The sequence below is a fragment of the Hyla sarda genome, chromosome 8, assembly GCF_029499605.1.
Source record: "Hyla sarda isolate aHylSar1 chromosome 8, aHylSar1.hap1, whole genome shotgun sequence".
Lineage (NCBI taxonomy): Eukaryota > Metazoa > Chordata > Amphibia > Anura > Hylidae > Hyla > Hyla sarda.
The window spans coordinates 189949542-190021630 of NC_079196.1; the positions used below are offsets into that span (position 1 = coordinate 189949542).

The 72089-nt window shown below is 43.1% G+C and overlaps 1 protein-coding gene across 2 annotated transcripts; it reads left to right on the top strand.

Moving 5' to 3' along the window:
* Positions 1-18725: 18725 nt before the first annotated feature.
* On the top strand, positions 18726-34145 carry FOXL3 (forkhead box L3). 2 transcript variants are annotated; one of them, XM_056534782.1, is made up of 4 exons: positions 18726-18838; positions 20769-20937; positions 22609-23091; positions 34030-34145. In XM_056534782.1, exons 1-3 carry the CDS (start codon positions 18732-18734, stop codon positions 23068-23070), a joined length of 738 nt encoding a protein of 245 aa, XP_056390757.1. In that variant the 5' UTR covers positions 18726-18731; the 3' UTR covers positions 23071-23091; positions 34030-34145. The 2 variants fall into 2 exon arrangements, with proteins under 2 accessions (XP_056390757.1, XP_056390756.1); XM_056534781.1 differs by lacking the exon at positions 34030-34145 and having other exon boundaries at positions 22609-25028.
* The last annotated feature ends 37944 nt before the right edge of the window (positions 34146-72089 follow it).

Below are 72089 nucleotides of genomic sequence, written 5' to 3' on the forward strand. Positions count from 1 at the left end.
ATTAATTCCTAAACCTGAATTATTGAATATGGTGTTCTAAAAACCTTACAACCCCTTTAATAGAAATGATAAATGTATCTATTGAAGAAAAATTACAGCCCAGGATTAAGACAACAAATGTTTATGCATAGTGATAAATCAGGTATTTAATGTTGTTATGTAAGTCTCTGTTCACATTTGTTTTATGAATTCTATTATAAACAAACACCACAAAGCAGGACTGTAGCTTCCACAAAGGATCCCATTGACTTATAATGGGGTCTGTCCTAGTGCGAGTTTCACAGTAAGAAAATCACTGCAGACTGTGCTATTCTCTTTGTTAAATATAATGGGATCCACAGTAAATTCTCTGACACAGATATCATCATAGCCTTATCTGCATCAACTGAACCCAGAATATTTATTACTGTATCTCCCATTGCTCATCAAGCGCAAACAAAACAGTACTGTTCAGGGACTATCAGAATTTATGTCAGTCCCTATCCCGCCAGCCTCACAATCTAATTTTCCCATATCAAACATATACCAAACTTTTCACTTCTGTTTTTATACATGAAACTGAGCTACAATAACGGGCAAAACTTTTAGACGAAAAAGCAAAAAAAAATTTTTTAAAAAGGAAAGAAAAGAAAAGAAACCAGCAACCCCTGGTTAGCAGAGCCCCCCTACCACTACCATATCTCCCAACCACCCTGGAGCATGTAGCGCTTTTGAATTGAACTTCCCGGCTCTGCACAGTTCGCTTGCGGAGCCGGGATTAGCAGTGCTGCTGCAAGGAGAAACTACTCACCAGCACCTGGGGGGTTAATTAACAGTATTCCTGACCTGTGCTCTGTATGGGAGAAGGGCTGAGGCTACGTACACTGCTGCGTGGTGCTGTCCATCTGGGAGTGTGGGAGGAGTAGCACTGACGCTGAGCATTAACGTAGTTATTTATTTACATGTGGGAGAGAGTGAGTTAGGGTGCATTCACACCACATCTGGCTACTTGATCTGGCTGGGTAATTTCTGGCTGGATGTAATGCACAATTACTCTGTACAGCATATAGATGACAGGACCCGGACGCAACCTGCAAGGAAGCACATAAAGACAATGGTCCTCAGTAAACATATCGTTACCATAAAGAATAGGGTACCTGTAAAGCAAAAAAAGATAGTTACTCACGGTTATGGCGTCTATCTGGGATAAATCCTAACGATGTGTGTGTAACCCGCAGTGGCGGGGAGCCTAGCATCCAAGCCGGCTGCTAACACACATGTCAGAGAAGAGCGGCGTCTGACGACTTATCTGCTTCCGGTCTGGGTGGGCGTGGCCCGGCTAACAACGCCGTCTCCATGCCAGCGCCAAACACTGGAGAGCGCGTCATCCGTCCCGCTGATCTCGTGGGGCGGTAGCACAGGTATAATTAACCCCATCCAACCCGAAGGTAAGCCAGTTACAATGTCCAATGGTTAGACAAGTGAAGAAATTAGCTTCTATGGCAGCCCAAAAATACACACTGGATATATAGATTAGAGTAGGCGAGGACCTAGCCAGACACTTATATATACTGAGTCAGATATTAGACATTAATTAATGTATAATAGGGGAACAGTACATAGAATAGCACATCCAGATAGTACCAATAGAATTAAATTATTAAATTTTAATTTTTATAATTAGGAGTAAACAGGCTAGGAATCAGAGACCAAGAATTTCACAGAGAGAGATCGCGGATAGAAATAACCAATAGCAACTCTGGCATGGAGACGGCGTTGTTAGCCGGGCCACGCCCACCCAGACCGGAAGCAGATAAGTCGTCAGACGCCGCTCTTCTCTGACATGTGTATTAGCAGCCGGCTTGGATGCTAGGCTCCCCGCCACTGCGGGTTACACACACATCGTTAGGATTTATCCCAGATAGACGCCATAACCGTGAGTAACTATCTTTTTTTGCTTTACAGGTACCCTATTCTTTATGGTAACGATATGTTTACTGAGGACCATTGTCTTTATGTGCTTCCTTGCAGGTTGCGTCCGGGTCCTGTCATCTATATGCTGTACAGAGTAATTGTGCATTACATCCAGCACGCTCTTTGTAGGGGTTGCTAATGTATCTAGTTACCCCGATATTAATTATCATATGCAATGACTGTATTGTTTTATGCCAGTTAGCCCCTGATGAGGTCACATGTAACAATGTGCTGAAACGCGTTGGGCATAGCTAGTAGCTCTATCTAATCATCTAATAGCAGCATACAATTAAATTTGGCTTTTGCATCTGTGGGGCAATCCCTTTACATGCAATTTTAACAGCCTTGTTAGTGTCTATCTTTAAGTCACAGGGCTGACAATTGCCTTGTCACTTATCTATACATCACTTTGTTTAATCAGTGTGTTTTATACGATTTATTAAAAGCTATGTTTTATTAGCACTTATATAGTTTTCTCCCCCCTGTAATAATTTCAAAACCGGGCACTCCGGTATCCCAGCTGGATCAGCGCCAAATCTCATTCTTATAAATGCGCCGACCAGAGTCAGATAGTTACTCCAGTCTGATCATTTTTGCCCCAAATCCAGTTTTGTGGCCAGACTACAAACGGTAGCATACCACGGTTTTCAGTCCGACCACAAAACTGGATACGGGCCAAATATGAGCCAACTGTAGTCACTATCTGAATCCAGTCGGTGCATTTAAATGAATGAGATTCAGCTCCGATCCAGCTGGGATCCGGAATACACAAGGGACAAGGAGCTGTCATATCTTTTCTACATACTTTTCTACTTGGCTTAGTACTGGAAGTGGTTCTTCTCTAAGTAACTGGCAGGGTTAAGGCCAATCCGCTTTGCAACAGCCTTCTATTGCTGTCAATGGGATTCTGCTGCTGAATTGCTACTGCAGAATTTCTGCCAAAATAATGAACATGTTCATTCTTTCAGCAGAATTCAATGTGGACTGCATTGCCATCAGTGTTGATGGTACAGGTCTGTGTGATCATAACGCTGATGGTACCTGCTGCACTGAGAATCTCTGCCCGGAAATGGTACAGTGGAAATTCTCAGTGTTAACATACCCTTAAATGTTTTTTTTTTTGCTTTTACAGTGAATACACCTTAGTCACTAGAGCATTAGTAACACTGCACAATAACATTTTATATGGAGAGAGATCCTATCCATTGTATATGATGATCTCTCACAGATCCAGTACTATGTCAATATCATGCAGGGGTAAATGAGCAGAAACAGTGTGAGAATCACACAATAAACAGGGACAGTAAGTAACAAAAAAAAAAATACAACATAAGAATAAAAGGTAGATTCATAACAGGGATAAAATACAAGGTAGATTCATGGAATGGATAAAATACAAGGTAGATTCTTGGAATGGATAAAATATATAAGGTAGATTCATGGCATGGATAAAATATAAGGTAGATTCATGGGATGGATAAAATAGAAGGTAGATTCATGGCATGGATAAAATATAAGGTAGATTCATGGGATGGATAAAATATAAGGTACATTCATGGCATGGATAAAATATAAGGCAGATTCATGGCATGGATAAAATATAAGGTAGATTCATGGCATGGATAAAATAGAAGGTAGATTCAAAATGAAAATTACCTCAGCCTATGGCAATTTTGTTGGCGCATGCAAATAAACTGTTTATGTAATGTCCGTTTATTTGTTTTTGCATTTTTCCGCTTTAGGCCCTGTTCAGACCTTGTTTTTCATGCACTATGCATCTGTTTTCTGTGCTTTCTTTTCCAGGCGTGGAAGAGTTAATCCTTTCACCCATGTGCAAGGCGGGTGTGGCTATATAACTCCAGCTCAGTCTGCATTCTAGTTGCTGGTTATTTAGTGCAATACACTTTATTTGTTTGTGCAATACTCTGACTATGCTTGAGCATTTACCTTGTATTTATCTTGTGATATGATTTGAGTTTTTAGCCATGGCTAAATAGTCTTTTATTGTAGATAGTAGTCTGTGTTTTATTAGTCGGTTTTAGAATTGGTATGTCCATTCTGCTATGTCGCTGTTTACACTGAGTCTTCTTGTATCCGTTTTCTGAGTTTTTGTAACAAGACATCCTGTGACCTTTTTTTGGGACTCCAGGGAATTGAGTTTAAATACAAGATATCTCCGTGTTCCATGGTGGACTCCGGGAGATTGAGTTCTAGTATCAAGACATTCCCATGTTTTCTGGAGGTTTTTCTGGGGGATTAAGTTTTTATTCCTGTTTGTTCTTGGAGTCAATGCTGACTCATCTGTTTCCCAGTCTTGTGTTCTGGACCTAATCTGTTTGTTAGTTATCTGTCTCCAGTGTGAACAGTGTTCTATATTTATATCCTGTTTGGTTGATCCAATTTTTGTACTTTGTACTTGTATCTGTCTGTGAACAGTGTCCTATGTTCCTGATCAGTTTGTCTGGTTGTTTTCCGTTTCTGTTTCTGGCCTGTGAATGACTATGTATATTATTTGTTTTTAACCCCTTAAGGACCGGGGGTTTTTCCGTTTTTGCATTTTCGTTTTTTGCTCCTTGCCTTTAAGAAATCATAACTCTTTCAATTTTGCACCAAAAATCCATATGATGGCTTATTTTTTGCGCCACCAATTCTACTTTGTAATGACGTCAGTCATTTTGCCCAAAAATCTACGGTGAAACGGAAAAAAAAATCATTGTGCGACAAAATTGAAAAAAAAACGCCGTTTTGTAACTTTTGGGGGCTTCCGTTTCTAGGTAGTAAATTTTTCGGTAAAAATGACACCTTATCTTTATTCTGTAGGTCCATACGATTAAAATGATACCCTAATTATATAGGTTTGATTTTGTCGGACTTCTGGAAAAAATCATAACTACATGCAGGAAAATTTATACGTTTAAAATTGTCATCTTCTGACCCCTATAACTTTTTTATTTTTCCGTGTATGGGGCGGTATGAGGGCTCATGTTTTGCGCCGTGATCTGCAGTTTTTAACGGTACCATTTTTGCATTGATAGGACTTATTGATTGAATTTTTTTGCACGCACGCCATTGACCGAGCGGTTTAATTGATGACATATTTTTATAATTCGGACATTTCCGCATGCGGTGATACCATATATGTTTATTTTTATTTACACTGTGTTTTTTTATTTATTGGAAAAGGGGGGTGATTCAAACTTTTAATAGGGGAGGAGTTAAATCATCTTTATTCACTTTTTTTTTCACTTTTTTTTGCAGTGTTATAGATCCCATAGGGACCTATAACACTGCACACACTGATCTTCATCATTGATCACTGGTTTCTCATAAGAAACCAGTGATCAACGATTCTGCTCATGCCTGGATCTCAGGCACTGAGCAGTCATTCGGCGATCGGACAGCGAGGAGGCAGGTAGGGGCCCTCCCGCTGTCCTGTCAGCTGTTCGGGATGCCGTGATTAGCCGCGGCTATCCCGAACAGCCCGTCTGAGCTAGCCGGCCACTTTCGGTTTCGCTTTTAGCCGGGCGGCTCAGCTCTGAGCGCGCGGCTAAAGGGTTAATAGCGCACGGCACCGCGATCGGCGCAGCACGCTATTAGAGGCGGGTCCCGGCTTCACTATGACGCCGGGCCCGCCGTGATATGACGCGGGGTTACTGTGTAACCCCGCGTTATATCAGGAAAGCAGGACCAAGGACGTACCGGTACGTCCTTGGTCCGGGGTTAAGCCACTGTTGCTCCAAGTTGTTGATCCATTGCTTAGGATGGATGGGCAAGTAGGCAGGGAGGGTGTTCATAGGGTCAGTTTAGGGCTCACTCTCCCTGTCCCCCCAGTTGGTCATGACAGTTCATTTGTGTGCACCAACGCAATTGACATAGGTTGAGGTGATCATCTTATTTATTTATGATGGTCATGAAGTTTATTATTGTATTTAGCTATGGATCTACCTTATATTTTATCCATGCAACAAAACTACCTAATGTTTATATTTTTGACGTTGTATTTATTTTTTGGTGTTATTACTTATTGTTTGTTTTTTTTCAGTTCAGTCACACTCACTAGTGACCTGGAACCACTCTTTTGTAATGGCATTTATAATCATTTCATGCCTGATGAAGAGCCCAGTTCAGAAAAGCTAGAGTGCACAGTACCTTATGAAATAAAGTTGATTTTAATATCAATATGAATTGGTCCACCATCTGTTTCTTGGAGAAGCACCTTCATAGATGTCCCCGTTTTAAGTGTAATTCTCACACTGTTCCTGATCATACTTCTAACAGTGGATGTCTGACCAAACCAGAGGGACTGTGAGGCTGCTGACCTTCCTGATCATATATGCGCTACAAGGTGTTTTGCTCTGAGAGTAACCTTATCTGGTGAGGAGCCAACCTACCATTTTTACTATAAATTATGGTGGTCTTCTGTTATATGAGAAAATGTAAAAAAAAGCAAAAAGGGAGAAGCACTCCATAGCATAGTCAATGTGAGAGAGTATATGAAATAGAGGTGAGGGATACGCTTAATACAAATGGCTGTGTACCCCCCACACACAAATGGCAAGGCACATATAAGTGATGGTGGTTCTGCAGTCCTTTCACCTGACAGAAAAGGAATATGGTATAGATTTGCTTCGGAGAAAGGTGGATACTCACGGCAATGAACAGACTGGACTAAGGATAAAAGCTAACACAAGTTTATTTTCCCAAGATACAACCCGTTTTGCAGCACGACAGGCTGTTTCATCAAGCAGGTGATGCCTGATGATGGATTCTGTTATATGGAGGAAGTATAGATGCCTACTACTTTGTGAGGACAGTATGGGGGCCTACTGCAATATGAGGGCAGTATGGGGGGCCTGATGGTACATCGTGCATATTCAGAGGGTACAGTGTGCGGCAGTATTATTTTCAGATGGTACAGCATGTAACAGGGTTGTATTGTTGTCTTCACATATAGGATGGGGTCTTCTTATAAAGTGAGGAGCCAATGATGTCTGGGAATTAGACTCTGCAGAGGGATGTCATGGCAGAATGGACCAGATAAAGAAAAAAAAGACTACAGAGGAGACATCACCTGTGAGTCACTTATATCATTGTGTAATCTCCAGACTGTGTCCCAACAGTGCTGTAGTCTGATATCTTTGTGGAGCTGAGGTTGAGAAAAGGGGGAAGGGGGACATCCAGGGTTGGAGAGTGGGTCGTCTGGGGCACTAGGGCCCTGTGGTTTTCAGGTACGCCAGGGGTCCCAGCCACTGAAAAACGCCTCACAGCATGGAGGTGCCACCACCATGCTTCACTCTGTAGATGATTCTGGGCAAGTGATGAGCAGTGCCTGGTTTCCTCCAGACCTGATGCTTAGAACTGAGGCCAAAAAATTTACTTTTGGTTTCATCAGACCAGAGAATCTTTCGATTTCAGCCAGAGGTTTTTTTTTTTTTTTTTATCATCTCTCTTACCAAAGCCCTTCTCTCCCTGTGTCTTGGTTGTTCCAAATCTCTTCCATTTTTTTTATTATAAAGGCCACTGTTCTCTTGTGGTGCAGCAATTTTTTTTATCCCCTTCTCTAGATCTGTGGGCACACAATTATGTTTCTGAACTCTACAGGCATTTTGTTCTGCCTCATGGCTTGGTTTGCTCTGATATGCATTGTCAGCTGTGAGACCTCATATATATATATATATATATATATATATATATATATATATATATATATATATATAGGGCTGTGTCTTTCCAAATCCTGTCCAATCAGCTGAATATAAAGGTGACTCTGATTAAGGTGTATAAACATATCAAAGATGATCAAGAGAAATGGAAGGATCCAGAGCTAAACTTCAAGTGTCATAGCAAACGGTCTAAATATTTATGTCAATACAAAAGTTCCGTTTTTTCTTATTTTAATAAATGTTCAAAAATGTCTATAAAATTCTGTTTTCACATTATAAGCTATAGAGTGAGCTATAGAGTGCAGATTGATAGAGAAAACTTGAACTAGAACAACCTTGCAACATAACAAAAAAGTAAATAAAGTGAAAGAGTCTGAATACTTTTCGAATGCATTGTTGAGTCAATGTAATATAAGAACCAGCTGCACATCTTTTCCACCCACTGCACACGTCTGATGAAATGTTCTTGCGAATCTGCATGAAAACACCACGGCTCTTTACAATCATTCTGAGTCACTTTAATCAATTACACCTGCTTATTGTACAGAGATGTAACAGAAGGAAGGGGGGAATTCAGCTAAACAATGAAAAAAAACAATTAACACCGAGATTTGTACCCACTATTTAGTGGGTGGGAGTTTGTAAAGCAAAGATGAACCATATATAGAGAATGCAGAATAGCTGAGTTTAATCAGTTAAAGCAGAGCTAAGTGATATTACAAAGCTTTTCTGTGGTTTTACAGAGGTCTCTATTTAAGGCTATGAAAATATGAATACATGCCGACTTTTGTCATATGACTTGCATCATGATAGTGATAATAAAGTGGTTGCATTGTTACATGCATCCTGGATTAATTTCTTGCAACCTTCAGGTCACAGTCATGCAATGCAATCATGCAGCGGGATGCAGGCAGCACAACAAAGACATAAAGTGACCTTGCAGAACTTGCATAAAGTGAATCTGTCAGCTCTATATCATACTCAGAGTTGCAAGCATGGGCAAATGGCTAATAATGAAACAGATTGTCCCTTTGTCTTAGTTTATGGTTGTGTGCAAGTAATAAAATTATGTTTTTCTGCTAAGCTCATAAGTTGTAGAGGCCATATTGATCTGAACCATGCTTGCCTCCTCCCTCCCCCACCCTTCCTGCTTTGCATGACTAATGTGCAGGGTTTGGCCTCCAGCACTGAGTCCTGTACATCAGGAGTTGTCCCTAAGCTGCTCCTGTGTTGTCTTGGCTGTGTGCTTAGGTTCATTTTCTTCTTGGAAGGTGAACCTTCTGCCCAGTCTGAGGTCCAGCGCACTCTAGATCAGGTTTTCATATCTCTGCTCTTTGCTCTGTTCAGCTTTCCCTCAAGTTTAGCCAGTCTTCCAAGCCACTAAAGAACACCCTAGCAGTATGATGCTACCACCACCATGCTCCACTGTATGAATGGCATTGGGCAGATGATGAGTGCCTGGTTTCCTCCAGACATGAAGCTTAGAATCTAGGCTAAAAGTTCAATCTTAACCCCTTAAGGACTCAGGGTTTTTCCGTTTTTGCACTTTCGTTTTTTTCCTCCTTACCTTTTAAAAATCATAACCCTTTCAATTTTCCACCTAAAAATCCATATTATGGCTTATTTTTTGTGTCGCCAATTCTACTTTGCAGTGAAATTAGTCATTTTACCCAAAAATGCACGGCGAAACGGAGAAAAAAATCATTGTGCGACAAAATCGAAAAAAAAAACGCCATTTTGTAACTTTTGGGGGCTTCCGTTTCTACGCAGTGCATATTTCAGTAAAAATTACACCTTATCATTATTCTGTAGGTCCATACGGTTAAAATGATACCCTACTTATATAGGTTTGATTTTGTCGCACTTCTGGAAAAAATCATAACTACATGCAGGAAAATTTATACGTTTAAAAATGTCATCTTCTGACCCCTATAACTTTTTTATTTTTCCACGTACGGTATGAGGACTCATTTTTTGCGCCGTGATCTGAAGTTTTTATCGGTATGATTTTTGTTTTGATAGGACTTTTTGATCACTTTTTATTCATTTTTTGATGTTATAAAAAGTGACCAAAATTCGCTTTTTTGGACTTTGGAATTTTTTTGCGCGTACGCCATTGACCGTGCGGCTTAATTAATGATATATTTTTATAGTTCGGACATTTACGCACGCGGCGATACCACATATGTTTATTTAATTTTTTTTTTACACTTTTATTTTTTTTTATGGGAAAAGGGGGGTGATTCAAACTTTTATTAGGGAAGGGGTTAAATGACCTTTATTAACACTTTTTTTTTTACTTTTTTTTGCAGTGTTATAGGTCCCATAGGGACCTATAACACTGCACACACTGATCTCCTATGCTGATCACTGGCGTGTATTAACACGCCTGTGATCAGCATTATCGGCCCTTGACTGCTTCTGCCTGGATCTCAGGCACGGAGCAGTCATTCGTCGATCGGACACCGGGGAGGCAGGTAAGGGCCCTCCCGGTGTCCGGTCAGCTGTTCGGGACGCCGCGATTTCACCGCGGCGGTCCCGAACAGCCCGACTGAGCAGCCGGGTCACTTTCAGTTTCACTTTAGAAGTGGCGGTCAGCTTTTACCGCCGCTTCTAAAGGGTTAATACCGCACATCGCCGCGATCGGCGATGTGTGGTATTAGCCGCGGGTCCTGGCCGTTGATTAGCGCCGGGACCGACGCGATATGATGCGGGAGCCGGCGCAGGACGTAAATATGCGTCGTTAAGGGGTTAAAGGGGTACTCCGGTGAAAACCTTTTTTCTTTTAAATCAACTGGTGGCAGAAAGTTAAACATATTTGTAAATTACTTCTATTAAAAAATCTTAATCCTTCCTGTACTTATTAGCTGCTGAATACTACAGAGGGAATTATTTTCTTTTTGGAATGCTCTCTGATAACATCACAAGCACAGTTCTCTCTGCTGATGTTATTATAATAATAACAACACTTTATTTATTGTTGTCCTTAGTGGGATTTGAACCCAAGTCCCCAGCACTGCAAGGCAGCAGTGCTAACCACTGAGCCACCATGCTGCCCTTAGCATACATCTGCTATGCATCTGCTATGCATGGTTGCTAAAATGGACAGAGATGTCAGCAGAGAGCACTGTGTTCGTGATGTCATCAGTATTCCAAAAAGAAAGAAATTTCCTCTGTAGCATTCAGCAGCTAATATGTACTGGAAGGATTAATATTTTTTAATAGAAGTAATTTACAAATATGTTTAACTTCTTGCCACCAGTTGATTTAAAAGAAAAAAGGTTTTCACCGGAGTACCCCTTTAAGAGAATCTTTGTAGTTTAGCCAGAGTGACCATTGGCATCGTCCTTCTTTGCATGACTGATTTGCAGGGTTTAGCTTCCAGCACTGAGTCCTGTACATCAACTGTACACTGCTTGGATGGGTGGGGTAGGAAGGAGGTGTGCATGCTGCAACTCAACAAGACCTCTATGGCACTTGAGCTTGGAAAAAAAACATTATTTTATAACTTTGCAAACAGCTACCAGCTAAGAGACAGGTAAAATCTGTTTTATATCCCTGCGAGCTACCTGACCATGTCTGCAGCTCTGAACATGATATAGAGCTGAAATATCCCATTTAAATCTGACTTAATTATGTAAACCAAGCGATTTATCTATTATTACAAGAAAAAGTAAGTGAACCCTGTGAAATTTCCTAGATTTCTGTAGTGATTATTAATAGAATGTGGTGTAATTGTTATTTAAGTCGCAATAATAGACACAATCTTAAACAACTAGTTTAAGATTGTTAGTGGCTTCTCCAAGAGCCAATTGGTAAAAACAATATATCCCTTACAGGAGATGAGGTTGGTAGATGTATTATCAATACAATAGCACAAGATAGGTAGGGGCCCTGATGAAGATTTGGCATTGACGTTCTGCTATCTGTCTCTCTGTACAGTATATACTTCTGCTACATTGTAAGTGTTTTACATTTTTCAGAGCAAATCTCGCTGTTGGTTATAGACTCAAGAAAATGCATTCAATGCTCTAAGCTATAATTAGATTTCGTCTTGACTTAGATTACACTGTATTTATACCCTTGTATAATTATAAAACAGCTTCCTATAAAATGAGATAAAATGGGTAAATCCCGCTGACTTCTGTAAGAGCTGTTTTGCAGTATCAGAGCCGTGACTTCTATAAAGCCAAATTGACCTTGATTACTGTGATGACTGTGACAAACATAATAGACTGTATGACCTCTGTAGTTCAGGGGCCGCCCAATACTTATGGTCTCTTTGGAGACTGGGAGAAATGAGTGTGAGGGATGAGAATACAGGACTGTGGGAGGATGAGTGTGAGTGATGAGGAAACAGGACTGTGGGGAGATGAGTGTGAGGGATGAGGATATAGGACTGTGGGGAGATAAGTGTGAGGGATGAGGATATAGGACTGTGGGGAGATGAGCGGGAATGATGGGGCTACAGGACTATGAGGTGATGAGTGTGAGTGATGAAGATACAGGACTGTGGGGAGATGAGTGTGAGTGATGAGGATACAGGACTGTGGGGAGATGAGTGTGAGTGATGAGGATACAGGACTGTGGGGAGATGAGTGTGAGGGATGAGGATACAGGACTGTGGGGAGATGAGTGTGAGGGATGAGGATATAGGACTGGGGTGATGAGTGTGAGTGATGAGGATACAGGACTGTGGGGAGATGAGTGTGAGGGATGAGGATATAGGACTGGGGTGATGAGTGTGAGTGATGAGGATACAGGACTGTGGGGAGATGAGTGTGAGGGATGAGGATATAGGACTGGGGTGATGAGTGTGAGTGATGAGGATACAGGACTGTGGGGAGATGTGTGAGGGATGAGGATATAGGACTGGGGTGATGAGTGTGAGTGATGAGGATACAGGACTGTGAGGTGATGACTGATGAGTGTGAGTGATGAGGATACAGGGCTGTGGGGAGATGAGTGTGAGGATGAGGATACAGGACTGTGAGGTGATGAAGGAAGAAGATACAGGACTGTGGGAAGATAAGTGTGAGGGATGAGGATACAGGACTGTGGAGAGATGAGTATGAGGGATGAGGATACAGGACTATGGGGAGATGAGTGTGAATGATGAGGCTACAGGACTGTGAGTTGATGAGTGTCAGGGATGAGGATACAGGACTGTGAGGAGATGAGTGTGAGGGACTAGGATATAGGACTGTGAGGTGATGACTGATGAGTGTGAGTGATGAGGATACAGGGCTGTGAGATAATGAGTGTGAGTGATGAGGAAACAGGACTGTGGGGAGATGAGTGTGAGGGATGAGGATATTGGACTGTGAGGTGATGACTAATGAGTGTGAGTGATGAGGATACAGGGCTGTGAGCTGATGAAGGAAGAAGATACAGGACTGTGGGAAGATAAGTGTGAGGGATGAGGATACAGGACTGTGAGGTGATGGGTGTCAGGGATGAGGATACAGGACTGTGAGGTGATGAGTGTGAGGGATGAGGATACAGGACTGTGGGGGATGTGTGTGAGTGATGAGGATACAGGACTATGGGGAGATGAGTGTGAGGGATGAGGAAACAAGACTGTGGGGAAATTAGTGTAATGAATGCGGAGACAGGACAGTGGAGAGATGAGTGTGAGGGATGAGGATAAAGGACTGTGAAGTGATTAGTGTGAGGGATGAGGATACAAGACTGTGGAGAGATGAGTGTGAGTGATGAGGATATAGGACTGTGGGGAGATGGGTGTGAGGGATGAGGATACAGGACTGTGAGGTGATGAGGGATGAGGATACAGGACTGTGGTGAGATGAGTGTAAGGGATGTGAGGTGATGAGGGATCAGGATACAGGACTGTGGGGAGATGAGTGTGAGGGATGAGTGTGAGGGATGGGGATACAGGACTGTGGAGAGATGAGTGTGAGTGATGAGGATACAGGACTGTGGGGAGATGGGTGTGAGGGATGAGGATACAGGACTGTGAGGTGATGAGGGATGAGGATACAGGACTGTGGTGAGATGAGTGTAAGGGATGTGAGGTGATGAGGGATCAGGATACAGGACTGTGGGGAGATGAGTGTGAGGGATGAGGATACAGGACTGTGGGGAGATGAGTGTGAGGGATGAGGATATAGGACTGGGGTGATGAGTGTGAGTGATGAGGATACAGGACTGTGGGGAGATGAGTGTGAGGGATGAGGATATAGGACTGGGGTGATGAGTGTGAGTGATGAGGATACAGGACTGTGGGGAGATGAGTGTGAGGGATGAGGATATAGGACTGGGGTGATGAGTGTGAGTGATGAGGATACAGGACTGTGGGGAGATGTGTGAGGGATGAGGATATAGGACTGGGGTGATGAGTGTGAGTGATGAGGATACAGGACTGTGAGGTGATGACTGATGAGTGTGAGTGATGAGGATACAGGGCTGTGGGGAGATGAGTGTGAGGATGAGGATACAGGACTGTGAGGTGATGAAGGAAGAAGATACAGGACTGTGGGAAGATAAGTGTGAGGGATGAGGATACAGGACTGTGGAGAGATGAGTATGAGGGATGAGGATACAGGACTATGGGGAGATGAGTGTGAATGATGAGGCTACAGGACTGTGAGTTGATGAGTGTCAGGGATGAGGATACAGGACTGTGAGGAGATGAGTGTGAGGGACTAGGATATAGGACTGTGAGGTGATGACTGATGAGTGTGAGTGATGAGGATACAGGGCTGTGAGATAATGAGTGTGAGTGATGAGGAAACAGGACTGTGGGGAGATGAGTGTGAGGGATGAGGATATTGGACTGTGAGGTGATGACTAATGAGTGTGAGTGATGAGGATACAGGGCTGTGAGCTGATGAAGGAAGAAGATACAGGACTGTGGGAAGATAAGTGTGAGGGATGAGGATACAGGACTGTGAGGTGATGGGTGTCAGGGATGAGGATACAGGACTGTGAGGTGATGAGTGTGAGGGATGAGGATACAGGACTGTGGGGGATGTGTGTGAGTGATGAGGATACAGGACTATGGGGAGATGAGTGTGAGGGATGAGGAAACAAGACTGTGGGGAAATTAGTGTAATGAATGCGGAGACAGGACAGTGGAGAGATGAGTGTGAGGGATGAGGATAAAGGACTGTGAAGTGATTAGTGTGAGGGATGAGGATACAAGACTGTGGAGAGATGAGTGTGAGTGATGAGGATATAGGACTGTGGGGAGATGGGTGTGAGGGATGAGGATACAGGACTGTGAGGTGATGAGGGATGAGGATACAGGACTGTGGTGAGATGAGTGTAAGGGATGTGAGGTGATGAGGGATCAGGATACAGGACTGTGGGGAGATGAGTGTGAGGGATGAGTGTGAGGGATGGGGATACAGGACTGTGGAGAGATGAGTGTGAGTGATGAGGATACAGGACTGTGGGGAGATGGGTGTGAGGGATGAGGATACAGGACTGTGAGGTGATGAGGGATGAGGATACAGGACTGTGGTGAGATGAGTGTAAGGGATGTGAGGTGATGAGGGATCAGGATACAGGACTGTGGGGAGATGAGTGTGAGGGATGGGGATACAGGACTGTGAGGTGGTGAGGAAAAAGGATACAGGACTGTGAGGTGGTGAGGAAAAAGGATACAGGACTGTGCAGAGATAAGTGTGAGGGAAGAGGATAAAGGACTGTGTGGAAATGAGCGTGAGGGAGGAGGATACAGGAGTGTGAGGTGATGGGAGATGAGAGTACTGGACTGTGGGGTGATGAGTGTGAGGGATGAGGATACAGGACTTTGGAGAGATGAGTGTGAGGGATGAGGATACAGGACTGTGGGGAGATGAGTGTGAGGGATGAGGATACAGGACTGTGGAGAGATGAGTGTGAGTGATGAGGATACAGGACTGTGAGGAGATGAGTGTAAGGGCTGTCATGGGGATGAGTGTGAGGGATGAGATACAAGACTGTGAGGAGATGAGTGTAAGGGATGTCAGGGGATGAGTGTGAGTGATGAGGATACAGGACTGTGGGGAGGTGAGTGTAAGGGCTGTCATGGGGATGAGTTTGAGGGATGAGATACAAGACTGTGGGGAGGTGAGTGTAAGGGCTGTCAGGTGATGAGTGTCAGAGTTGAAGATACAGGACTGTGAGGTGATGGATGTAAGGAAAGAGGATACAGGGGGTCATGAGTGTGAGAGACGAGACACAATATAAATGGTTACAAACTACATACATAGAGGGTTTTTACATACACTAGGTGCCCAAAGTAACCAAAATATGATATATTAGATTCTACAGATTAAACACTGCACTATATATTATTATTTATACCCATGTAAAGTATTTTATTTCATAGCACTCTTCTATACTGCTCTGCCCTCTGCTATACTCTATTATCCCCATGTACACAATGTTATATACTGCATTGAACTCAACTACAACAATGTAGAGCGCAATGCACTTTGAGTATGATTATGTATAGCAAAGTGCATTGTAGTTAACAGTCTACATGGTTGTAGTAGAATATAGCAGAGTTCAGTGCAGGATAACCTCTGTATATGCACCTGTAACCCATACAGCACCCCGCCATGTGTCTATGTAGCCCTTACAGCACCCTTCTAACTGCCAAGTGCCTCTGTCTACTCTACAGCACCCATCTAACTTCCATATACCTCTGTAACCCCTACAGTACCCCATCTAGCCCCAATGTGCCTCTGTAGCCCCTACAGCACCCCTCTAACCCCCATGTGTCATTTTCACGTGAGCACAGTGTATAGTTAATTTATGAGGCACAGTGTGTTTTAAATTTCAGAGATAAGGTGTATATTGTAAAATAATGCTGGGGTGGAATGGTTCTATAAGCTACACTATGTGGCATTTATGTATTCAGAGGGCACAGTGTGTAGCAGAGTAATATTCAGAGTGTACAGTATGTGGCAGTATTATATTCAGAGTGTACAGTGTGTGGCAGTATTATATTCAGAGTCCAGTGTCTGACAGGGTTATATGCACAGGGTGCAGTATCTGGCAGGGTTATACAAATTATTGTCTTCATATAGAGCACTGTTTCCCAACCAGGGTGCCTCCAGGTGTTGCAAAACTACAACTCCCAGAATGCCTGGACAGCCTTTGGCTGTCCAGGCATTCTGGGAGTTGTAGTTTTGCAACATCTGGAGGCACCCTGCTTGGGAAACACTGATATAGAGAATGAGAGTCTGCTGACAATGTGAGGAACCAATTATGTCAGCATCATATTCTGAGAGAGGTTTTAGCTTGAAACATTAATGGCAGTCTAGACCAGATGGAGAAAAAACAGGAAGACGTCACCTGTGAGTCACTCATATCCCTGTGTATTATATCTGACTGTGTCCCATCAGTGCTGCAGTCATGTCTAAGTTCTGCTGTGATGATGGGTGAAACAACAACTCCCAGCATACCCTTACCACTGCTTAGATGATACCGGGAGCTATTGTATTACATGGTATAAATTTCATTTGCATGTTCCTTTACTTAGAAATAGTTATATTGTATTGTCATAGTCAAAATCATTTTTACTGATGTACTACACAACGTGTGTCTGTCACACTGGGTAGGCAACCTGTTGTGAACAATTTGCACCCTTCTGTATATCTACTATTTATGCTGATCCATAGAGATAGCAGCAGCAGTATACAGATAGAGCTGGGAGATAAGATATTTGAGAGCTAGCAGGAAGGGATCTAATGATGTCATGAAATAGTTCACAGGAAATTAGCTTAGACTCATGACTGACCACTTGCTATGACACATTAAACACTGTGATTTTCTGTGTCAGACTGGTGATCACCTGACCCAGATACAGTTATTAAAGACATAGATAAATAGTGCTGTAGGACTTGTGATGGTGAGGGTGCATGATATGGAAAAAAAACTGTGTGCTTCTTTAAAAATTTCCAAATTTTCCACAATAACATCCCTTACAAACAAAAAAAATAAAAAATCCCTCAACCTATTTTTAAGCCCGCCACACTTAATTGTCAGCACGCCATAATTAAATGAATGTCCGCTTTGTAATGTAAATCAGAAAGCTGTCTAGACAAAGTGATCCCTACCCAAGCGTCTACATGCCTTCCACTGTGTGCTGCATGCCGGTTGCAAAACACGTCTTGCCAAACACGAATCTACAGAACTTATTTGACCTTCCGAAAAGCTCCAAAACTATACAAAAGCATCACAGTGTAAAACAAGTCCCTAGGTCTCGCTCTCTCTCTCTTTGCGCTGATGGATGGCACAGATCCCGGAAAGTTAACACATTGCCTTATCATCTCCCACTCGCCTATCTTAGGTCCTTACAGGTCCGGTAAAGCTGTTTACATGATATATCCAATAAATACGGAAAAGAAGAACGAGTCCCCTCGCATTGTTACAATTTTGGCTACAGAGTCGGAAGGCTATTAAGCTTAATTCATCCTTGAGATCAAAGCCCACACACAGGCAGCTCTGCGGCCCGCAGCTATTTTCCTTTTACTCCGCTTCTTGACAGTAGTCCTTCATATCTACAGCTCTGTGCCCCTTTGAAAAATATTGCTTCCTTCTTATTAAAAGAAATGGAATTGCTATCTATTACAGGCCAGGAAACATCTGAGCTTTTGACTGTTTGCAGCTGACGTGGTACCTGCGAAGGATGCTCTGATATCAGAGAGTGGCTCAGCACCTTCATCTCTTTAATAAAGTCTATAAAAATGTCTTTCATATACGTATGGCAGAGATCACATTTGTTTGCTTATATAGAGGGGAAAGTATTTATGCTCAGCACCAACATCTTTTGTGACTACATCAGGAGGACCACCCAGAGAGCGGCATTCAAAGTCATAGAGTTCAAAGGTTCACAATAGACCCGACCAATTTAATCAAGATTTTCCCTGCCTCTCCTATAACCAGATTGGATGCAAAACAAAATATCCCAACAGACTAGCTGTCTGGGAGTTTAGGAATTTCCAGTGAACAACCTCGTACTCAAGTCAGAGGGAGGGGAGTACATTGGGAGACCAGCTCAGTAGAGCATCTCATCCCCCCCCCTTACAGGAGCCGAAACAAACAGGACCCTGCACAAATACAGAAGCCACTTTACATCCATATTCAGGAACCTGCACCATGTTCGACCATACTCAGTACCCATATAATTGCTTTAACTATGATGGAGATGAGTATCCAACCTGCAGCTCGGATGAGGAAAAGAAGTGTACCAGGCCGGCCTATAGGTAAGATATATCTATACAATTTTTTTTTCATTATTAATTTTTTTTCTAATATTTTTGAAAGTAGTTGCCCTTTTTCAAGTTGCTCCACGTCATCAAACAATAAATGTTGTTTGATTGTGGCCTCTCAAAAAGTTCTCTTGTACTATTAATATTATTATTATTTCAAAATGTATGTATTTTAACATGTTTTCTTTTTAAAAAAGCAGCAGTAATAATGACAATATTGTAATAAAATATGCAGGGATACACAACACCTAAAATAATATCTGTCTAACTTTATGATATGTTTACAATGAAAATGAGAATGCTAATAATAAGGGCAATGCTGTTAATAATAATAATAATAATAATAATAATAATAATGTTTTAGTGTTATATAGAGCATCTTAAATAATTATATATATATATATATATATATATATGTATATATATATATATATATATATATATATATAATATTATGTTATAATAATGATGATAATAAGTATTATTACTATTATATTTAAATTAATAATACTTATTGTTATCATTATTGATAATATGTTATTTCTATTTGCAATCATTTACTTTTTTAATCATAATTCAAAGTGATCCATAAAGCATCAAAAATAATTTTTATTCGTATAATTTTGACAATCCTTATGCAATTATTGTTGTTGTTATTATTATTATTATTATTACTAGTAATAACAATACAATAAGGGAAAAAATATGTGACATTTATTCATTTATAGTGGCCTATAGCATGTCTAAAAAAAGTTTTAATTTCGGAGTAAATAAAAAAAATTATCATAAAATAATAGTTTACAGAAATCAAAGGAACTTCTCAAATTATTTATATTCTTTGTGAGTGTTCACATGGCAGATTTGCTGCATCTGAATCTGAATGTGGATATTTCAGATGAATAGAAAGGTGGCAGAAATTTCTGACATGTTTAATGCACATAATAATCTAGAAATAATAATAATCATTGTTGTCATAGTTAAAGCAGAATCTGCACATATTTAATATATTAAAATACTTTTATATATATATATATATATATATATATAGTCCAAACAAGAAGCGGCACTCCGGAATACAAAAAAATAAGTGACTTTATTCACGCTTGAAGCACATGCTTAATGGGTGAATAAAGTCAATTATTTTTTTGTATTCCGGAGTGCCGCTTCTTGTTTGGACTTTGTTGAAGGAGGGTTTTGGAGTTTGAACCCGTTGAAGCGTAGCACCCAACCAGGACTTAAAGTCCCTGCTTTGCAGTACTGTCCCGCTTCCCCTTTTTCATATATATATATATATATATATATATATATTTTTTTTTTTTTTTTTTTTTACTTCACCATCAATTGCCTAATCTTACTACATCTTTAGCGATGATCAGTATTGTCCCTCCTTACATATAAAATGCTGTTGTCTCACTTACACAAGAGTAGCAGTTTTTCTTAACTTTTTGACTGGTAAATATTCTTCCATTTTGTTAGGTGACTGGACAGATGTTCTTTTATACGACATGTATACGACATGTTCTTTTATTCGACATGTATATGACATCTTCTTTTCTATGTCAAATTAGATGCTGCAGAACTGAACATGCCAATAAACTTTTTCTTTATAATACATTTGACATGCTCAACCCTATGCCAAAGGACACACTCAACATTGCTCCATTTTATCACTTTGTATTCTATTGTTATACCATACTACATGCCAATGTGGTCTTCACCTGGGATATTAATACAAAATATAAAAATGCAGTGAGAGATTCTCAATTCTGAACCCGTGGGCTGGGAGTTGTAGTTCCACAGCAGAGCTGGGGAGTTCCAGATTCCAGTCCACAGATAACTTTAGGTAGATCCATAACTATGGTCAGTCACCACCAAACTTTATATCATCTTTATATCATTCACTTGATGTCTGTTTGTGTTTTAGTTACATTGCGCTGATCGCCATGGCCATCCAACAGAGTCCTGACAGCAAAGTTACCCTGTCCGGTATATATGACTTTATCATGAAGAAATTCCCTTACTACAGATCAAACCAAAGAGCCTGGCAAAACTCCATAAGACACAACTTGTCGCTCAACAGCTGCTTTGTGAAGGTAAGAAGGAGCCAAATCTGTCAGATGTAGCAGAGCTCAGTTTCACAATGTGTCATATATATATATATATGTACGTAAACTAACTACATAATGGAACTCAGTTTAACGCCAGTGTTTCCTAACCAGGGTGCCTCCAGCTGTTGCAAAACAACAATTCCCAGCATGCCTGGACAGCCAAAGGCTGTCCAGGAATGTTGGGAGTTGTAGTTTTGCAACAGCTGGTGGTGAACTGGTTGGGAAACACTGGTTTACACAACACCCAGTTCAGCTCTATAATGCAGTGTACTATATCTCTACAATGTATTGTATGGTACCAAAAGGGGAATAAACAATAAACATGTTTTGTGGATCCTGTACTGCTCCCCATTCATCAGCACTGCCGCAGTGCTCATTTTCTAGCACCATGCCCCAGCTGCTGCAGAACATGATATATCACATAGAAGCATCCTTTAAGAAAAGGATGAGGAGAATTCATGTCGGTCAACTAATAGTGGGCAATACATTCCCTCCTACTCTTCAAAAAGGTAAGGTATTAAAGTTTTATAAAAAATGACAATATAAGCAATAATATAAATCTCCTACTATTATAGAGAATATAAGAGACACATGTGACCCGTATACATGTACTCAACCTGTGGTCACCATTCTCTTCACCATGGAGGAGATTTATCAAAACCTGTGCAGAGGAAAAGTTGACCAGTTGCCCATAGCAACCAATTGGATTGCTTCTTAATGTTTATAAAGGCCTTTAAATTAATAAAAGACGTAATCTGTTTGGTTGCTAGGGGCAACTGGGGAACTTTTCTCTGGTTTTGATAAATCTTCCCCCCCCCCCCATGACATTATATCACCAGGTTGAGGAGAAGCTTTGTGGCTTTCAAAAAAATGTGTGTGTGTATATATATATATATATATATATATATATATATAAATATATTCAAGAATTGGCGTGAGACAGCATCGGGGACCAACCTCCGTGCATGTGAAACCCCCAGGCAGCCAGCCTAGTGTTAGTATATGCAAAGTCCAGAAATCACAGCACCGACGGGTTAAGGATCTTCATAAGCTGGTTTCTTTCTTGACCCCATTGTAACTTTTCTTGGGGTGAATAAAGAAACCAGCGTATCAAATTTTGCTGCAGAATTTGACTTCCAAATTAAATTCAATAGGAACATTCTGCACTAAATCCGCAGCCCAATCATCCAGTGTGAACATACTCTATGGCTGGAAAGACACATGCATTTTTTGATGCACTTTTTGAGCCAAAAATGGATCTCACAAGGAGAAGTAAAAGTCTACATTATATTCATGCTTTCCCAATTCCATTTTGGCAAAGTCAAAGAAATAATAAATGTTAAGATCCTGAGAGTAATATATACTGAGAATGGTTAAAATTAGTTATTTTTTTATTGAAATGTTAAAACATACCTTTGTTTTTTTTTGTTTTTTTTGTTAGTAGTTTGTATAAATCAGAAAGAAAAATAAAAAACAATTTTTATATATTAGCATTGTATCTCGTAATTCTATTATTTAAAATGAGTGATCAATTTGTTGAGGAAAGATCCAAACCCACGTTTTCCAAAGTTTATTTTAGATTCGGATTCCTTGATAAACAGGGTAGTACTTGTGTCATCTTTTTGACTCCTTACAGCTTCTTCTATCTACCTACAGGTTCCAAGAACAGAAGGAAATGACAAGGGGAAAGGAAACTATTGGTCTTTTGCTTTGGGCTGCGAGTCGATGCTTGACCTTTTTGAAAACGGGAACTATAAAAGAAGACGGAGGAGACGAAATATAAAAAAATCCCAGAAAGATAGAAAACAAAGCCTGGCTAGACACCATCACTCTGGAGAATTTTCCTTGATGGGGTCTTCAGAACAAATGGCGACTGGCCAAGAAAACAGAACTGAACCAAGAACCAGACCGGTGAACACCGACATCAGGTTCTCTGGCAACAAACAGAGTCAGACAAGCTCAGGCCTTGGCAAAACAGAAGAGATCAAATTTAGTATTGATTATATTTTATCATCTCCAGACCCTTTACCGATCTTGAGACCACAACATAATATCCTTGAGAACAAATTCCATCTTTTGGACTCACAGTCGGGGAATTTCCACCTCTGGAGTCTATGACATTTGACGAAACCTTATCAAGTAAATATTTGGGACTGAACACTTCAATAACTCCATTTGGTTTATTGATTCATTCACATTTAAATGAAGTTGCATTGGGGTATAAAAAAAAATCACAAACAAGCATAAAAAGGGCTAAGAATGATAAAGTAGTACATAGAAAGAAGTCGAATGCCAAACTTTGTGACAACATAGGTTGATGGATGCATACTTTCTTGAAAACTAAAAACACCAACTATCCTGTAAGTTCTACATTTTTACAAGGGTCAAGTTATTGACCCTCTAGATGTGGTACACATTCATAGTGGGAGGACCAGGCTCTGTTCCTAAGTTTTGCTCTTAGCAGCTATTGGCTGTTGAAGGTACTTTAGCCATGTTGACCATGAGGGCCAAGTTTACACAGGGTGGTTTAGAGGTACCTCTAATCATGCTCCTGGTGGAACATTGTGTAAGAAAATATTAACCCATGACTTGCTTGCAGACTATTTTGTCAGGAGACAGAGTTGCTAGTGAAAGACTTGTTTGGGACTTCTGGCAACTCCCTCTCCAAATTGCCATCGTCGGCATGCAAGTCATGGGCTCAGAAGTGGCCCCCATATTTTTGGACATATTCTGCCGCCAGGATCATAATTAGTTTGAGTTTGTAGATCCTAAAAGGAAGAAAAGTATGAAGGAAGGATAAGACCTCATGCATTTGGCCATATGACTCTTTATATAGCGTGGTAAAAGGGTCCCTACTGTTTATTGTACACCCACTCGTCTCCTACTGAAAGTTAATTTCGGCCAACATTTTTGTGAATATAACCAAACCATAGGAAAAACCTGCACTCTTTATCGCATGTGGTGCAATTGCTTCCATAGGAGAACATCATTGTAATATACTGTTGTACAGATATATAATGTTGCACCAGATGGCTGAATACAGAGTGACTCCTCCTACAGTCAGGTTCATTTGAATGAGGCCTTTATACTTCTTTTCCTAAATCCACTCCCAGAAAAAAAATCAAAAACAGCACTGTGTGATTCTAGCCAAAAGATGATTAAGTTTGTAATCCATTTGCTCTGTTTGGTTCAATACTATGCAGTATAATTGGTAAAGTATCTTACAAACTAATGTCTCTGCAATGCCATCAAGGCGAAAATGTTTTCTGCTCAATCTACTATGGACCACTTGGCTTCCTCCATGTCATAAAAGGCACAAGAAAGCTTAAGCACCTATACAGAGATAAGACCCAAACAACTCATCAGTAAAAATAGTCTCTCCACCAGGAGTAAAAAAGGATAAAGGCGTTCCCCAATTCCTCACGCAGTCATTCAATAGAGAAACCTTTTCTTATCTGACATATGGTAAACAGATACAACAGATATCTTTTTAGTTTGACGTCATTGGGAATATAAGGAACTACTGGGCTCTAGGCTTCATCAGAAATCCTGTTTTTAGGCAGATTTTATACTACAGTGTGCATGCTTGGCAAAACATTGAATCTCTGCCCAAGGACCACCTAGGAATGCCCCTCAAAACATCCTTTTTATGCAGTCCTTTCCCTTTTACATTGCATGTGGCTCTTTAAAGGGAAACTGACAGCTGGCCCAATACACAGGGTTATAGTGCGGGTAAAGTTATGCATCACTTGTCAGAGATTTAGCCCCAATTGCTAATATGTTAATGCCATCCTTTGCGCAATGGAGGAGGGAGCAAACTTTCTGAGCCCCTCTGCCTTTGTCCTTCTTGTTCAGATATGACCTCCCATCTCTTAAATTGGCATATATCTTCCCTTTCACGTCCTAATAACATGAGAGTCTATGATCACGTGACCGCTCTCCAATTGTAGCAGTGCCCAGGTGCCGCTCCCTCGCTACACCTGACTTTTAGCGGGGGAGCGGCACATGCTCTTTGCTAGAATAGGAGAGAGGTTACATGGTCATAGCCTCTAAATTTATGCCAATTTAAGAGAAGTGAGGGCATATCTGACCAAGGAGGTTGGAGGCAGGGAAACTAGGAAAGCTGTATCCCACCTCCATTTCTCAAACAATGACATTAACATATTAGCAATGGGGGCTATAACTCTGGCACATGACCACCACAATAAATAGTCAATAAATAGTCAGACTGATTCCCATAGAGCTGTATAATATAAATTAAGTTATTGAATATGTTATTATAGAGACAGACATCTATTTTTCTAGGTTATTTTAGAAAGAGACATGTGTTAATATGATATAGGCAGCATGCGAGGCCGGACATCAGTGTTTGATGTGTGCAATTCAAGATATATGTGTCTTTATATGTCTTACTATGTATATACATTACTGTATTGCTGTACTACCTTTATTGTAAAGATCCCCTCCCAAAAAAAAAAAAAAATCACCAGTAAATATAATTCTTCATAGACACCAAACTGGTGGACTCCGGGGTCATATCTTAAACAGCTGTGTGGTCGGTCATCCAGCTTTCTCAAGTGCTTTATATAGTGTGACTGCACAACTAATCAGATTTTCTGTTCAGGGTTCTAGAAAAGCTGAGCGCCCCTTGTGGGGCAGAAGGTGCTACCCATCTATTCTATAAATAACTCTTAGTATGAAAAAAAAAAGTAAAAAAAATTAAAAAAATTAAAGCGGTATTCTGGTTTCAGCAAAAAAATAAAAATAAAAAAAGTTTATAATGTTATAATAAACTTTTTGAAGCTATTTCTTTTCTTTTTTCAAGATCTTTGCTTGTGGTCTTTTAATGTTCATTGTTTACCTCCCGGTGAATGATGTTGCATAATTTTACCTACAAGATCACATGACCCAGATAGGTTTTTATCCTCTAAAAATAAACAATCAGGGTTCCTATTGAATGACAGCAAGCAGACTTGATAGAGAAAATTTATTGGAAGTTTCTATAACTTTTCAAGATACAGTAACCTTCATTTTTTCTGAAACCACACTACCCCTTTAAGAATTTGACAGTAGGGGTTGACTGAGGGGCTAAGTTTTACAGATGAGCTGTAATGTACATTAGTTTATTACTATGTTAATGTGTCTGTCACGATGCCGGCTGGCAGGTAGTGGATCCTCTGTGCCAGAGAGGGATTGGCGAGGACCGCGCTAGTGGACCGGTTCTAAGTCACTACTGGTTTTCACCAGAGCCCGCCGCAAAGCGGGATGGTCTTGCTGCGGCGGTAGTGACCAGGTCGTATCCACTAGCAACGGCTCACCTCTCTGACTGCTGATGATAGGCGAGGTACAAGGGAGTAGACAGAAGCAAGGTCGGACGTAGCAGAAGGTCGGGGGCAGGCGGCAAGGTTCGTAGTCAGGGTGGATAGCAGAAGTTCTGGTACACAGGCTTTAGACACACAAAACGCTTTCACTAGGCACAAGGGCAACAAGATCCGGCAAGGGAGTGCATGGGAGGAGGTTAGATATAGTCAGGGACCAGGTGGAAGCCAATAAGCTAATTGGGCCAGGCACCAATCATTGGTGCACTGGCCCTTTAAGTCTCAGGGAGCTGGCGCGCGCGCGCCCTAGAGAGCGGAGCCGCGCGCGCCAGCACATGACAGCAGGGGACGGGAACGGGTAAGTGACCTGGGATGCGATTCGCGAGCGGGCGCGTCCCGCTGTGCGAATCGCATCCCCAACGGCCATGACAGTGCAGCGCTCCCGGTCAGCGGGACTGACCGGGGAGCTGCAGGGAGAAAGACGCCGTGAGCGCTCCGGGGAGGAGCGGGGACCCGGAGCGTTAGGCGTAACAGTACCCCCCCCCTTAGGTCTCCCCTTTTTTTTGTCCGGTGACTGCCTCCCCTGGGATGAGGACACCGGGAAGGAATGGATGGTTTCCTCAATGGCAGGCAGTACAGCAGGAGTAGGAATGGGGAGGGAGGGCAGAGGGTGAAGCTTGGCACGGGGCAGGGAGACACAAGGACGGGAGCCATGAGGGGACACAGAGGCTTGCCTGAAGGGACTGGGAGGGGGGGAGAGGCATTTTCTGTGGCAGGCAGAGTCCCTAACGACCTTAGGGGGACCGGATACAGGAGGAACCATAGGGTCACGGCAGGGAGTACTGGGAACTGGTTTAAGGCAGTCCTTGGAACAAGAGGGACCCCAACTCTTGATCTCCCCAGTGGACCAGTCCAGGGTTGGGGAATGGTGTAGAAGCCAGGGTAGTCCAAGGAGAATTTCGGAAGTGCAATTGGGAAGGACCAAAAATTCAATTTTCTCGTGATGAGGTCCGATGCACATTAGGAGGGGCTCCGTGCGGTAACGCACGGTGCAATCCAACCTGGCTCCGTTGACCGCGGAAATGTGGAGTGGCTTGACAAGACGGGTCACCGGAATGCGGAATTTATTCACCAAGGACTCCCGAATAAAATTCCCAGAAGCACCAGAGTCCAGGCAGGCCACGGCTGAGAGGGAAGAGCTGGCTGAAGTAGAAATCCGTACAGGCACCATGAGACGTGGAGAAGCCGACTTAGCATCAAGAGACGCCACACCCACGAGAGCTGGGTGCGAGCGTGCGTTTCCCAGACGTGGAGGACGGATAGGGCAATCCACCAAAAAATGTTCGGTACTGGCACAGTACAGACAAAGATTCTCTTCCTTACGGCGATTCCTCTCTTCCAGGGTCAGGCGAGACCGATCCACTTGCATGGCTTCCTCGGTGGGAGGCCTAGGCGCAGATTGCAGTGGAGACTGTGGGAGAGGTGTCCAGAGATCTAAGTCTTTTTCCTGGCGGAGCTCTTGATGTCTCTCAGAAAAACGCATGTCAATGCGAGTGGCTAGATGAATGAGTTCATGCAGGTTAGCAGGAGTTTCTCGTGCGGCCAGAACATCTTTAATGTTGCTGGATAGGCCTTTTTTAAAGGTCGCGCAGAGGGCCTCATTATTCCAGGATAGTTCAGAAGCAAGAGTACGGAATTGTATGGCGTACTCGCCAACAGAAGAATTACCCTGGACCAGGTTCAGCAGGGCAGTTTCAGCAGAAGAGGCTCGGGCAGGTTCCTCAAAGACACTTCGAATTTCCGAGAAGAAGGAGTGTACAGAGGCAGTGACGGGGTCATTGCGGTCCCAGAGCGGTGTGGCCCATGACAGGGCTTTTCCAGACAGAAGGCTGACTACGAAAACCACCTTAGACCTTTCAGTAGGAAACTGGTCCGACATCATCTCCATGTGCAGGGAACATTGCGAAAGGAAGCCACGGCAAAACTTAGAGTCCCCATTAAATTTGTCCGGCAAGGACAGGCGGAGGCTAGGAGTGGCCACTCGCTGCGGAAGGGGTGCAGGAGCTGGCGGAGGAGATGATTGCTACTGAAGTTGCGACTGAAGTTGGTGCACAATGGTGGACATTTCCGACAGCTGGTGGGTTAGATGGGCGATCTGTCGGGATTGCTGGGCGACCACCGTGGTGATATCAGAGATATAGGGCAGAGGGACCTCAGCGGGATCCATGGCCGGATCTACTGTCACGATGCCGGCTGGCAGGTAGTGGATCCTCTGTGCCAGAGAGGGATTGGCGAGGACCGCGCTAGTGGACCGGTTCTAAGTCACTACTGGTTTTCACCAGAGCCCGCCGCAAAGCGGGATGGTCTTGCTGCGGCGGTAGTGACCAGGTCGTATCCACTAGCAACGGCTCACCTCTCTGACTGCTGATGATAGGCGAGGTACAAGGGAGTAGACAGAAGCAAGGTCGGACGTAGCAGAAGGTCGGGGGCAGGCGGCAAGGTTCGTAGTCAGGGTGGATAGCAGAAGTTCTGGTACACAGGCTTTAGACACACAAAACGCTTTCACTAGGCACAAGGGCAACAAGATCCGGCAAGGGAGTGCATGGGAGGAGGTTAGATATAGTCAGGGACCAGGTGGAAGCCAATAAGCTAATTGGGCCAGGCACCAATCATTGGTGCACTGGCCCTTTAAGTCTCAGGGAGCTGGCGCGCGCGCCCTAGAGAGCGGAGCCGCGCGCGCCAGCACATGACAGCAGGGGACGGGAACGGGTAAGTGACCTGGGATGCGATTCGCGAGCGGGCGCGTCCCGCTGTGCGAATCGCATCCCAAACGGCCATGACAGTGCAGCGCTCCCGGTCAGCGGGACTGACCGGGGAGCTGCAGGGAGAAAGACGCCGTGAGCGCTCCGGGGAGGAGCGGGGACCCGGAGCGCTAGGCGTAACAGTGTCTTAGATCTCTCTGTTGCTGTCGTGGAGGCATTATTTGTTAAATTGATAAAAATTCTAATTTAGCTTTTTAATTTGTTCTCTTAAACATATTCCCGAAATTGCATGTGCAAATACAAGTCCTTGAGTTTTACTCTTCTGCCAAAACATCTGTTCGGCCCATTCTTCATTTAATACATACCGTAGTTCCTAGGAGGCTGTCACTTAGCTTTCCTATTCTCCTGATGAGCAATCTGCCTAATTATGCAGCAAAGTTTTGGAAGATTCACACGAAACTCACAGTATATGTTAGTGGTATGTGTCATGAATATTTCCTGACATACAGTATACTTTCAATGGATTCCACTGTATAGCTATACAATGTTATCTGTCCCCATAGGCTCCCATGTTTAAAAAGTTTATTCAGCGTGGTACACTGTTTTTGAAGTTTCCCCTGGATAGAATAGCAGAGTAAATTACACAATTTTATTTAGTAAAACTAAAAAAAAGAAGTATACCAATATATATTAGTCAGAAAAAGCCAAAAAAAAAAAGTCACATATTAGATTAATGAGGGTCCATGGATATTCTGCTTTCCAGGTGAATACATTGTACAGGGCATAAACAGTATGGATGCACCCATATGGACCACTGTTGAGCTAGACATTGTGGGGGTGTGCTTATTTAAAATGTTAAGGAGTACCTGTCATGATCTTGTTAAATTTTATAATCCTCCCAGATCACCACCCCATCATAATAAACCACCCCCTGCCTTTATTTTTATATTTTTTTTAGTTTTCTACCTAGATATTGCTCTGTATTTTCTGCTCAGTCTCAGTCAAATTCACAGACTGGGAATGGGCGTTCCCCAGCAGGCGTGACATCATCTGTAGCCATACAGGGGAGAACTTCCTCCCTCACTCTGCTGCACACAGCCCATAGCAGTTCAGTGTGAGATGAGCAATGATTGGCTAAGATTGCACCCCCCCCCCCGCCCTCAGCACTCCAGACTGCATTTCCTGATTTTGGACTTCTGCCAGGCCAGCAAGAGTCCAAAGTCTGTGCAAGAGATGGGGTGAAATTTGCTCTTGACAAGTAGGGAGACGCCTAGTGACAGCTTTATTAAACACAAATAAAACATAGAAAACTTATTTTTTTAAAACAAAGTACATTAGAAAGATGTTTTTATTTACCATAAGGAGTGCAATAGCAAAAAAGTTTTTATGAGAGTGTCCATTTAATACAAGGATATACCATAGTACTCTGATGTGGTGGACCTCTGGTACCTGTTCTCCTTCACAACAGGCATTTTTTCTTTATTTTTTGGAAATTTTTGTGAAGGCGTAAATATGTTTTATGCCTCAAAATAAGGTCCAAAAAACTACATGTGAACATAGCCTTTCTTCTAAGGATCATTGAAGCAGTTGGACCCCCATGAAACAAAAAGTGACAGTATATGCTAGTGATGATGGAAATACAGAATTTCTTAAAAGTGTCTGGTAAGCTACAGTAAGTAGTATGTTTTTAAGGAAAGTGGCCTATGTAGCCCTACTTATAGATGTTAAAGGGAAGCTGCCATCACTTTTATGTTACCTGGACCACAAGTCATTGGGTTGGTCCCCGCCCCTCCAGCCTTGATTGATAGATTTTCCCCTCTTTGGTAAAGAGAGAGATCTATCAATCAAGGTCAGTGGGTCATGAAGAAGCCTCTGTACAGAATTATGTTTTTTTTAAGTTGTTGTCATGTTGAGTTCTGTCATCCTAAATTCTAGTTGTTGAACCCCCTTCCCCCCATGTATATTATGAATGTTATGTCAATGTCAAGTAACAGATATACAGGTTGCTTTGATTTATTAACTGTGCATATCAGCCCATTAACGACCAAGGACGTGAATGTACGTCCTGGTACGGTGAACTTAGTGCACCAGGACGTACATTTACGTCATGTACTTGACCCCGAGCATCAGAGCGATGCTCAGGTCATGCACGGCTGGTCCCGGGTGTTGATCGCAGCCAGGGACCCACCAGTAATGGCCGACATCTGCGATCGCATGAATGTCTGGCATTAACCTCTCTGTTGCCGTGATCAATACAGCTCACGGCTTCTGCGGGAGTGCGGTCAGAAATAGGGATGATCGGATTGCACGCAGTGCTTCCGTGGGGATCCGACCATCCAGAACGGTGCACGGAGGTCCCCTCACCTGCTTCCGCTGCCATTCACGGGTCTTCTGCTCTGGTCTGAGATCGAGCGGAAGATGACCGAGAACACTGATCAGTGCTATGCCCTATGCATAGAATTGAACAGTATAGATTGCTATAAGGATTTCTATAAATAGTCCCCTATGGGAACTATAAAAGTGTAAAAATAAAAGTAAAAAAAGTAAAGGAAAAAGTTTAAAAAATTTGAAAAATCCCCTCCCCCAATAAAAATGTAAAATGCCCTTTTTTCCCATTTTAACCCATAAAGAGTAAACAAAAATAATGAATAAACATATTTGGTATTGCTGCTTGCGTAAATGTCTGACCCATTAAAATATAGTGTTATTGATCCCGTACGGTGAACGGCGTGAACGTAAAAAAGGGCAAAATTGCTGCTTTTTTGTCACATTTTATTTAAAAAAATTATAAATATTAATAAAAGTTTTATATACACAAATGTATCAATAAAAAGTACAGATCATGGCGCAAAAAATGAGCCCTCATACTACCGATTATACGGAAAATGAAAAAGTTATAGGTCGTCAGAATAGAGGGATTTGTTTAAAAAGTTTGTGATTTTTTTTTAAGTGCAACAATAATAGAAAAGTATGTAATCATGAGTATCATTTTAATCATATTGACCCATCATATTTACATATCATACCGTAAATTGTACGGCGTGAAAACGAAACCTTCCAAAATTTGTTAAATTGCGGTTTTCTTTTAAATTTCCCCACACAAATAGTATTTTTTTGGTTGCGCCATACCAACTTAAAAACAAGCCCTTATACTAGTCTGTGGTTGAAAATATGAAGAGATAGGATTTTTAGAAGACGAGGAGGAAAAAACTAAAATGCAAAAATAAAATTGGCCTGGTCCTTAAAGGGGTACTCCGCCCCTAGCATCTTATGCCCTATCCAAAGGATAGGGGATAAGATGTCAGATTGCCGGGGTCCCGCTGCGGCACCCCGCTATCACTACTGCACAGAGCACACTCCATCTGTGCGTAATGACAGGGGCCGGAGCATTGTTACATCACGGCTCCGCCTCTTGTGACATCACGGCCCGCCCCTCAATACAAGTCTATAGGAGGAGGCGTGGTGGCCATCACGCCCCCTCCCATAGACTTGCATTAAGGGGGTGGGCTGTGACGTCACGATGATCCGGCCCCTGTATCGCCCATCATTACGCACAGAGCGAGTGTACTCTGTGCAGTAATGATAGCGGGGTGCCGCAGCAGAGATCCCAGGGGTCCCCAGCAGCGGGACCCTGGCGATCTGACATCTTATCCCCTATCCTTTTGGATAGGGGATAAGATGTCTAGGGGCGGAGTACCCCTTTAAGGTCAAAATGGGCTTGGTCCTTAAGGGGTTGAAGACTAGAGTTAACAAAATTAAAGGGGTTTTCCAACTAAATATCATTAATATTATTTGCCTTTTAAATACTCTTGAAAAGAAATGATCCAGTGAAGTGTTATGGCATTTACTTATATACTGTTGCACCACCTGATGTACAAAGTGAGTAGCAATGTACTACATGTCCCCTTCTGAGCTGACTGCTAGAGAACACACATGCTCAGTCATCTTTCCCACAGCCAGGTGTTGGCATAATTATCTTTTATTTCCTGTCTGCCAGAGGGGGAAGAAGACTGATTTTATCTAGACTCTTCCCTCAGTTTTAACAAGTGGCTGGATTTTCCTTTTAAAAGCACTTTATTAATATGAACTATTATTAGGTTATTAGATATGGAATATCTCATCTAAAATATGATTATAATATATGAAAATATACAATATTTGCTCCCACACCGTCCCTTCCTTGTTGTTAGCTACCCCCCCCCCAAAAGAAAAATATTACATACAGCAACTGCCCACTTTCTCTACCCACAGTTTCTTCCATACAGTCAACAAGGTGAATGACTTTCAAGTGTTTCCATTAAAACCTGCATGTAAGAGGTCAAGAATAACCAGTAGCAACGAGTGTAATATGTATAATATGTACTTTACATCTTTACAATATGCATGCATAAGCATAATGATACTATGGAACTGGGTCAAAATCTAACAATTCTGAGAAAATGGCCTCATCTATATTGGAGCTGAAGAGCTTTTCACAGCCACTTTATAAGTGTTATCCTATTTGGAAAAAAATCACTTTATGGTCAGAGGGTTCCCCATCAGAAGCTTATCAAAGGGTGTCCTGCTGCTGTGATCTCAAGTGATCAGCTGTAATCCATGGGAAACTTGACAGGAAGAGTTTAGTTTTCCTACAGTGCCACCTCAGGTGAAATGAAGCACTGCATGTTGCCTAGTGAAATCAATAGGCTGACTTTATAATGTATGGATGGCTTAGGTCCTAAAGAGTAAGAGTTGACTTTTAGTAGCATTTCTCCATTCTGACAAATATACAAGGACCACCTCAACTAACTCTATTTAAAAAAGTTTTTAAGCATGTGTGGATCTGGACCCCCTGTAGGTTGAGTGAGGACAACCTATATAACTATAGGCTAATGGAAAAAGGTTAGGGAGTATCTAGGTGTAATGTGTGTATTGTAGCATATGTATTATGGCTTTCTGAAGGCGGTTTATGGATTTTAATCAAAGTCCCTGTAAAGTCTTTTAATACTTTATTACAGGAACTCTTCATGTTAGCCACTCACCCAAATGGAGTTGTCAAGCTTCGGGTTGTCAAGATGTGAAAGAGTAGGAAGAAACCTTTCCTACTGATGCCTGTAAGCCACAAACATGCTCTATATATTACATTATTGTAATGTAGTAATAAAAAATGTGCACACATAACTGCTGGCATTTCATTTATGATGGGCTATCAATCATACAAAGTGATGGCACACATTGCGCTTTTTTCATCCTGCCAACCACACACACTGGTTTTGTACAGGACTCAAGTGAATGGCATTTAATATCGAGCGACATAGCCCAGGTGCAGGCGTCGTGACCTTATTTAAATGTCGGAGTCAGGAAACACCGTTCCCTGTGCAATTAGAATTTAATTTCTTATGCCTTTCTTGCAAATCTCCTGATCGATCACTGATATTAACATTAATATGGTATCACCCCTGAGCAGGCATCAGCTCCTAGATGGATACGGATCACCGGCTTTCTATTAGAAAAGTTACAGGCTGAGCCATATGCCGCACAAAGGCAAATTAACATAAATTAATGTGTCACACGAGGATCTGTGCTGTAGAGGTTATTGCTGTTAAAGAGATTTTACATACAAATCAAGCTGACCTGTATTTTTTCTTGGGAGAAAAGTTCTCAAAGAGATCTAGCAAAAATAAAGTACAATATATATATATATATATATATATATATATATATATATATATAATTTTTATTTTTTTTACTAGCAAAAATGTGTCAAATTTGTATAATAATTTTTATTAAGTGCAGCAAAAATGTAAAAAGCAGGGACATAGTTCATGTACAGTGAACAATTGTTATACACTGGATGGAAGTTCACAGGTTGTGGTTTCATTGTGCATTTTTTCACCAATAACAGTTCTACCGTGATCATGGTAAACCCCTGGCAGCTTTTGTGGCAAAAGCTCAACAAAACAGCAACGTGTGAATACAGCCTTAGGGGAAAGTCATTATTGGTGATTGGTGGATACCTCTGACTGGTCAGAATAAGGATTTTCCAGACTAAGAACAGGGAAAGCAGAAAATAAGAGGTGCGTAAATGGGGGAAAACTGGAGGAAATTAGGGTACTAACTGTAGGGGGTGCAGAAGTAATAGTGGTGCCTGGGCCCTGGTACCTGAGTGGATCAAAGGTCCCACTCTTCAGGATGCTTATCTCTCTGTAAAAGTAGAGAGTCGTCACAAAGAGTGTACCTCACTCCGGAGGACCTGTCCTGTCCTTCATTACACAAATAATCTATTGAAAGTACCATGTAATGCCCATTTTCCCCTGTGGAGGCACTACAGCAAAATATAATACTATCAGAATTTCCCCCAGATTACAGCTGATCATTGGGAGTCCCACCAGACAGACCCTTTGTTATCAGCTCAATATCAAAGGACCATCAAACAAACAGGAATTGTCAAAAGTGGAGAACATCTTTAATCCCACAATTGACTTAATTAGGATCAAAGCCTCAGTAATATGAAGTGGACTAGCTATAGTGGTTGCCCCAGTTGCACTTGTAACCAGGTCCCATAGTCCAGGGAGCCCACATCAAGCCTATCAGGGTCCGGTACATAAAAGCCAAGCTTAGCAAACCACTTTACTTTACATCTAGACAATGGCTGGTATCTGGACCTGTTTGCAGAGACCTGAAAAAAAGAAATGATGAAAGCAAAGAGTCTGATCCGTGGTCTGTTTTAGTTTCCCAGCCATATATGTTTTATCTATGGGGAAACCTTGACACCAAGACTGTTGGGGTGCTTAAAGAGTACCTTTCATCAAAAAAATGTTTTGATATGTTATAGCTGATTGTTTATAGAACAACTTTCTCATAGGATTTTATTTTTTAAAAATGCTTCCTTTTAGGTGTATTTTCATTTTGAAAATGTGGCCACTAGCTGTCTCCCTAGGAGTCCCTGGCTCTGTGCACTGAGGACAAGCAGGGCTCTGTACACTGAGGACAAGCAGGGATCTGTACACTGCGGACAAGCAGCGCTCTGTAAACTGAGGACAAGCAGGGCTCCGTACACTGAGGACAAGCAGGGCTCTGTACACTGAGGACAAGCAGGGCTCTGTACACTGAGGACAAGCAGGGCTCTGTACACTGAGGACAAGCAGGGCTCTGTATACTGAGGACAAGCAGGGATCTGTACACTGAGGACAAGCAGGACTCTGTACACTGAGGACAAGCAGGGCTCTGTGCACTGAGGACAAGCAGGGCTCTGTACACTGAGGACAAGCAGGGCTCCGTACACTGAGGACAAGCGGCGCCCCATGCGCTGAGGACAAGCGGGGCTCCATGCACTGAGGGCAAGCGGCACTCCGTACACTGAGGACAAGCGGCGCTCTGTACACGGAGGACAAGCGGTGCTCTGTGCACGGAGGACAAGCAGGGCACCGTGCAGTGAGGATAAGTAAACAAGAGCTAATGTTCACATGGGCATATAAGTTTGGACATTAGTGTTTCACAAATAGGGTGCCTCAAGCTGGTAGTAGTAGTTTTGCAACAGCTGGAGGCACCATGGTTGTGAAACACAGATATATATATATATATATATATATATATATATATATATGTAATGAGAGAGAGAGAGAGAGAGAGAGAGAGAGAGAGAGAGAGAGAGAGAGGAAGAAGGGTGGAAGTGAGCCCGGCCAGGCTTCAGATGATGTCGTGCCTGCCGGGCCATCCCCCTTCCTCCCTCACACACAGCAGAAGGACTTAAGTAGAAATAAGGACAGAAATAGTGCTGGTGAGTGTCAGGGACAGTTTAGTTGATGACAGGTACTCTTTAAGGACTAATTGAGAAACAAAGTGAGAAACTGTAAGCTGAAATGTAAGCTGTTGTTGATGTTTATCGTACAAGCTGCATCCACCTCATATAAAACAGTACCTTGAGCTTCTAAGAATTTATGTCCTTCGGCATTGCTGAAGTGAAAGCCTAAAAACTCCAAGTAAACAGCCCCGGTACCCTGACGTATAGTATAAATGTGATTTCATTTAATGAAAATCCTAGGCATCTGGTCTCTAAAAGCATTGGCCCAACATAATGGTTTTATTTTTACACATCACTGGTTGGAACACAGTTGACATTTAACATTTTTAAATCTACACAGAATTAAAGCACTAAACTTCAGCGGGTGAACTTTCAACCAATGCTGTGGCGCAGAAATATAACATTCCCAACAGTTTTATGTAATGGACTGAGATTCTCGTAAAAGATGCTGAATCCTACAAAGCTCACAACGGAATGTTCCAATTCCTGGTACTTTAAAACTTTTAATAAATGAGACATTTTCTGTCTGAATCAGTGTAGGGATAGTCAGCAAGCGATGAAAATGTTTTATTAGAGTGCTTAGTGATAGATGAGGCCAGAATCTGGGGACAACTATATGTTGTCATGCCACAAGAGAAGAGCTATAAATATGTATGAGACAAGGTACTCTGTATCAGAAAAATGGAGCTTTAAAAATATATTTAAAAATACATTTTTAATTTAGAATAAAAAAATTGTGTTTGTTGGAGGCCATTAAAAAAATGTATCTCAGACTGTCTAGGTTACAGACCACCACTCTACTCTACACACACCAGCACAACCACCGCTTCTAGAGTGGTCTGTAACCTAGGCAATGAGCTGTCAACAAAGGGAGGAAAGGAGAAAGGATATCATGACATGACCTGTAAGTTTAGATGGGAATACCCCTTTAAAATCAGACAGTGAAAGGGTGAATCTAAGGATCCTTGGTGGTCTAAGGCAGTATATGGGTTAAAGGGGTATTCCAGGAAAAAAACGTATACTTATCTATATATATATAAAACTCAACGTGTGTGTGTGTGTGTGTGTATGTATTTGTGTATGTTCCAGAATCACGTCCAAACAGCTAAAGATACTAACATGAAACTTGGCACGCATGTTATGTATATGTCAACAACAAACATAGGATAGGTGATTTAACCCTTACCCACCCTGATTTGCCAGGGGCGGGGTTTATGTTTAAAGTCCCATACAAGTCAATGGGAAATACATGTTACTGCATAACTTCAAAACGGCTGGAGATATTTCTATAATACTTGGTCACATGTTACTTATATGTCCACTTAAAATATTGGATAGTTAATTTAACCCTTAACTACCCCCATTTGTGAGGGTCAGGGCTTTTGTTTAAAGTCCCATGCAAATCAATGGGAAAGGTATGTTCCCACATAACTTCCGTACAGCTGGAGATATTTCAATACCTGGCAGTGGCGTTGCGACCCGGGTGCGGGGGGTGCGGCCCGCACCGGGTGACACCAACCTAATGGGGTGACACCAAGACGCTCCGCAGCACCCACACCCCCTCCCCAGCTACACTGACACCCCCCTACTGTGCCCAACCGGCCTCCCATCCGTCAGCACCCCCCCCCCCCCCCTGTGCTGTGTGTGCGGTGCGCCCGTCCGTTAGCAACCCCCCCCCCCCTTTCAGTGCGCCCGTCCGTCATCACGCCCCCCCCCTCACCTTCACCAGTACTGTGCCCGGCCTCCGCTCCCACGTCTGCGCCGGCCTGACGTCACACCGCATGGCCGCGCAGGGGGACGTCAGTTACGTCACTCGCATTGCGCCCGGTGAGAAGGATCGCTGCGCTGGATGGGTGAGTGTGTGTGTCTGTCTGTCTGTCTGTCGCTATCTATGTTTGTGTGTGTGACTCTGTGTATGTGTGTGACTGTGTGTGTGTTTGTGTGACTCTCTGAGTGTGTGTGTGACTCTGTGTATTTGTGTCACTCTGTGTGTGACTGTGTGTTTGTGTGACTCTGTGTGTGTGTGTGACTCTGTGTGTGACTCTGTGTGTGTGTGACTCTCTGACTGTGTGTGTGTGTTTGTGTGTGTGTCTCTCTGTGTTGTATGTGTTGTTTTTTTTGTGTGTGTGTGTGCATGTGTGTGTGTGTGTGTGTGGGGGGGGAGACTTTGAAGCATTGTGGGGAACCTGCGGCCTAATGTGGGGAGTCTATGCTACCTAATGTGGGGAGTCTATGCTACCTAATGTGCGTAGTATATGCTACCTAATGTGCGGAGTCTATGATACCTAATGTGCGGAGTCTATGCTACCTAATGTGGGGAATCTATGCTAGCTAATGTGGGGAATCTGTGCTACCGAATGTTGGGAAACTGCTACCTAATGTGGGGAATCTGTGCTACCTAATATGGGGAAATTGATACCTAATATGGGGTAACTGGTACCTACCTAATGTGGGGAAACTGGTACCAAATGTGGGGAATCTATGCTGCCTAATGTGGGGAAAAGATGCTACCTAATGTGGGGAAACTGCTGCCTACCTAATGCTCCCCCCCCCCTGGCAGTAGCACCCTCATCATCCGCCAGCAACTACCCCCCCCCCCCCAGCAGCACCTCCATCAGCAGATCCTGATGGTGGATGATGGCGGTGCTCCTGCCAGGAGGATGATCCTGCCGATGGATGATGGGGGTGATACTGCCAGGGGGGATGGCCAGTAGCACCCTCATCATCCTTTAGCAACACCCCCTCCCCAGTAGTAGCACCCCGATCATCCACTAGCAACACCACCAATACCCCCCTCCCGTGGTAATAGCATCAGCTAACGGATGTTGAGGGGTGTTACTGCGGTTGTGGTATTATATTCAGAGGGTGCACTGTATGGCAACGTTATATTCAGAGGGCGCAGTTTGTGGTAGTGTTATATTCATAGGGCACAGTGGGTGGTAGTATTATATTCAGAGGGCGCAGTTTGTGGTAGTATTATATTCAGAGGGCGCAGTTTGTGGTAGTATTATATTCAGAGGGTGCAGTGGGTGGTAGTATTATATTCAGAGGGCGCAGTTTGTGGTAGTATTATTAGAGATGAGCGAACTTACAGTAAATTTGATTCGTCACGAACTTGTCGGCTCAGCAGTTGATGACTTATCCTGCGTAAATTAGTTCAGCCTTCAGGTGCTCCGGTGGGCTGGAAAAGGTGGATACATTCCTAGGAAAGAGTCTCCTAGGACAATATCCACCTTTTCCAGCCCACGGGAGCACCTGAAAGCTGAACTAATTTATGCAGGAAAAGCCATCAACTGCCGAGCCGAGAAGTTTGTGACGAGTTGAATTTACTGTAGTTTGCTCATCTCTAAGTATTATATTCAGAGGGCGCAGTGGGTGGTAGTAATATATTCAGAGTGTACAGTATGTGTTGGTATTATATTCAGAGGGTACAGTATGTGATAGTATTATATTCAGGGGTACAGTATGTGATAGTATTATATTCAGGGGTACAGTATGTGGCAGATTAATATTCAGAGGGTACAGTATATGGTAGTATTATATTCAGAATGTACAGTGTGTGGTATTATTATATTCAGTGGGTATGGTGTATGGAAGGTTTATAATCAAAGAGTATAGTGTATAGTAGTATTATATTTAGAGGATACAATGTCTGGCAGGTTTCTAATAATAATTGTTTTCATATAGAGGATGAGAATGCGCTGACATAGTGAGGAGACGTCTGGGCGTCACATTCTGCAGAGAGAAGATTTAGCTGGACCAGGCGGTATGTACCATCTGAATTAGATAAGGGAAGACTATAGAGAAGACGTCACTGATATCATTGTACATTCTCCTCTCTGTGTCCTATCAGAGCTGTAGTCGCTTGTCAGTTCTACAGTTATGGTAAGTGAAACTACAACTCCCAGCATAACCTCACCACTGCATAAAGGGGTACTCTACTGGCAAAAAATTTTTTTTAATCAACTGGTGCTACAAAGTTAAACAGATTTGTAAATTACTTCTATTTAAAAATCTTAATCCTTCCAGTACTTATTAGCTGCTGTATAAGCGATTCACAGGAAGTTATTTTCTTTTTTAATTTCTTTTCTGTCTGACCACAGTGCTCTGTGCTGACACCTCTGTCCATGTCAAGAACTGTCCATAGTAGGAGCAAATCCCCATAGCAAACCTATCCTGCTCTGGACAGTTCCTGACATGGACAGAGGTGTCAGCAAATAGCACTGTGGTCAGATTGGAAAGAACTACGCAACTTCCTGTGGAGCATACACCAGCTTATAAGTACTGTAAGTATTAAGATTTTAAATAGAAGTAATTTAAAAATCTGTTTAACTTTCTGGCACCAGTTGATATAAAAGTAAATGTTTTCCAGTGGAGTACCCCTTTAAGTAATTCTGGGAGCTGTATATTTAATGAGATAGGTGGACGGGATAGGATGGGATAGGAGGATGAGATAGGAGGTCGAGATAGGAGGACGGGATAGGAGGACGGGATAGGAGGTCGGGATAGGAGGAAGGGATAGGAGGAAGGGATAGGAGGTCAGGATAGGAGGTCGGGATAGGAGGACGGGATAGTTGGTTGGGATATGACAACAATATATGAGGACAGGATATGAAGTCAAAAGCTGCCTCCTTTGTTTATTTTCCTTCCCAACAATGATTAGGAAGGGAAAACTGCCGGGTACTCAGCTAGTATATATATATATATATATATATATATATATATATATATATATATATATATATATCAACTGGCTTCAGAAAGTTAAACAGATTTGTAAATTTCTTCTATTAGAAAATCTTAATCCTTCCAGTAGTTATCAGCTGCTGAAGTTGAGTTGTTCTTTTCTGTCTGACAACAGTCATCCCTCCCTGCTTCCAGCTTGTGGTCCAAAGGAGGCTCCAATATTATTTACAGTGTGAGTCGGTGTGGAGCGCGAAAATGTCGTATATGCAAATATTCGCAAATATCAGCACTTCCATAGGACACTGATCCCTCCCTTCTTTTAGGTGAAAGATATAATCGTGCATGCGCACTATGCAAATTTCATTATGAATTTTCACATGAAAAAAAAGGCAACGAGCATAGGGAATATGCGAATTTTGCGAACATAGGATGAATATTCGTTCATATATTCGTGAAATATCGCAAATTCGAATATGGCCCCTGCCGCTCATCACTACTTAAATATCAGAACCTGCAGATGTCCAGGGCTGAGCCTGTTGCAGGAAATCCCTATTACCCTAAAAACAAGTCACAGGGTAAACTGGGCTACTGAATTGAGGATGTACATCTACTGTTCCCAGTATGACCGGAACAAAGGTAAGGAAAGGATAAACTGGGAGCTTTTTATTTATTTTTAATACAAACCAGAAAGGTGCCAGCCATCACCTCGCTGCAGATCATAGAGGCACTACAACACTTATTAGACACAGAGAAAGAATAAACATTTACACACAGTGATGTGTTCCCTGTTTGAAATCATTCTCCATGAAGACTTCTTCCAGCTATGTCTTATCTCCTTCCACATGCTGTGACATCTAAATATAACACTGTTATAAACCCTCTGAGTAGAATAATCCAACATATTGTGCCCCGATAATAATACCACCACTTACTGTTCTCCTGAATACAATACTGCAAGATGCTGTGCTCTCTAAACATAACACTGTCACATGCTGAGTTCTATTGCGCCTTCTCTATAAAAATTTCCCTCTTATAAATTGGCCTAGTGTCTTATTATGGGGCCCTTGCACAATTTATCCCCAAAGGATATGGTTCTCCTTTTTCCTCTCTTTGTCTTCCTCTCAGTAACCAGGTTGAACTTCTGTCCCAGACCACAGTCTTAGCAGTAGCTAGCATGAACCCAAGCTGCCTTGGACTCTACAGAGATTCTGACTGGTACACTCCTCTCTCCTTGAGACTTTGCACTACTACTACTACTACTACTACTACTACTACTATTACTATAATACCTTCTCTTCCTCTCTGCAGAGAGGCTGAACCAAATCATGCTCCTCCCTTCTCTCTGGAAGTCTCAAAGCTGTGTGCATGTACATGGCATAGTTGCCAACGTTTGAAAATATTTTCCAAAAACACTTCAGCTTTGACAATGAGGGCTGTGGCTTATTGTAGGTGTGGTTTGTTGTGGGTGGGGTTTATGGGGTGCGGCTTGTAGCAGGGTAGTATTATTTCTGAATTATCCCTATATATTGTCCTCACCATAAGGTTCTTACAGTCAGGACAATACAGAGGGAGGGGCTCATTCTTTAATCCAGATCAGACCCCAATATTTCCCCCCTCCCCGCATAAAACTGACCCCAGTTTTACACTCCAGACCTCAGAAACGGACCTTAGTATCACCATCCCCCATACATAATAGAAACCCAAGGATGCACACTAGGGGACTGGCCTCAGGGCATATGCCCCCTGCCCCCTTGCTACTGGTTCCTCTATAACAACTACATTCAAACCCATTACATTGTCAGGGACAAATACCCCACAACAGTGTACTAACTAGGGATCGACCGATTATCGGTTTGGCCGATATTATTATTGGCCGATATTCACGATTCTGGATGTTATCGGTATCGGCAATTACCTTGCCGATAATGCCGATAACGCCCAGCCCCCCCAGCCAGAGACCGCCGCTGCCGCTGCCCCATTGCCTCCCCCATCCCCGGTTTTATAATTACCTGTTCCCGGGGTTCACGCTACTTCTGGCTCCTGTGGTGTCCTGCGCTATTGCTGTGCGCTGCGCAATGACGAGTGAAGTCCTCAACGCGACGTCACTGTCAGTGAGCACAGTGACATCTCAGGACACCGCCGGAGCCAGAAGTAGCGCGGAAACAGGGAACAGGTAATTATAAAACCGGGGATGGGGGAGGCAATGGGGCAGCGGCGGTGATTGGACTCAGGACCGTCAGGGGAGAGAAGCGGGCGGCGGTGGTCTCTGGCCAGAGGATAGGCAGGGGGGGGAAGCGGCGGTGGGGGTTGGACTCAGGAGGACCCCAGGACAGGCAGGGGGAGAGAAGCGGGTGGCGGCGGCGGCGGTCTCTGGCCCCGCAAAAGCCGCTGCAGTTCATTGATTTAAAGCGCCCACTTTAAATCATTGATCTGCAGCGGCTTCTGCAGGGCCGGGGGGGGACGGAGGGGAGAAATAGCTGATGACTTATACCGGAATAGTGGTATAAGTTATAGGCTATTGGCCTGAAAGTTCACAGATTATCGGTATCGGCCCCAAAAAATCAATATCGGTCGATCCCTAGTAGTAATTATAAATTCCTTCCCAATACATAAGCTACATAGTCTATTTTAGCATTATGCCACTGATACCCCCATGGAAGTGCACCCACTGTACACTGTACATCATGTAAGGATGCATAAACATTAGAAGTGTAGAGGCAGTACTCTGGCTGAAGCTACAAGCGGTTTTTCAAGGAACTACTGCTTTAGTGCCTTATGTGGTCAGGCTTCATAAGTTGTATGTACACTTTTTAGGTACTTCAGACATACAGTACATAATACACTGTCAGTTTTCCGCAACGGAAATGCTGCTTGAGCATATGCTGCAGACCCATTAAAGCAACATTATCCAAGATCTGCAACAAAATGTACACTGTGGAAAACCTGAATCTACCCTTAGGTTGCAAAAAGCAGTATGATGGCTGGAAGTAATGACTGTGTAGTAATATACAATATTACAATTTTAAGTCCAAGCCAAAAGGTTGCCTCTTTCCCATGGGTATATGCAGAGTTACACTCCCCCCTCTTTCCCATAGGTATATGCAGAGTTATACCCCCCCCTCTTTCCCATAGGTATATGTAGAGTTACACCCCCCTCTTTCCCATAGGTATATGCAGAGTTACACCCCCCTCTTTCCCATAGGTATATGCAGAGTTATACCCCCCTCTTTCCCATAGGTATATGTAGATTTACACCCCCCTCTTTCCCATAGGTATATGCAGAGTTACACCCCCCTTTCCAATAGGTATATGCAAAGTTACATCCCCCCTCTTTCCTATAAGTATATGCAGAGTTACACCCCTCTCTTTCCCATAGGTATATGCAGTTACACCCCCCTCTTTCCCTTAAGTATATGCAGAGTTACACCCCCCTCTTTCCCATAGGTATATGCAGAGTTACACCCCCCCCTCATTCCCATATGTATATGCAGAGTTACACCCCCTTCTTTCCCATAGGTATATGCAGAGTTACACCCCCTCTTTCCCATATGTATATGCAAAGTTACACCCCCCATAGGTATATGCAGAGTAAAAAAACGAAAAAATAAACTATGCTCCCCTGCCCACACAGCGATCTCTTCAGCATTAGGGGCCCGTTTCTTCTCCCCGCCTGTACTGCGTGCTGCGTGGGGGCGGAGGTCACATCTCCTCTGTGTAAGCTGCAGATGCGGCTCAGACAGAGGGGACACCTTCTCCTGTATGTGCATGAATTGCACATACTGGAGAAGGCAGCACTGTCTGCTGGGGATCTGGGACGAGTGTCCCGGATCCTCAGTAGCGGCGGCGGGCCCTTAACCCGGCCTGTGCCCTCGGACGACGTCCGATTGGACTGGCCGGTCAATCCGCCCCTGGACGGGGTCCCATTCCAGAGATTATGGGGGTCCCGTCAGGCAGACCCAGCGATAAGCTACTTATCCCTTTTCTGTGTGTAGGGGATTAGTTAGTTTGGGCTGGAGTTCTCCTTTTAGTTCAGTGTAACTGCTACTACAGCTTGCGTTGAGCCACCACAACTACATGTGAAAACACACAGGAAAATAACAAAGTCTTGATGCAGTCACTTGCCTGGTAGATCAGTTTTCAGGGAGACATATTTGCCCAACTGGTGAGAGTCCCAGTGGTGGCACCCTTCTATGATCTTTTAGAGCATTATAACATATCAGGTGGATATAAAATAAACATTTAGAGCAACTGCTTTACAATGCTCTTATACTTAAATGTGCCCATAAACTTAGCGCCTGCTTGCACTAGGACTTTTATCCCTGAACATTTTTCTAGTCACAGACTCAGGCTCGTGGCTTCATTTGTTTGATCATGCCAGAAAAACATAATTAGCTCTGTCCGCTGCTCAAAAAGGCTCTGAGGTTACTGAGTTATAAAGAACAGGCGAAAACAGAAAATGTTAGACTATTAGATGTAAAGGTTAATACATAAATCAAACAGAAATGTCAAATGTCTTTTAACGTTGATTGAGATGTAATTTAGACTTTGGAACAATATTTTTCTCACACAAATTCACAAAGTCATATAAGTCATGTTACCGAAAAGGCCTTTCGTAATAGGAAACAAATCAGACACGGTGTTATGATTTATTCTACCTGCTTTATAGTGGAAAGTTTAACACTGTATACTATAAGTGTCATTGTGACTAATTCATTACTCTTAGTGTATAATAAAGCATTATAGTAATACTGAGGGGTGAACCCAGAAATTTTACTTGGGGAATGGGGGTTCAGGAGTTGGTGGTATAATCTACCCCCTACAAATTTACTTCATTTCTTGTTTGGGAGCTGCTTACTTGCCCGTGAGTGGGCTAAAATGCACTGGCACTTTTGGCACATGGGCCCAAGACTGTGACAACAGCATACCTAAGTGGTGAGGATACCTCATTGGTTTCAGAGGGGTCTAAAACCATTGGTACTACTAATTTATTTAATTTCTCCTCTGGGTGCTGCTGCATGACACTAACTTTGATTGGCTGAAGCGCACTGGCGCTTTTGGCACATGGACCCAAGGTCGTGGCAACAGCAAATCCTAAGGTTGATTATATGGAAGGTTCATGGAGCGCATGACCTGGAGCCTTTAACACCTTAAGGATCTAATGGGAGTATCCACCACCAATAATTCTATTTGGAGTGAAAAAAAACGATTACCATAGGAACTACAGAATGGGGCAAAGATTTCATACTAGCTCAACTGTCTTTAAAAAATACCTGTCACCAAATAAACTTTTCTAAACTAACTGAGGCTATGTTCCCTAATTAATCCGAACATTCCTCCAGCCCTTAAAAAAAATCAGAGCTTTAAAAAGCTCTGTATCATACCTTTATTCTTTCCCAGCAGGCATGACATCACTGAAGCCTGCTGGGGGCCACTTCTGCCCTCATATTTTTGCAGTACTGTGATGAATAGAAGACCTCAAGCTCTGTGCAGCAGATTTCAGTCTGTGTATCTTTCAGTGAGGCTCTATGCTAGTTTCAGTGAGGCTCTATGCTAGTTTCAGTGAGGCTCTATGCATGTTTCAGTGAGGCTCTTTGCAGCTTTCAGTAAGGCTTTTTGCAGTTTTCAGTTAGGCTCTGTGCAGCTGTCAATCAAGCTCAGTGCAGAGAAACACTTCCTGAGTTTGGTCTCCTGCCAGGCTGGGAGGAGACCAAACTCACTGTATTAATTGTGTTAGGAATCAGAAAAGAGCCACCTAGTAGCCATTTGTTCTTTTACATTTTAAACATCCTTAAATTGATAGTTTTAACCACTTGGGGACGCGGGGCATACAGGTACGCCCTGCATCCCCAGTCCTTAAGGACCCAAGGCATACAGGCAAGCCCGTGGGAATTTTGGTCCCCACCGCTTGCTGGGCGGGGCCCGGATCAGGATGCCTGCGAAATCATTCAGCAGGCATCCCCTGCCAATGCCTGGGGAGGTCCTGAGACCAGTAGCGGAGGCAATTGTAAGGCCCTATTCACACGGAAGAATTCCCGCTCATCTGCCCTAATTCCGCTTTTGAGGATTTTGCACTGAATTGGTGTGGAATACAAGTGGAAATTCTGCAGAAGTGTGAATGGGAGTGTGGACTCCCATAGAAGTATATTAAGCTTTCATTTGAGGAGGAACTTCTGCCGTGTGAACAGGGCCTAACGCTTGCATCCAGGTCTGCCCCTATGCAAATCCTTAATTTAGGCCTCAAATGTGCATCTCTCACTTCGGAGCACTGTTGTATTTCAAGGAAACAGTTTAGGGCCACATATGGGGTATTTCCATACGGGAGCTATTGCAATACAAATTTTGGGGTGCTTTTTCTCCTTTTACCCCGTATGAAAAGGAAATGTTGGGGTATACTCCAGCTTGTTAGTGTAAAAAAAGAAAAAAATGCTACACTAACACGTCGGTGTTGCCCCATACTTTTTCACAAGAGGTACAAGGAAAAAAAAGACCCCCAAAGTTTGTAATACAATTTCTTCTGAGTACGGAAATACCCCATATGTGTATGTAAAATGCTCTGCGGGCACAAAACATGGCTCAGGAGTGAGAGCGCACTATGTACATTTGAGGCATAAATTGGTGATGTGCACAAGGGTGGCTGATTTCACAGCGGTTCTGACATAAACGGGTGACCCCATTTTGGAAACTACACCCATTACGGAACATAATAAAGGGTATAGTGAGCCTTAACACCCCACAGATGTTTGACGGATTTTCGTTAAAGTTGGAAGGGAAAATGAAAAAATATATATTTTTCACAAAAATGCTGGTGTTACCCTACATTTTCATTTTCACAAGGGTAAATAGGAAAAAAGCCACCCAAAATTTGTAACCCCATATGTGGATGTAAAGTGCTCTGCGGGCGCACTACAATGCTCAGAAGAGAAGTAGCGCCATTGGGCTTTTGAAGAGAAAATGTATCCGGAATTTTAAATTTTCTAAATTTTCATGAATTTTTGGGATTTTTCACCAAGAAAGGATGCAAGTAACGACAAAAATTTACCACTATGTTAAAGTAGAATATGTCACGAAAAAACAATCTCGTAATCAGAATAAAAGGTAAAAACATCTCAGTGTTATTAATGCATAAAGTGACAGTGGTCAGAATTGAAAAAAAGGGCTAAGTCCTTAAGGTAAAAAAGGGGGTGAGTCCCTAAGGGGTTAAAAGCAAGTGAATGGGAATAGGTTTTAAGGAAAAAGTAAGGGCATGGCTGTATATGGCTTTTGACTCTGAATCCGCACATGCATTTGTCAATTGATCCCTGCTGAGATATCAGAGTTTAAAAGATTTGCAAATTAGGATTTAGGGCTCACTGTGCACTGTGCATTCTCCTCAGCTTTTTGAGCCCGTCACAGTCCAGCCCCTAATTTGCATATATTTTTAAAACTCTTTAAAAAGGTATCTCAGCACTTTAACGGTCAAGTAACTTATGAGAGGTATTTACGGATTTATGGTCCTTACCTTATACCCTAAAAACTAGCTTTAAGAAACAATAAAAGTTCAACTTTATACTTTACAGTGGGGATCAAAAGTTTGGGCACCCCAGGTAAAAATTTGTATTAATGTGCATAAAGAAGCCAAGGAAAGATGGAAAAATCTCCAAAAGGCATCAATTTACAGATTAGACATTCTAATAATATGTCAACAAAAGTTAGATTTTATTTCCATCATTTACACTTTCAAAATAACAGAAAACAAAAAATGGCATCTGCAAAAGTTTGGGCACCCTGCAGAGTTAATATCTTGTACTACCCCTTTTGCAAGTATCACAGCTTGTAAACACTTTTTGTAGCCAGCCAAGAGTCTTTCAACTCTTGTTTGAGGTATCTTTGCCCATTCTTCCTTACAAAAGTCTTCCAGTTCTTTGAGATTCCTGGACTGTCTGTCACGCACTGCTCTTTTAAGGTCTATCCATAGATTTTCAATTATGTTGAGGTCAGGAGATTGGGAAGGCCATGGCAAAGCCTTCAGTTTATCCCTCTTGATGTAATCTCCCGTGGATTTCGAGGTGTGTTTAGGATCATTATTCATTTGTAGAAGCTATCCTCTCTTTAACTTCAGCTTTTTCACAGATGGCATCAAGTTAGCATCCAAGATTTGCTGAAATTTGATTGAATCCATTTTTCCTTCTACTCGTGAGATGCTCCCTGTGCCACTGGCTGCAAAACAACCCCAAAGCATGATTGATCCACCCCCATGCCAGTTGGACAGAGGTTCTTTTCATTAAATTCTGTTCCCCTTCTTCTCCAAACATACCTTTGCTCATTCCGGCCAAAAAGTTCCACAGAACTTGTTTCCAAAATGCATCAGGCTTATCTATATGTTAATTTGCAAAGTTCAAACGCTGATTTTTGTGGTGAGGACCTAGAAGAGGTTTTCTTCTGATGACTCTTCCATGAAGACCATATTTGTACAAGTATCTCTTTATAGTTGAATAGTGTACCACAACTCCAGTGTCTGCCAGATCTTTCTGGAGGGATTGTGCAGTCAAACGTGGGTTTTGAATTGTTTTTCTCACAATCCTGCGAGCTGTTCTGTCTGATATTTTTCTTGGTCTTCCAGATCTTGCTTTAACTTTCACTGTTCCTGATGACTGCCATTTCTAAATTACATTCTGAACAGAGGATATTGACATCTGAAAACGTTTTGCTATCTTCTTATAGCCTTCTCCAACTTTGTGAACGTCAACTATTTTCAGTTTCAGATTTCTAGACAACTGCTCAGAAGAACCCATGGTGCTGATTTTTGGGGCAAGGTCAGATGAGTCTGGGCATTTAAAACCTTTGAGACTGACATCACCTGGTCTTCCCAGATTATGATTGAGAACAATCCATGACACTGGCAGGTCTCAGCTTTGCAAAGGGGCAGTGCATGCAATAAATTCTGCAAGGTGCCCAAACTTTTGCAGACGCCATTTTTTTGTTTTCTGTTATTTTGAAAGTGTAAATGATGGAAATAAAATCTAACCTTTGTTGACATATTATAAGAATGTCTAATCTGTAATTTGATGCCTTTTGGAGTTTTTTCCATCTTTCCTTGGCTTCTTTGTGCACATTAATACAAATTTTTACCTGGGGTGCCCAAACTTTTGATCCCCACTTGTATCTCTATTTAACAATAAGTAGAAATGTTGATTTCTGTAGCCATAAAATAAGTTCCAGTTTACTAAACACAAATTTTTGGGTTTACAGCAGAAAAATATCCTAATCCTGATTCTACGTAGAGGTTAGCAGCAGGTGAAGCTGGGAATGACTTGAAATATAATCTTTTTTCTTTTTTTTCTCATGTGAAAGCAAAGTATTCTCTATACTGGGAGACTGCATGTCTCCAAACAATTAAACAGTCTTGTTACTTATGCGCCAAATGATTTGCCACGGGTTATGAAGCAGTTGGATCTGTTCCTTCAAGATTTGTGGCTGCAGACACATTTGAAATGGTTCTGTAGATCTTACTGTAACTTTGAACAAGTCACCCTTCTTAAAGCTGCAAGAGGTCAACAGAAGAATTGCCAACAATAATTGCACCGCTAACCATATCCATCCAGCTAAGAACACAATGGCATTATGCAGTTTACAGTATAAGGCTAGAATTCCACTGAGGTTTTTGCACTGCATTTTTTTTGGCTTAAAAACGCCAGAAAAAAACGCCAGAAAAACTGCCACTGTTTTTCCCTGCGTTTTGGCATTTTTTCTTGTATTCTTTCTTGCGTTTTTACCTTTGTGGGGAATTTGCCTTTTTTGGCCCCTTTGGCGTTTTTTGTGCAAAATTAGTTGGGTACAAAAAAAAAAAAAGCATGCAGTAGGGATGTAAAAACATTTATTTACCATATTAATCAGGGTATACCACGCACCAGCCTATAACACGCACCCTCATTTTACCAAGGATATTTGGGTAAAAAAAGTTTTTTTACCCAAATATCCTTGGTAAAATGAGGGTGCATGTGTGTGCATGTGTATACGCCAATACACTGTTTCTGACCCTGCAGAAGCCCCCAGGAAAGGCAGGGGGAGAGAGGCCATCGCTGCCCGCTTCTCTTCCCCTGCCTTTCCTGGGGTCTAGAGCCCTGCTGCAGCCGCTTCTCTCCCCCTGGCTATCAGCGCTATCGGCGCCGCTTCTCTCCCCCTGGCTATCGGCGCCACTGCCCCATTGCCTCCCCCTTCCCCGGTTTTATAATTACCTGTTGCCGGGGTCGGGTCCGCACTGCTTCTGGCTCCGGTGTGGCGTCTCCTGTGTCGTTGCTATGCGCTGCGAGGCGCAATGACGAGGGACGTCTTCAACGCGACGTCACCCGTCATTGCGTAGAGCAGCGCATAGCAACGACGCAGGAGACGCCACATCGGAGCCAGAAGCAGTGCGGACCCGACCCCGGCAACAGGTAATTATAAAACCGGGGATGGGGGAGGCAATGGGGCAGCGGCACCGATAGCCAGGGCGAGAGAAGCGGCGGCAGCAGGGCTCTATACCCCAGGAAAGGCAGGGGGAGAGAAGCGGGCAGTGACGGCCTCTCTCCCCCTGCCTTTCCTGGGGGCTTCTGCGGGGTCAGAAAAACCGGGGCTGGGGGAGGCAATGGGGCAGCGGCGCCGGCAGTCTCTGGACCCCAGGATAGGCAGGGCAGAGAATCGGGCAGAGACGGCAGGTCTATGGACCTGCAAAAGCCGCTGCAGTTCATTGATTTAAAGCGCCCGCTTTAAATCATTGAACTGCAGTGTCTTATCGGCGTATAACACGCAGATAGACTTTAGGCTAAAAATTTTTGCCTAAAAAAATGCGTGTTATATGCCGATAAATACGGTAACTAAGTTTTTTTTTTTATAACAAAATTTTTATAAATTATTTTATAAAGTGTGTGTTTAACTTTTTTTTCTCTTTGCATATTTTATGTAGTACTTCTACTCCCAGCATGGACCACACTGTTCCATGATGGGAGTAGTAGTACCTGTACTAATAGACATATCGCCCCGGGTGTCAGTCTGACACCCGATGTGATTGTCCATAATATAGTAGCGCTCACAGCACTCACATCTCTGCTCTGTACTCCGGCCAGTGATGTGAATAGAACATCACTCATTCATATTTTCCGCCCAGAGTGGTGATTGGCCGGATGGTGGCAGCCAATCCCCGCTCTCAGAGGCCGGCCGGAGTATAGTGCAGAGATGGGAGCGCAGGAGAATGCTGCTCCATCTCTGCAATAGACAGGACGATCGCAGTGGATGTCAGTAGTGATACCCGCTGTGATCTGTTCTTAACTGCAGGTACTACTACTCCCAACATTGAGCACACTCTGCTCCATGCTGGGAGCTGTAGTACCTGCATTAATAGACAGATTGCTACAGGTGTCAGAAATTACACTCGCTGTTATCTGTCTATTAATGCAGGTACTACAGCTCCCAGCAGGGAGCATAAAATATGAATGAATATTTCTGTTTGAATGTAATTTCTGACAACTGATGCAATCTGTCTATTAATGCAGGTACTTCAGCTCCATATTGGGAGTAGTAGCACTTGTAGTTAAGAACAGATCACAGCGAGTATCCCGCTGTGATCCTCCTGTATAATGTATAGATGCGGGCGGCCGCCCTTCTATGGTCCCCTACACTGACGTATATATACACTTATTCATATTTCCCACAGAGAGTTGTGATTGGGTAGAGCCATCTGGCCAATCACAGCTCTCTGCGGGAAATATGAATATGTGTATATATACAGCAGTGCAGGGGACTAGAGATGAGCGAACTTACAGTAAATTCGATTTGTCACGAACTTCTCGGCTCGGCAGTTGATGACTTATCCTGCATAAATTAGTTCAGCTTTCAGGTGCTCCGGTGGGCTGGAAAAGGTGGATACAGTCCTAGGAAAGAGTCTCCTAGGACTGTATCCACCTTTTGCAGCCCACGGGAGCACCTGAAAGCTGAACTAATTTATGCAGGATAAGCCATCAACTGCCGAGCCGAGAAGTTCGTGACAAATCGAATTTACTGTAAGTTCGCTCATCTCTACAGGGGACCATAGAAGAGGGGCTGGCTGCATCTATAAATTATACAGAAGGATCACAACAGGCGATCTGTCTATTAGTACAGGTACTACTACTCCCATCATGGAACAGTGTGTTCCATGCTGGGAGTAGTAGTACAAGCGAAAAATTTTGGAAGAAAAAGTGAAAAACACACACACACTACATTTTTATTATTGTCGGCTACATTTTTAGTGCTCTACTCGCCCACATAAATTAATCCCTGTTTAAAAATTAATAAAAATGTTGTAATAAAAAAGATACATTTCGTTAACCCCTTAAGGATGCCGGGCGTATCCATACGCCCCCGTTTTAAAGTCCTTAAGGACTGAGGATGTATGGATACACCCATGGGAATTCCGCTCCCCGCCGCTCGCCGGGCAGGGACCGGACCGGGGTGACTGCTGATATCTATCAGCAGGCACCCCGTACAAGATCATGGGGGTCCCCAGCGGCGGGACCCCCGCGATCAGGCATCTTATCCCCTATCGTTAGGATAGGGGATATGATGTCTAAGTGCCGGAGTACCCCTTTAAGGTGAAAAATGGCTCAGTCCTTAAGGGGTTAAATACAATTTTTTCCATCACTACTGTATCTTTTATTAATTTTTTTTAATGGTACCCTACGAAATTTTTATAAAAAAAAAGGTATCTCCATCACTTTTTTTGGAAGTCCAAAAAAGAAGAAAAAACGCCTGAAATAACGCCAAACTAAGTTTTGTCGGGCGTTTTGAAAAACCAGTCTCTGAGCCCAAAATTGATGAAAAACGCCAAAAGGATAAAAAAAAATGACAAACTTAAAAAATGCCAAGTGAATTTGGCATTTTGCAGTTTACTATTGACTTGCAGCTAACATCTGGATGCGGCGTCTTTTCAGCGAAAAATTTGCGTTTTTGACTGCAGTTTGCAATAAAAAGAACTCAGTGGAGTTCCAGCCTAAAAGTAATGCTTAGAGGGGTTGTTTAGTTTTGACAATCTCTTTTTGTTAGAAGGCTCCCATGACCATAAGCTGATCACAGGTTGGGCTGCTGGGATCTCCAGTGATCAGCTTTTAAAGTGTTGTCCAGCAAAATAACAACCTGTGTATACTATCAAAGTCTAATAAATCAACTTACTAATATAATGGGCCTCATTTACTGAGAGTGTAGGTTTTTTATTTTTTATTTTTTTGTTTTTTTGCTTTTTGTCCTCTTCTGTTTTCCGTTAGTTATTTACTATTTTGTCTCATGTTGTTTTTTTTTTTTTTTTTTTTTTTTTGGCACACGTGGGTTTAATTTTGTCCACATCGGAAGGGACAAAAAAAAGAGTGAACAGTGGCTCTTCCGGTCTGTGAGCAACTGAGGAAAGAGACCACACCACAAAAACCAGACAGAGGTGTCAGCAGAGAGCACTGTGGTCAGACAGAAAAGAACAACTAAACTTCCTCTGTAGTATAGTACAGCTGATAAGTCCTGAAATGATTAAGATTTTTGCTCCACTAAAGTACACCTTTAAATTTGGGTGCCAAATGTGCTCTTTGAACCATGGCAATTTTATTTAGGAAATAACAAATTTTTTCACAAAATTTTTGAAAAACCATAAGGTGATTTTAGTACGTACCTGGCAGACAGTAATGGACATGCTTAGGAAGGATCTGCATTTGTCTTGGGGCTAAATGGCTATGTTCTGAGATTACCATAGCACTGTGGCTAGCTTTTTGTGAACTGGTATTTCCTGTTTGACTTTTCTTTTTTTTACTACAATTTCCACAATTCCATTTTCCTCCCTCCCACACATCAGCCACCACACCCATTGAAACATAAAAAGACCTGTGGTTTTCAATCAGGGTTCCTACAGCTGTTGCATTAGTTGCAGATTGATCCCTCCACCCATTGAAGCAGACAGGCTCCCTGTCATCAGTTGACTAGTGAGCCAGGTCTCGGCCGCATTGCAAGCTAGGAAAAATCTGAGACAACAGTCATTTTGTATGCTGGTAAAAATAAATATTTGAGAGATAATCAAAGAAGATTTGTGAGAAAACCGTCACACACAGGTACAGACACTATATTATGTACTACACTAACTTAACAGCCCCTGTAGCATAGTCAAATAAAAATAATTCCTGGAATACCCCTTTAAGCATTCATTTGGACACTGAGGCTGCCAGCCATAGCGACAATATTCTACATACCAGTTGAAATAAATGGATGAATGTGGATTATGTTAGCAATGCAACAAATAAAGTTGTGCAATAGATATTGAATAAATCACAGCTAAAATTAAAAAAGTACTACCATGAAACAATGAAAACATCAAAGTAAACCGTATTTTAAAAATACATTTCTCAACATATCTTAGGTATAAAAATATTTGTCCATATATCCTATCAAGTCAGGAAGATAAGTGCCGATGAAAGGTAAGTTAAGTGAACCAGTCTTTTTAATTTTGGTTTACTAGTTTATGCATATTGCCCATAATAACCATGCTTGGTGAAAAACCGACCATTCTACCTGTTTTTGCACCAGCCCCTGGCAGTCGGGTTTTCAGAATTCACTCTTCTCGGCTTTTTCATCGGGTTTTGGACAAAAAAGAGTGATATATTTTTTTTAAATGTTGGATTATGTACATTTTTTTTATAAGCCACGCCCCTTTGTAGGGTTTTCTCAAAAGTGATTTTTGAGAATGTGGTTTTTTTTTTGTCCAAACATGTCGCAAACACTGTTGCACAGGTGTGCGCCTAAATTTAGTCCACAAAACCTGATAAAAACTGTCGGGTTTGACTTAGTAAATGAGGGCCAATGTTATTTGTCAAAGTGCAGAGATCTATTCATATCAGCTGTGCTGCTCCCTTCGAAACAGGGGCATCATGTCACAGGCTCCAAAAGCAGTCTTCTCTGTTCCTGCTCTCTCTTCCCTGCCTGTCAGCACAGGATTAGATCATTGATGTGAAGTGGGGAACTGATATTACTGTTCAATTAGATTTATGACTCAATAAATGAGGTAGCAGTAAACCATGTTTTGATGAGAACTGCTTCCTGCTGCCTTATCTTATAAATCATAAATCTAGTGAGCAGTACTACCAGCCCCCCTCTTCCAGGGTGGGTGTAAGGATTCTTTCATACACAAGCGAAAGTGCATTTTTGTTTAGTAACCTCCCCCACCCCCACACCATCACTGACATAGTGTGGGTTGAAAGCATCGGGGGGCAAGACAGAATATTGTGCATTGGTGGTGAGTAGATAGTTTGCCCCCATTAAGTAAATGCCCCCAGTAGGTAGGTAGGGAATTACCCAGTTGGTAGGTAGATCATTCACACCACCAGTAGGTAGGTATATAATTCCCCACTTCCCCATTGGATAGATGCTCTTAGTAGATAGGTAGGGAATCCCAATGGTTAGATATCAGGTAATATCCCCTCATGGGTAGGTAATGTTCACCAGTACGTAGGTAATGTCCCCAGAAGGTAATGTCCCTTGCTGGCTGATAGATAGTGCCTCTACATAGATAGATTGTGCCAGTAGGTAGGTGTGCAGGAAGGTAGGCAAACCCCCCCTCCCCCCCCTTCTTTCACTCCCGGGCTGACACCGCTGGGCCGGGCAGGACTTCTCTTCTGCAGCGTTCTGCTTACCTTGCACACTGCGTGTGATGATGTCATCTTATTACGTGTGGTGTGCAGGGTAAGAAGAGCGCTGCCTAGGTACAGTACTGGAGCCTGTTCCTGTACACTACAGAGTGGCGATGCGGACATACGATGCATATATTCAAAATCATGTTCTCTTCTCTGTTCCACATCTTTTGCCAGTGGTGAGAATTCGTCATCTTTGCTTGATGTCACAATTATGAATGCAACATCAAGCAAAAATGACGCTCTGCTGATATACCTGTTTTAGTAAATATGTTGTTTCCCCTTTTTCCTGCTTTTTGCAATAACTCTCCAAGAAATATGTACATAAATTGACCACTGTAAATTGACCACTGGACGCAGTCTGTCCCTTTAAACTCTGCACATATTGGAAAGTGCCAAAGAACGTAGGCACATGTCCTATTAATAAGGGGATGGTAACACCTAGTCGTCAAGTTTTTTTTAACCTCTTAAGGACATAGGATGTTCTCTAACGTCCCCACTACCTGGGCCTTAATGCCCAAGGACGTTAGAGAACGTCCTGTTGTATTTCAGGTCTCTGCCGCTCGCCGGGCAGAGATCGCAACTGGATGCCTGCTGAAATGCTTCAGCAGGCATCCAGGGCAAACGCCGAGGGGGGCCATGTAGAAATCGCCCTTGCGATCTGCGGCGATACCGGGCTGATCGGGTCTCTGGGACCCGACCGCCAGGTAATTTCACATGATCCCGGCTGTCACAGACAGCCAGGACCATGCTGAAGCATCGGAGCGAGGTGGCAAGCCTGCCACCTCCTCCTATACCCTGCGATCTGTCGGTTAGTTAACCGACCAATCGCAGGAGGGGGGGGGCGGTTACTACCTCCCGTCCTGCCCGGCCCCTTGAAGTCCGGAGAGGACGGAAGGAAGACCGGAGGACGCGGCGGGGGACGGGGGAGTGCTGGGGACCGGCCCCGGTACTTACCTCGTCCCTGAAGACCCGAATCCCGGCGGCGGCGGCGACAGGTGAGTAGATCTTCAGCCGCGGTCGGGCCCTTTACAGCAATGCACGTCGCCGTAAAGCGACATGCATTGCTGTAATGGGACCCTGTAAACTACAACTCCCAGCATGCCCAGACAGCCCTTGGCGTCTGGGCATGCTGGAAGTTGCAGTTTTGCAACATCTGGAGGTCCACAGTTTGAAGACCACTGTGTCCTTCCAGATGTTGCAAAACTACACATCCTCAGCATGTCCATACTGTCCAGGCATGCTGGGAGTTGTAGTTCTGTAACATCTGGCCCTTCAGATGTTGCAGAAGTACAACTCCCAGCATGCCTGGACAGTTTTGGCATACTGGGAGTTGTAGTTTTGCAACATCTGGAAGGGCACAGATTGGGAACCACTGTATTAGTGGTCTGCAATACTGTAGTCCTCCAAATGTTGCAAAACTACAACTCCAAGCATGCTGGGAGTTGTAGTGCGGCAACATCTGGCTCTAAAGATGTTGCCAACTACTACTCCCAGCATGCTTGAGAATGCTGAGAGTTGTGGTTTTGCAACAACTGGAGGCACACTGGTTGGGAAACATTGTCTGTTTCCTAACTCAGTGTTTCCCAACCCGTGTGCCTCCAGCTGTTGCAAAACTATAACTACCAGCATGCACTGATAAACTGTGCATGCTGGGAGTTGTAGTTTTGTAACAGCTGGAGGTCCCCCCCCCCCCCCCCCCCTGTGAATGTACAGGGTACAGTCACATGGGCAGGGGGCTTACAGTGAGTATCAGGCTGCAAGTTTGCGATGCAGCAAATTTTGCGCGGCAGCTCAAACTCGCAGCGGGAACTCGCTGTAATCCCCCGCCCATGTGACTGTACCCTAAAAACACTACACTACACTAACACAAAATAAAATAAAAAGTAAAAAACACTACATATACACATACCCCTACACAGCCCCCCTCCCCTCCCAATAAAAATGAAAAACGTCCGGTACGCCACTCTTTCCAAAATGGGGCCTCCAGCTGTTGCAAAACAACAACTCCCAGTATTGCTGGACAGCCGTTGACTGTCCAAGCATGCTGGGAGTTTTTCAACAGCTGGAGGCACCCTGTTTGGGAATCACTGGCGTAGAATACCCCTATGTCCACCCCTATGCAAATCCCTAATTCAGGCCTCAAATGCACATGGCGGTCTCTCACTTTGGAGCCCTGTCATATTTCAAGGCAACAGTTTAGGGTCACATATGGCGTATCGCCGTACTCGGGAGAAATTGCCTAACAAATTTTTGGGGGCTTTTTCTCCTTTAACCCCTTATGAAAAGGTGAAGTTGGGGTCTACAACAGCATGTTAGTGTAAAAAAAATTAATTTTTTACACTAACACGCTGGTGTTGCCCTATACTGTTCATTTTGACAAGAGGTAAAAGGGAAAAACGCCCCCCAAAATTTGTAATGCAATTTCTCCCGACTACGAAGATACCCCATAAGTGGGCGCAAAGTTCTCTGGGGGCGCACAACAAGGCCCAGAAGGGAGAGTGCACCATGTACATTTGAGGTGATTTGCACAGGGGTGGCTGATTGTTACAGCGGTTTTGACAAACGCAAAAAAAAAAAAAAAAACACATGTGACCTCATTTCGGAAACTACACCCCTCACGGAATGTAATGAGGGGTGCAGTGAGAATTTACCCCCCCCCCCCACTGGTGTCTGACAGAGCTTTGGAACAGTGGGCTGTGCAAATTAAAAATTTTGTACAGCCCACTGTTGCAAAGTTCTGACAGACACCAGTGGGGGGTAAATGCTCACTGTACCCCTTGTTACGTTCCTCAAGGGGTCTAGTTTCCAAAATGATATGCCATGTGTTTTTTTTTTTTGCTGTCCTGGCACCATAGGGGCTTCCTAAATGCGACATGCCCCCCGAGCAAAATTTGCTCTCCAAAAGCCAAATATGACTCCTTCTCTTCTGAGCATTGTAGTTCGCCCGTAGTGCACTTTAGGTCCACTTATGGGGTACCTTCATACTCAGAAGAGATGGGGTTACAAATTTTGGGGGGTATTTTCTGCTATTAACCCTTGCAAAAATGTGAAATTTGGGGGGAAACACACATTTTAGTGAAAAAATATATATATTTTTTTACATATGCAAAAGTCGTGAAACCCCTGTGGGGTATTAAGGCTCACTTTATTCCTTTTTACGTTCCTCAAGGGGTCTAGTTTCCAAAATGGTATGCCATGTGAGGGTTTTTTGCTGTTGTGGCACCATAGGGGCTTCCTAAATGTGACATGCCCCCCGACCAAAATTTGCTCTCCAAAAGCCAAATGTGACTCCTTCTCTTCTGAGCATTGTAGTTCGCCCGTAGTGCACTTCAGGTCCATTTATGGGGTACCTTCATACTCAGAAGAGATGGGGTTACAAATTTTGGAGGGTATTTTCTGCTATTAACCCTTGCAAAAATGTGAAATTTGGGGGGAAACACACATTTTAGTGAAAAAAATATACATATTTTTTTACATATGCAAAAGTCGTGAAACCCCTGTGGGGTATTAAGGCTCACTTTATTCCTTTTTACGTTCCTCAAGGGGTCTAGTTTCCAAAATGGTATGCCATGTGAGGGTTTTTTGCTGTTGTGGCACCATAGGGGCTTCCTAAATGTGACATGCCCCCCGACCAAAATTTGCTCTCCAAAAGCCAAATGTGACTCCTTCTCTTCTGAGCATTGTAGTTCGCCCGTAGTGCACTTCAGGTCCATTTATGGGGTACCTTCATACTCAGAAGAGATGGGGTTACAAATGTTGGGGGGTATTTTCTGCTATTAACCCTTGCAAAAATGTGAAATTTGGGGGGAAACACACATTTTAGTGAAAAAAAATATATATTTTTTTACATATGCAAAAGTCGTGAAACCCCTGTGGGGTATTAAGGCTCACTTTATTCCTTTTTACGTTCCTCAAGGGGTCTAGTTTCCAAAATGGTATGTCATGTGAGGGTTTTTTGCTGTTGTGGCACCATAGGGGCTTCCTAAATGTGACATGCCCCCCGACCAAAATTTGCTCTCCAAAAGCCAAATGTGACTCCTTCTCTTCTGAGCATTGTAGTTCGCCCGTAGTGCACTTCAGGTCCATTTATGGGGTACCTTCATACTCAGAAGAGATGGGGTTACAAATTTTGGGGGGTATTTTCTGCTATTAACCCTTGCAAAAATGTGAAATTTGGGGGGAAACACACATTTTAGAGAAAAAAAAATATATATTTTTTTACATATGCAAAGTCGTGAAACCCCTGTGGGGTATTAAGGCTCACTTTATTCCTTTTTACGTTCCTCAAGGGGTCTAGTTTCCAAAATGGTATGCCATGCGAGGGTTTTTTGCTGTTGTGGCACCATAGGGGCTTCCTAAATGTGACATGCCCCCCGACCAAAATTTGCTCTCCAAAAGCCAAATGTGACTCCTTCTCTTCTGAGAATTGTAGTTCGCCCGTAGTGCACTTCAGGTCCATTTATGGGGTACCTTCATACTCAGAAGAGATGGGGTTACAAATTTTGGGGGGTATTTTCTGCTATTAACCCTTGCAAAAATGTGAAATTTGGGGGGAAACACACATTTTAGAGAAAAAAATATATATTTTTTTTTACATATGCAAAAGTCGTGAAACCCCTGTGGGGTATTAAGGCTCACTTTATTCCTTTTTACGTTCCTCAAGGGGTCTAGTTTCCAAAATGGTATGCCATGTGAGGGTTTTTTGCTGTTGTGGCACCATAGGGGCTTCCTAAATGTGACATGCCCCCCGACCAAAATTTGCTCTCCAAAAGCCAAATGTGACTCCTTCTCTTCTGAGCATTGTAGTTCGCCCGTAGTGCACTTCAGGTCCATTTATGGGGTACCTTCATACTCAGAAGAGATGGGGTTACAAATTTTGGGGGGTATTTTCTGCTATTAACCCTTGCAAAAATGTGAAATTTGGGGGGAAACACACAATGCAACATGCAACATGCCCCCCAAAAACCATTTCAGCAAAACGTACTCTCCAAAATTCCCTTGTCTCTCCTTCGCTTCTGAGCCCTCTACTGTGCCCGCCGAACACTTTTCATGGACATATGAGGTATGTGCTTACTCGAGAGAAATTGGGCTACAAATATAAGTATAAATTTTCTCTTTTTACCTCTTGTAAAAATTCAAAAATTGGGTCTACAAGAACATGATAGTGTAAAAAATGAAGATTGTGAATTTTCTCCTTCACTTTGCTGCTATTCCTGTGAAACCCGTAAAGGGTTAAAACGCTTACTGAATGTCATTTTGAATACTTTCGGGGGTGCAGTTTTTATAATGGGGTCATTTATGGGGTATTTCTAATATGAAGACCCTTCAAATCCACTTCAAACCTGAACTGGTCCCTGAAAAATAGTGAGTTTGAAAATTTTGTGAAAAATTGGAAAATTGCTGCGGAACTTTGAAGCCCTCTGGTGTCTTCCAAAAGTAAAATCACGTCAATTTTATGATGCAAACATAAAGTAGACATATCGTATTTGTGAACAATTTTTTTTTTATTTGGAATATTCATTTTCCTTACAAGCAGAGAGCTTCAAAGTTAGAAAAATGCTAAATTTTCAATTTTTTCAGCAAATTTTTAAATTTTTCACTAAGAAACTATGCAAGTATCGACAAAATTTTACCAATAATATAAAGTAGAATATGTCACGAAAAAACAATCTCGGAATCAGAATGATAGGTAAAAGCATTCCAGAGTTATTAATGTTTAAAGTGACGGTGGTCAGATGTTCAAAAAACGCTCCGGTCCTAAGGTGTAAAATGGCCTGGTCCTTAAGGGGTTAAACATATTTTAAGTAGAAAAAACAGGATTCGCACAATGCAGAATTTTTTTATATTGGGAATAGAAGAATTTACTAACACAGACAGATCAGGAGAGTCTATGGTTTCTCTTTAATGCATCACAATAAATAATCAAAAGATTACTTCAAGGGGCACTTCGATTATTAGTGTGGTTTTTTGTTGGTGGGGTTCGTGAGGGTGTGGTTTGTCATAGATTGTTTTTAATTTTGTTTCTGAATTTTCCCTATATATTATCCTTACTGTATGGGCCCCCCTTTAGGTAGTTTGCTCCCTGTATATATGACTTCCTTGTAGGTAGTAGCCCCCCACCCCCATAGGAAGTTTTTCCCTGTATATAGGACCACCCAGCTAGTTTTTCCCCCTGCATGTAGTACTCCCATGTTGATAATTTGCCCCCTGTACGTAGTACATGTTTGCCCCCTATAGGAAGTATGTGTGTAGTTTTCTCCCCTGTATGTTTTACCCCCATGTAGGTAGTTTGCTCCCTGTATATATGACTTCCTTGTAGGTAGTAGCCCCCCCCCCCCCGTAGGAAGTTTTTCCCTGTATATAGGACCACCCAGCTAGTTTTTCCCCCTGCATGTAGTACTCCCATGTTGATAATTTGCCCCCTGTACGTAGTACATGTTTGCCCCCTATAGGTAGTATGTGTGTAGTTTTCTCCCCTGTATGTTTTACCCCCATGTAGGTAGTTTGCTCCCCTGTATGTATTACTCCCATTTAGGTGTATGTACTACCCTTGTAGATAGGACCTACAGTACTTACATAGCACACCCTGTCTGTGGCCCTGTTCTCTGTAAAAATGTTGCCCACTAACCTCTTTTAGCATTATACTAAGCTTAAAGGGGTAATCCAGTGCTTAGACATCTTATTCCCTATCCAAAGGATAGGGTATAAGAACCCTGATCGCGGGTGTCCTGCCGCCGCCCCCCGTTAAAATCAGTCCCCGGAGCGTGTTCGCTCTGGATCTGATTACTGTCGATCAAGGGGCCGTAGCATTGTGACGTCACGGCTCCGCCCCCGTGTGACATCATGGGGCGGGAGCATTGTGATGTCACGGCCCTGCCCCCGTGTGACGTCATGCTCAATCACCTTTATGCAAGCATATGGGATGGGGCGTGACAGACAGACGTCACACGGGGCGGAGCCGTGATGTCACAATGTTCGGGCCCGTGATCGACAGTAATCAGACCCAGAGCGAACACGCTCCGGGGATTGATTTTAATGGGGGGCGGTGTGCAAGATCACGGGGGTCCGCAGTGGCGGGACCCCCGCGATCAGGTATCTTATCCCCTATACTTTGAATAGGGAATAAGATGTCTAAGCGCCGAAGTACACCTTTAAGCACTGAGCGCAGGCCCAGTGGAGGAGGTAGAGTGACGTGTATGGTAACATTGTCCTCTATAGGCCGTCATGTTACAGATGGGGGTGCAGTATATGAGTAAGTACTGTTGTGCAGCTGTCTTGTTTTCAAGGCTCTATGTTGAGAACTTATTCAAGCAGATACAGAAAAAGCTAATTAAACTAATGAGCAAGTTCCATATAAATGACTTTAAATGCACCCAACTACTGGCAAGTATTCAAAGAACACAGCTTAACAGCAGCAATTCAGGAGCACTTACTGCATATGGCCAATTTCAGCTCAACTTGATTGTGTGTTTCTCAAAGCCATACAGTTACATAAGAAAATTCTGGTACCCACCGCTGGGGGGTTATTTTCATACAAATTTATGCAGCTCCTATTAAACTAAAGGGTACATGACAACCCTGCATCTGCCGCATACAGATGAAATCATACCCACATGCTCACGACAACAACCACACATTTTTTGCCAGTAATACCGAAATTTGACTAGCAAAATCATGTGGTCATTGGCTATTGCATACGGACATGATTTCATCTGTGTGCTGCAGGTGTAGCATTCGGCTCTACCCACAGACTTCGCTCATCCACGCCCCCTCATCTCCCCCTCCTGGAGGACGCAGGTGTGCATGAGAGAAAGAAGCCACGCCCCCTCATCCCCCTCTCCTGATGGTTGCAGGTATGCATGAGAGAAAGAAGCCAGAGCAGGGGGAGAGAGAAGACGTACTTCTGAGGACGCAGGTCTGCACTGAAAGAAGACAGAGAAGATAAGAGTGTTATCTGAAGGGAGGATAACAAAGTGCACGGCTGGGGATGTATAGACTGCAGGGGAATAAATCTCAGACTAGGGATCATTTCTATGTGTGAAGGGGGGGGGGGACTCCTGAATGACACATGCTGGGAGTTGTAGTCCCTGTTATGTGTGTGTATGCTAGTGTTTCCAAACCAGTGTGCCTCCAGCTGTTGTAAAACTACAACTCCCAGCATGCCCTGACAGCCTTTGGGCATGCTGGGAGTTGTAGTTTTGCAACAGCTGGAGGCACACTGATTGGGAAACACTGTTCTAGTCTATTCAGCATACACATCATGTTACACCAGTGTTTCCAAACCAGTGTGCCTCCAGCTGTTGTAAAACTACAACTCCCAGCATGCCCTGACAGCCTTTGGGCATGCTGGGAGTTGTAGTTTTGCAACAGCTGGAGGCACACTGATTGGGAAACACTGGCCTAGCCAATTCAGTATATTACAAACAAAGTGCATTGTTTCCCAACCAGGGTGTCTTCAGCTGTATCAAAACTACAACTCCCAGCAGGCCTGGACCGCTTTTGGCTGTCCGGACATGCTGGTAGTAGTAGTTTTGCCACACCTGGAGGCACCCTGGTTGGGAAACACTGGTGTATGCCCTATAGAGGTGTAGTGAACTACAACCCCCAGGAGACTACAGAGGCAGCATGCTGGTGTTGAAGACTCCTGAAAGACACATGCTGGGAGTTGCAGTCCCTTTTGTGTGTGTATGCCAGTGTATCCTAACCAGGACTGATTATATTAGTGTGCTGTGTATAAGGGGGGCCGACCTGGGAAAATAATAGGGTGGGTAAAGGGCGGAACAAAAAAAAAAAAAAAAAGGAGCCGCCCCAAACCAGCAAGGCATGTGGCATGCTGGGATTTGTAGTTTTCAGCACAACAGGAAATAGAAGCAATGATAGTAAAACAAAGTGGGGGATAAAAAGACAACAAAGAACGGAAATAGAGTCGCCTAAACAACAAGAATAGAAATTAAACAAAACAAATAGGGTAAGTCAAAAACGGAAAAACACGATGACCACCGGAGTACCCCTTGAAGGAGTCACAATGCAGTTTTTTGTTATGATTGGTGAAGTGACATGGGAGTTCACCAATCAAAACTAGAGATGAGCGAACTTACAGTAAATTCGATTCGTCACAAACTTCTCGGCTCGGCAGTTGATGACTTATCCTGCGTAAATTAGTTCAGCCTTCAGGTGCTCCGGTGGGCTGGAAAAGTTGGATACATTCCTAGGAAAGAGTGTCCTAGGGCTGTATCCACCTTTTCCAGCCCACGGGAGCACCTGAAAGCTGAACTAATTTATGCAGGAAAAGTCATCAACTGACGAGCCGAGAAGTTCATGACGAATCGAATTTACTGTAAGTTCGCTCATCTCTAATCAACACATACCAGTATGGCACTTCACAGTTTCAGCCGATGCAAACAGAGTCTGATGGAGGATCATTGACTACTGCTGCTGGGTAAAAGGGGAGATTGAAAGTGAATATCAGATTAAACCAGCATTCTGCCTCAGAGTACTGTTCTGTCCCTTATTCTCCTATTCCACAAGGTACAAGCAATCTGTATAAGTATCAACATTGGATTATGAAACTCAATGCTCTTGGACCTATTGGTCGTAACGATAGGAATGACTTGGGTCAATTTCTATAAAGTTATTCTTGTTTGCTTTTGTTTTTAATATGCTTTTTTGTCTATGTAAAATTTGCATGTGTTATTACTCTCACCTGTTGGAACACATTTGCTCTCCACACCTCCTCGCTCACCTATTGAGCGTTGGCTAGATGAAGCGTGCTCGCCACGCGAAACAGTTCACATGAAAATGATGAATACACTGTAGATTTGGTCCCTTTCAAGGGAGGGAATACTTCCAAGTTCTCTCCTCCCGTCTCCCCGGGTAGCCCTCTTGATCTATTTATGGAGGCAGTGAGTAGAGAGGTAAAGGCCTTGGTATACTCCAAAACCCCTAGTAATGTATCACCCAGTGAAGAACTGGCTATTAAATGGTTAAACTCTGGCACAGACCTTAAGATCTGCAGAGCAGACAAAGGCGGAGGCACAGCTATTCTAACACAAGAATACTATAACCAAGAAGCCCATAGACAACTTGACAACAGAAATGTATTCACAACTTACTTCTAATCCCACACACAATACAGTCAACAAATTCTTGAGATGCCAAATAGATAAAGGAGTGATATCTAACAAAATAGCAGAACTGCTACTACTGGAACATCCAAAATTTCCAAAATGGTATTTTCTTCCTAAAATCCATAAGTCACAGAGCAGACCTCCTGGGCGATCAATCATCGTGGGCATCGACTGTGCGACTGAACCCCTCTCCCAATACATGGAGTGACTTTTTAAAACCTCTTTTGTCATCCATGCTTACACATGTAAAAGACACTAATGATCTTCTTCATCAGCTTAATGGCTTCACTTGGGGCAACGATTACCATCTTGCATCCATTTATGTAGAGAGTTTGTACACCTGCATCCTTTGGGATGCGGTTGTACAGGCTATACATGAGCTTCTTCAAGAGGCAAATAAATCCCCAGACATGATATCCTTCATCTGTGAGTCCCTCAATTATATTTTATCTCATAATGAGTTCCGTTTCAAAGACAGATGGTACAGACAGGAGACCGGCACTGCGATGGGCACGCCGGTCTTCTGTACCTATGCCAATCAGTTTTTATCTGTCTTCAAATGCAATTTTATTTTCTCTGAAAACAATCCCTATGTCTCCCACATTAAACTATTCAACCAATATGTGGATGACATATTGATAGTATGGAAAGGTAGTGAAAATCTTTTTGAGCAATTCATGTGTCATCTTAACCTCTTCAGGACACAGGGCGTATGGATACGCCCTGAATTCCGAGCCATTAAGGACCGAGGGCGTATCCATACGCCCCTGGGAAATCCGGTCCCCACCGCTAGCCGGTTGGGGACCGGAGCCGGATGCCTGCTGAAATCATTCAGCAGGCACCCTGGCACATCGCCCAGGGGGGGTTCTGAGACGCCCCCCATTTCGGCGATCGGAGAAAATCGCATGTCAATTCAGACATGCGATTTTCTCCAATTCCGGGCTGATCGGGTCTCTGGTGACCCGATCACCCGGAAAATAGGGCTGATCGGAGCTGTCAGCAACAGCCCCGATCAGCCTAAAGGATAGGAGTGAGGTCGCAAAGCTGCGATCTACTCCAATCCCCTGGCATTAGTCAGAACGGAGTTCTGACCAATGGCAGCGCAGGAAAGGGGGTTGCCATGGCAACCCCCCGTTCTGCCCCCCCCTGCATGTCGAGGGGCTCTGGGAAGAAGATGGAGGCCGTACCTGCAGGAGAAGATGCCTGGGGACCTGGGATCTTCGCTGGAGCCTGCTGGATCCTGATCAGGTAGGGAATTGACAGTGGGGGGAATTGAAAGTGAAAGTAAATTGATCTCTACTGTGGCAACCACTAGGGGGGCCAAACTGCAACTCCCAGCATGCCCAGACAGCCAAAGGCTGTCTGGGCATGCTGGGAGTTGTAGTTTTGCAACTTCAGGAGGGTCACAGTTTGGAGACCACTGTTACAGTGGTGCCTAAACAGTAGCCCTCCAGATGTTGCCAAACTACAACTCTCAGCATGCCTCGACTGCCCAGGCATGCTGGGAGTTGTAGTTCTGTAACATCTGTCCCTTCAGATTTAGCAATTTTCATGACATTTTTGAAAATTGCTGCTCTACTTTGAAGCCCTCTATTTTTTTCAAAAAGCAAAAGTATGTCCATTTTATGATGCCAACATAAAGTGGACATATTATGTTTGTGAAAAAAAATAAAATTTATTTGGAATATCCATTTTCCTTACAATTAGAGAGCTTCAAAGTTAGAAAAATGCTAAATTTTCAAAATTTTCATGAAATTTTGGGATTTTTCACCAAAAAAGGATGCAATTAACGCCGAAAATTTACCACCAAAATAAAGTAGAATATGTCACGAAAAAACAATCTCAGAATAAGAATATTCGGTAAAAGCGTTTTAGCGTTATTAATTCGTAAAGTGATGGTGGTCATAATTGCGAAAAAGGGCTCAGTCCTTAAGGTGAAAAAGGGCTGCGTCCTTAAGGGGTTAATTTTAATAATGTAAATATGCTATTTACTCATTATTTCCTGCCGCTCTTGCTTCCTAGTATATGCCCTAATATGTCCTAATGGGTTCTTTTATGTGAGTAAGACAAAGAGAAGTGCGAGAACATTTTTATTCTGTATGCACTGGTAAGGGAGCCCCACTTATGATTGCCCACATATAAGAACAACTCAATAATGATTGTATTGTAATGAAGTTTGCAGGACTGCAAATAGTTAATCCTCCATGCAATGGAGGAGATCGGAACGAGATACTCCTACAAAATGAAGCACGTTGGATTATCAAACTCAATGCTCTTGGACCTATTGGTCTTAATGATAGGAATGACTTGAGTCCATTTCTATAAAGTTATTCTTGTTTGTTTTTGTTTTTAATATGCTTTTTTGTCTATGTATATTTGAATGTGTAATTACTCTCACCTGTTGGAACACATTTACTCTCCAGGCCTCCTCGCTCCTCTATGAAGCATTGGCTAGACGAAGCGTGCTCGCCACGCGAAACAGATCTGCCCCTTGGAGGCGCCTCTGCAGGACTGTACCCGCTGTACATGACTGAATAAGCATTGCTGCTACAGAATGGTGAGTGCAATCACTTCATTTCTTCATTTGTCATTGCATATGGACCTGTTTTTATTCTGATCTGCACCACTAGCTTAGCAAACTTGCTGATATAGCTCACACTGCTAAGAAGTGTCCCATACCAGTGGATCATCCCAATATTGAAAGTGCCAGACTATACCCTTTCATACAGATTTCAATCTGTATAAGTGTTGAAGGTTAGGACCCCATGGTGCAGCTGCTGCATGTAAAGCACATTAAACCATGACAAGGGCATTTTAGGCTATGCAGTCCATATTTTTGTGGGGGTCCGACTGTTGGGACCTTGGTTCAACTGACTCTTTAGCTGTTGCAAAGCTGGAGAGCCTCCGACACTATGAGTTGTTGAGTTGAGTTGTGTTGTAATAGCTATTTAGCCACAGATTAGGGTACAGTTTCACCTATTATCACTGCAGGACTTACAAGTGACTACAGCTCTGATGGGACATAGTCAGGAAAGCACAATGATATAGTGAATAACAGGAGACACATCTCTGTCGTGTTGTCTTTTCTTCTTTATATTGTCCATGCACCAGGACTTCTTCCATCTATATCTTCTTTCTGCAAAGTTTAACATTTGAACATCATTGGTTCCTCAGCAGATCCTTATCCTCCATATGAAGACAATAGTCATTACAGTGACCCCCCCCCCCCCCCCGACCTACGATGGCCCAGACATACGATCATTTCAACATACGAGGCCATCGCATGTTGAAGGCAGCATCAACATACGATGCTTTTGTATGTTGGGGCCATCGCATAAACGGCTATCCGGCAGCGCAGACTGCTTCAGCTTCCACCGGATAGCCGTTTACGGTGCCCCGTGTGGTCTGCTGACGATCACTTCCCTGTCCTCTGTGCTCCGGCATGTCCTCTTCGTCATCCAATAGGAGCGGCGTGCGAGCGTCGTGATGGCGGCGATGGAGAGTGAGGATGCCGGGGAAGCAGAGGCCTTGACGGGGCGTCGGGGACACCCCAGGGATGCGGCGACAACGATGGAAGGCGACATCCAGGGCAGCGGTGACGAGCGGTGACGGTCTGCAGCGGCGGGGACAGGTGAGTATAACCTCCAATACCAGTGGTCTTCAACCTGCAGACTTCCAGATGTTGCAAAACTACAACTCCCAGTATGCCCGGACAGCCGTTGGCTGTCCGGGCATACTGGGTGTTGTAGTTTTGCAACATCTGGAGGTCTGCAGGTTGTAGACCACTGTCCTATACTTTACATTGCACGGATCCCTCAACATACGATGGTTTCAACAAACGATGGTCCATTTGGAACGGATTACCATCGTATGGTGAGGGACCACTGTATAACATTGCTAGACACTGTGCTCCCTGAATATAACCCTGCCACACACTGTGCTTCCCCTCCCCCTGATCCCCTAATCCCCCCCCAGACCACTCTGTCCTCTTCCTCCAGACTCCTCTAACCAGCCACCCAAGACACCTTGTACATCAGACACAGAGCTCCGTGGGCACAGGGGACCAGTCCAGCCCTGCTCTAAAGGGTTAATCTAACAAAACGGGGCAGGTTTTTCAAAATCTTTTTGAACGACAGGTATGCTGAAAACAACTGGGTTATTTTGTCAGAAAACAATAAGACAGAATAGAGGATGTAGCAGTTATCAGATAAAGCACAGGGTTAACACTGTTACCTTGCAACACTGGGGTCCTGGGTTCAAATCTCTCATTAGGGACAGAGACCAAAGTGAGGGAACAGCATTGTGAAATATGTTATAACTTATAAGCAATGGAAAATCAATACAGCTCGGTAGATTTGAGATTCAGTACATCTTACAGAACATGGAGTACCAGCTAAATTGTAAGATACAGAAGATCAAGCGAAATAGGGAAATAAAAAATGTACTTATATGTGTTTGAGCTCACTGGGGAAAGTGACTGATGGTAACAGACAAAATAAAAAAATATTACAATATAGTAGCTATAGGGGGTACAGAAGGTAAACTGCCATGTCCCTGTGCCTGTTAAAGGGGTATTCCAGGCAAAAACTTTTTTATATATATCAACTGGCTCCGGAAAGTTAAACAGATTTGTAAATGACTTCTATTAAAAAATCTTAATCCTTCCAATAGTTATTAGCTTCTGAAGTTTTCTGTCTAACTGCTCAATGATGATGTCGCGTCCCGGGAGCTGTGCATGATGGGAGAATATCCCCATAGGAGCTGGACAGCTCCCGGGATGTGAGTCATCAGAGAGCAGTTAGACAGAA

Bases quoted from the DNA above. Each gene is read 5' to 3' on its own strand.
- FOXL3 (XM_056534782.1), top strand. From the start codon at position 18,732: ATGTTCGACCATACTCAGTACCCATATAATTGCTTTAACTATGATGGA. The intron at 18,839-20,768 runs GTAAGATATATC...TTTGTGTTTTAG, and splicing joins TGTACCAGGCCGGCCTATAG to TTACATTGCGCTGATCGCCA. The intron at 20,938-22,608 runs GTAAGAAGGAGC...ATCTACCTACAG, and splicing joins TCAACAGCTGCTTTGTGAAG to GTTCCAAGAACAGAAGGAAA.